The following is a 72089-nucleotide window of genomic DNA, read 5'->3' as shown; positions in this document are numbered from 1 at the left end:
CCGTGAGTTCACCTACCGCGCGAAACTGGAATAGCTCTTTTGGCTACCAACGATTAAGTAGGGAAAAAGTACCAGCAAATACCAACCTATTTGAAAAAAATACAAGATTTTTTCTATTTCAATTGATTTTAAGGACCGTTGAAGTATTTTGTATTTGCTTTAGTGACTTACTATATATAAAGTTCACGTTCAGCAAACATGCAATGTGCCGCATATTGTACCCTCAGATCCTTGTGATGTACTCTGCTACTGCTACTTACTATAGCAGCACCCAGAGCATAGGTAATTGCTCGTCGAATGTCAGAGTTCGATGTGAAATCTAGCCCATAACATCAACCCGCCGAGTTAGTTCCTCGTCCGAACTTCTCAGCAAGTCGCAATGATCCATTCATAATTGCATTCACAAAGCAGGTGCCCTCGAGCGGTTAAGTCAGTTGTTAGCAAGCACTCCACTCCTGAGTTCAAGATGAGTGACTTTATTTACTTTTGATTATGTAAGACGTATGCGGGCCGTATATCCTGATTATGCAATTTAAAAATTGAATTAGAAGTTAGATCTGTAATTTTCGACTTTTAAAGAGAATTTCGTAGGCTTTTATCAAGATCCGAGTGATAGGACACACATTTACAACTTCAGTTTGCTGTGGGCTATTGAGATAGTCCATTAATACTAACAAAAATATAGACGAATTGAGCGCTCCCTGATTTTTTGTGGCTTACAATAAACAATAGAAATTCGCTTTCTCAAAACTGTGAAGCACATAAATTCACAGTTCAATTATTCTTGAATATAATGAATTCAATTTTTTATTATGCAATTATCTATGTATGTTTTATTTGAAACATTATTTCATTATTATTATTATTATGCATTTATCTTAACGCCTAAAGACTTGTTTGCTTTAGGTTTTTAAGACAGTTCTATGAATTGTAAATAGTAATCCTAATACAACATTGTCAGAATATTATAATTACATACAATATGTCTACACACAGACTACAAAATAAGAAACACAGTATTCAATTAATTCTAAAATGATTAGAAGATCCATCTTCTTGGTCTAATCAGGAATAAAATTTTATACACAATTTTCAAATATATTAAATTACAAACAACTTAGTCATTTATATAATCTTTTTAAAAACATTAAATATTTTATAAAAACTGCAGTCACCAATAAATTCTAGAGTAAAGAGCTTTCGAAAGGAACGATTTCATTTAACACTAAATTTCATTAAAATCACTTCATTTATAAAAATAAATTAAGATTTCGGATTAAACTCTCTTAATTTCTAGAAATAGAATTACTGTTACAAATTGTAACATTACAAAAAATTCAGGTTTCGAATGGAAATTTTGAAGACCCTCGTCATGTTGTCGTCGTCATAAAAAACCAGTAAAATAATATAATGTAAACTATTGTGGTCGCACTAATTTAGTTTCGATTTTTACCATGTCATCGCCTTTGTGCATTTCAACTTGTACAATGGAGAAAACTCCAATTACTTGTTTAGTTTCTGGCAATTCATTCACCGGTTTCCATTTCAGTTCCATTCGAGCCAACTTCGCAAGTTCTTCGTGTCTAATACACTTATACTCTCCAGGAAAATCCTACGAAAAAAAATCCGATAAATTAAAGAAATATTATCACTATGAGTAGTAAAAAGACATGGGTAGATGCAGTACACATGCAGAAGTATTATATAACTCTTTATCGCTGTGGCACAGACAATGACTGTCGCTGTTATTTTCCTTTTATTCATGTAACTGAATTTCAAATCACAACGGTGCTAAAGATGTTTTCCTTAAAACTGCATTGAAAATGTTCACGGCCACTAACACTTGCAAATTCTGTCCTTTTAAAAGCAAAATAGAAAAATAGTGCAACCTCATATTTTTAGGTATGTTATTTGTTTAAATTAAGGTATCAGAACAAGACCATCAGGAGTTAAACAAAAAAGGATAATCTCCTTTGAGAAGTCATAAGTTATTTTTTAATTGAAAAATAATTCAATTAGTGAATAAGATGCTAAGTAATAATCAATTTTTTCTAAACTTTGGGGTTATATACTTGTGAAGTACACTGAGTGAAAATTAAAACTAATTCATTTTAGAAATGAAAAAAATTAATAAATAAATAAACAGTAAATTGGACTAAATAATATGGGAGGTTTAATTAGATAAAACCTTAATTTAATTAGGTAGATTTAGCATAATAGATGCAAGTAAGTGCATGCATACATGCATTTATATTTCAATTATCGATAAAATGACTAATGAAATCAGGAAAAGTAATAAAGACATTTGATAATTTCTGATATAATTCTAGATTTTAAATAATTATTAAGGTGGGTGGCGCATTTACGTTGTAGATGTCTATGGGCTCCAGTAACCACTTAACACCAGGTGGGCTGTGAGCTCGTCCATCCATCTAAGCAATAAAAAAAAAAAAAAAAATCATTAATAATTTCATTGGGTATTCAAAATGAAAGGAGAAATATGTGCACTGTACATAATTTATCAGTTATAAAATTCAAGGTATATGCTCAGTACCTATATAATTTTGTGACACAGAGGGGAGGATAGACACTATAGTTTAAATATGGGTAGATGGTATCTATATATATAAAAATGAAACCCGTTTTCCGTTGTCACGACATAACATGAAAACGGCTTGACCGATTTGGCTAATTTTGGTCTTGAATTATTTGTGGAAGTCCAGAGAAGGTTTAAAAGGTATAAAAAAAATGAAAATTCTCGGAATTAAATAAAAATAACAATTTTGTTTTCCCTTTGACGTGTCCCCCGTCGGCCGGATTCCTTTTGTTTGTTTTAAGTTTATTCTATATAAAAGTTTAGGTCTTTTATTTATCGATTGAGGCACTACGAAGTCTGCCGGGTCAGCTAGTAGTATATAGATATAGTATATAGGTGTAGATATCTATCGTAGATGTGTATATTGTTTCTCTTTGAATTTTGCATATACTCATTTTATGCTTAAGAAAATTAAATGATATTATATAAAAATCTTACATTATTGAAAAATATTCTCCGGTTCAGGCCCATGGAAACAATGATAACATCAATATATTTCTCCCTAATGTCAACCACAGCACCTTCAGTGACTATGGGAGAATTAAGTTCAATGTACTTTAAAGTGTACAATTCTGTTGACATTTCACCAGCCTTTTTAGCATTGTACTTCTGTTTGTTACATTGAGCAGCTATCATGCGTACATCATCTTCCTGCCATGCTGGAGTTTCTCTATAATTTAAGCTTGCTGCTAATAGCCTGAAAACAACAAAGTTAAAATTATCTCAAATGTATCAGTAGTGCAAATAGAAAACATTTTCAAAAACCAAAAGTATATCATGGAATAACAAAATCACGAATGTCTTAAAGTGGTTTGTTTACCATATTAAGTATGTCAAAGCTCGGTTCACGTTTTAGATCTGTCAAAAGTGAGTGACTAGCACTTACTGCAGCAGTCATTTATTGACAAACAGTGTAGTTTGCGCACTTAATGTGTGCTTAAAGATTACAGTCAGCTTACCTATGAACCATAATGTCAGCATATCTCCTAATAGGACTTGTGAAATGAGTGTACAGGGGCACATTCAGAGCATAATGTTGAAATTCATCATCATCACAAGCAGCAGCACAAAAATATTTTGCTCTTGTCATAGGTTTTGCACATAGCAAATTTAAAACCATGGCTCTTCCTTTATCTGTATTGTCTGGTCCCACATATGGTAGTAAAGATCTGTGTAGATGTCCAGCCGATTCGATATCTAATTTTATGCCCATTGGTTTTAGAGACTTTTCTAGCTGCATCAACATATATTTACTTGGTGGTGGATGACTCCTTAAAAATGCCAGTTTTGGGTGGTCACTATAAATACGTGTAGCTACAGACATGTTAGCGAGCAACATGAATTCCTCAATGAGTTGATGGCTTTCTTTACTCTCATATATGCAGTATGACTCTGGTAAACCACTAGTAGGATTTAATCTAAAACTAGCCTTAGGTTGATCAATTCTCAATGCACCATTCTCAAATCTATTTGTACGAAGAATATTTGACAATTTGCCTAAAATTTTTATTGATTTGTGCACATCTTTGTAATCAAAACCATTGTACATTTCTGGAAATTTTATTTGAGCATCCTCTTTGTCATCAAGAACATCTTGAGCATGTTCATATGCCAACTGACAGCATGAATTTATAACAGTCCTAGCAAACCTGTAACTAATAACTTTAGCATCCTTGGTCATTTCCCAAAAAACAGAGAAAGCTAGTTTATCTACACCAGGGAATAGAGAACAAAGCATACACAAATCATCTGGAAGCATGTGGTAAGCAGTTTCTACCAAATATATTGTTGTAGCTTTTTCTGCAACTTTCACATCAAGCGGAGTGTTTTCATTTAAAAAATATGTAACATCAGAAATATGGACTCCGATCTCATAATTACCATTTTCTAGTTCCTTGCAAGAGACTGCATCATCAATATCACGGCAATTAAATGGATCAATACTAAAGATACATAACATCCGACAGTCTTCTCTCTTTGCTATTTCTTCATCGGGAATTGTAAAGTCAAGTTGAGGATACAAATCCTTGTATTCAGAGCCAAAAGCAGTAACATCTAAATCATTTTCTGCTAATATTGCTTTTGTTTCAGTGACCATGTCTCCTGATTTACCAATATTACCCATAATTTTTCCTACAGCAAACCTTGTATCAGACCAATCTATTATTTTTGCAACAAACAATGTGTTTTCATATTTCTTGGCATCTTCATAAAAATTATCTGGCCATGAAGTAAATGGTATATTTATTCTTGGTACTCTGTGATCTCGAGGCACGAACATAGCTTTTTGTCTATTTTTGTCATGCATTAGTTTGAGTGAACCAATACAAGTTCTAGTATGAACTTTTTCCTTGATAAAAACTACTTTCCCTCTTTTTTGTTCAGGATTAGTAACGTTTTCTTCAGGTTCATTTTCAACTAATTGTACTATTACTACATCTCCTTCCATTGCACGATTCCTATTCTTAATACCTTCTATTAATATATCTTGTTGACTCCGGTCTTGACTTGAAACATATGAATGTTGATATTGTTTTGGATTTATCCTCAGAACACCTTCAATAAGCATATTGTTCTTTAAACCTTTCTCAACATCTTCTCCAGAAAGGTATGCATCAAATTTCTTGTCACCATTTACAAGAGTTTTAGTTAAGCAATTGTTTTCTGAATTATGCCTCAGTCTGAGCTGTCCAATTTGTATTGTACCAGTTTGTCTTGAAAATGATGGATTCAATAAGGGGTGTTGCAATGCATTCTCTATGAACCTTGGAGTGCTAGGTTCAGAATGAATAAATGTAGAATTTGGAATACAAACAGGTTCTGATCTCTGTCCTGATAATATTAATGGAGTGATAGGTACACTAGCAACATGCTCTGGGCTTTGTAAAATATCTCTCATGTGTTGGATATTCTGCATATATTGATATTGTGGATGGTGACACAGATTTTCTAAATACCTAGAGCTGGTACTTGCATACAATGGTGTAATCTGTTGGGTAAAATATTCATGCACAGAGAATGTACTATTTCTAGGAGACCCAAAATAGTTAAATAAATACTGTGAATTTTGTACTCTGTTTGTGTTGTTAAAGTTATTCACTGGTACCGTAGGTATTTCCAACTTTTTTAGTCGTTCCTTTTTCTTGGCGTTTTTTCCTTTCGACGGGGTAGTCGGGGTTACCTGTTCTGTCTCCCCGTTATCACTGTCGCTTTCAATTTGCAAATTCTGGCACTTATTGGAAACATCGTTAATTGATGAATTGTTGAATACCATGGTAGGTACTGTAACTTCTGATCTTTGTTTTTTTTTTGATTTTTTGGGTGTTCGTTTAGGTGAATCGACTTTGTTTTCATTTATTGCTTTGTCACTCGATGTTTTTTGTGGTACTGACGACGTGGAGACCACCGATGTTGTTGGTTCACTGCATGCTGCATCCATTCTTAATGAGTTATGGCTTGACATGGCGCAAAAAAATAAAAACTGTAAAATACTTATAAGCAGGTATGGAGTATTACAAGCCTGCTGCTTTTGTCTATAAATGTGAATGATTACATTTCTCCTCAATATTTACAATAATTTTACACAGAATTATACTCAATTTAATATTTTTAAATATTTATGTACGGCCAACGGCTACAAGACCTTATATCCATTCTAATTTAAAAAATGTAAATATATTTTTTTTCAACAATTTAATATAAATGCTTATCCCTTCGAATTAGATTTGCGCAAAACATCACATCCCAATGTAATGTGATATGACATCACTTTTACAGACAGGTGATATTACTCGAAAACATTACACATCACTCTTAACATTACTCGGAGCGTTCAATAGATACTGTGACGAATACATTGTATCTATACACCCGAATCATTACCTAAGTGATGTGTTCATAGTACTTTGTATTGTAATACACTGTTATATTACTTGACAGAGATTGACTTACTTAATAATATAATAATTTTATTTTTTACTTAATATAATTTATTGTGGGTTGAACGAATTTCATATGGCGACTTAGACTGCAAATTGAGCTCGACTATAATGTTAATATACGAGAGCAGTAGACGCATTGTTTCGGCGCGGTCTCCTCAAAGTGCATCCAAAGAGGACTGTACTTTCATTTAGACGCCATTCTTTCTTTTACTTATTAAACACGCATTAAAACAAATAATAAAACTATCTTCAAACAAGTGCTTAAGTAATTCAAACACAAAAGTTAATATGAAATATTACTAAACAATTACGAGCGACTAGCGGTTTTACAAAAGTTGCGAATAAAAAATTAAGTATCTATTTGCGGGGAGCTACCGGCTAGCGGCTGGCCGGAAAAATATAAACAGAAATACCTATATTAAAATTCAGACGTACCATAGGTATAAAAATGTTACTAGCGGGCAGAGCATACGGTTCAAAATCACTAGGAATAATTCCATATCGCTTGCTCATTTATTTTACGTAGTGCTGTAGCACTGCACGTCAAGCCATCGCGTTGCAGCGTCGATCAGTCTGTCTCGCTCGCTCGATTCCGTTCGTGTATTAAGCAACATTACACGACAAAGAAAGAAACATGTTGAGTGTGATGTTTGTTTCCTTCGCGTAATGTGTGATGTTGCATTACATCGTAGAGTAATATTACCGGAGTAATATCACTCACATTACTTACACATGTCTACTTCGAATGCAAAGAAAGGTCAAGCTAGTAAATTGACCGTCAGACAGAGCCCACTGAGTTTCTCGCCAGTTCTTTTCAGAGAATCTCGATTCTGGTCCAGTGGTAGATTCAGAGAAACACCGCTCTAACTAAAGCTAGTGCTAGTAAGTTCTCCATGCTGAGCCTACACGTTCGGTGAAACTGGCTTATCGCCTCGAGGCGCAAAAATTTTGTACCAGTTTTCGAAAAGTAGTAATAATGTTAGACTAATAGATTACATTGAAGAGACTCGGGCAAATTACTATTAATCCATTATTTATTTTATTACTTTCTTATTATACTCTGCGCGAGTATCACCTCGAGCTACGACTGAAAAGGTGAACGTGTTACGACTTTTTGGCGGGAACGCGAGGAGTGAAGTTGTGTGATTTGTTTTATTTTGTCTATTTAGAGTTTCTTCAGATTGAAATGCGTAATAACGGTGGTTTATTAACTGTTTAGTATCTTTGAAAGTGCACAAATGTGGGAAAATAAAATAAAGCCGCTGGACGTAACTTATCGGGATCATCCAAAACGTCCATTGAAAAAATCTCAGTAAACGACCACCATTTTACTGAGATTATATTTCATCCCATATCATCTCATCTCATTTCATTTAATTTCATCCCAGTTGATTAATGTCTCAAATTCTTCATTTCACTCCATATCATCATTTTTCATAAAAATACCCATATCATAATTCTCATCTCATCTCATTTCAATTCATTTCATGCCATGCCATTAAATTAATCAGCTTCATTTCATTTCATAATATATTTCATAAAAAAAAATCTATAACAGACTAGGCTGTATGGTGTGATACCTTTGCCTTTCCATTTGAAAAATAAAACGACTACTACTTACTGCTGTCACTACTCACTACACTACTGAACAAAAACTAAACATAACCTCAAATATCTAATTATGCACGTAAAGTACATAATAACAAATATGTTTTAAGAAAATTCTACAAAAAAGTGCCAATAATCTTAATAGCTTGGTTCTACTCGTGAAAAGCTATTATTGTCAAGACTTCAATTCCTACTGAAGTTGCATAATACAAATATAATAATGAAACTAATTACCCACAATATGCTCACTTCGAAATGCTTGAAAGGTGTTGTGACTGGCTATCCTCTTGCAATTAACGCGACAGACATTAAAGTTAAAGAAGTCGATTTTAATCCTGAATTTATTAGTCGTGTAATACCAAAGCTGGATTGGGAAGTATTATGGGTGGCCGCTGATAGCATCGGCCACAGTGATGGTCTGCCAAGATCTTTAGAAAATAAGTATGATGAAAACGAAGAGTTTTTGAAGAAAGCTCATAAAGTTTTGTTAGAGGTGGAAGTTGAAGAGGGACACTTGACTTGTCCAGAATCTGGAAGACAATTTCCAATTTCTAAAGGAATTCCTAATATGCTATTAAATGAAGCTGAAGTGCAGTAGTTCACAATTTAGAGCCTGCACTAAAAATATTAGTAACAATTTTTTTATTTAAGCATTAATTTTATTGCAGTAACATTACATAGGATTGTTTTATTTTTTATGTAAAGAAGTGCTATGGTGCATGTAAATTTGTTTCATATTAAATATTTTAAGATATGTACCATTACTTTATAATTTCTAAAATATAATTTACTGTGAAAGATTTTTATGTAATCCTTGTATACTAAATTTTAAGTTGCTTAATAGGTAAAATCAGTATGAGGCTGCTCCAGGATTCTTGATAAATATTTGGGGAAAACTTTCTTACGCATATGTTGTATACTAAAAGTATCCTTTCAATAAAGAAAATATTGTTTTTCAATTTATATAATAACTTAACTGAATTATTGAAATGAGGTTATGAACTGTAAACATGATAACATGTACAAAGCACTGAGGGCGCCTTACTTAGAAAATACCAGTGTTCACAGTAGAAAAATGGTGACAATTTCTGACATCATATATTTCCCTTTGATACGGTGATTGTATACTGTCAGTCAACGGAACGAATTTCGCCCCAGTAAGAGGACTGAACAGTCCTCGCAGTGTATATTGGAATATAGCCTTTAGTGCACATTTTACTCTATTTAAAGCTGCTATATTAATTCAATTACCACTACCTGTACTAATACTATTTTAGTGAGCTTCAAACAATAACCTGCTGTATACAGGCGGACACTTTTTCAACTTGTACCTTAAATAAGATGGTACTTCTTCGTTGTATCCTCAGGGACGTTAATACTGATAACTTCATACTAGTTTAAAAGGTAGGACACTATTGTAAGTAATTGAGACTTCGACCTGTAATAGTGTAATTACATCTTTTATGGCTGTAATGGCTTTTAAATTAAATTATAAATGATAAGAATTATAGATTTGAAGCCAATCACATGACTGCTATAATCTACAAAATATAACTAAAATATATTATAATTACAGTGCGTTTGCATTATATACACTACCACTCAAAAGTTTGGAAATACTAGGGTAATTTAAATATAAACGTCATTAAAACACACAAGCCATTATTTATTACAATTAAATCTGAATGAAATCAAGCAGTAAAATATATATAGTGAAAATAAATAATAAAATAAAATACTTTTCATTAAATATTTGCCTCGTTCTTTGGATTAATTTAACAAAGTATTCGGAGTCAGAGTAACTTCTATTCACTTTGTAAATATTTCCACAATGTACTGAGAATGATTTTTTATTTTTGATACAAAATTTCTTTATTTCGTTTTAGCTCTAAGAACATCTGAGATATTTTTTTGAATGTTTGGGGTCATCGTCTTATCGGGGGCTAAGCTTTCCTTTATGGTCCGTCGATTTGGAAGTTCACAATTTTTTTGTAGATAGCAATCATAAATAGAAAGCTTTTTGCAAATTTTCAAGTTGCGGAAACTCACGGTTTACGAAATATAATTTTTTAAAGTTTCCCTAAGTACAAATTTGAAAAATCGTCAAGGTACCACTGAAGTAGGAAACCTAGGTTTAAGCAAGGTACACGTCAAAGTTGACGTTTCGCGTTCCATTCACGGTAAACATGTATTTTATTACAGTTTATGTCATGTTTTTTACAGACATATATTTTAATTTAATCACATTTTGTTCTAATTAATGTGCACAGTAATTGTTACTGTATTAAGCAACTATATTGACTTTTGTACACAAAATGTAACGAAATAATGAAACTATGACTACTATACACACTATGAAACGGAACGTGAGCTAACGCATTTTGTTATAGCGTCTTTATAACTGTCTGTATTAAAATATATTTTTAATTAAGATTAAATATAACAATAATAAAATTGCTCGTGTTTTAGTAATACAATTTTCGATATCCGAAAAATATCCAAAACCGAATCAGAGCATCCCACTTTTCACCTGCTCTTGTCTGCCCTACCCCTAGTGTATATAAAAAACCGGAGGCACGGAGGCATAGCACTCCTCGCCCGCTGTGACGGAACATGGGAACAGCGCGATGGGGAGCGGCTGAGGCTGGTCCATCAAGCCGAAGCTGCGAGCGGAGCGTGAGTGACCGTGCTTCGGCACGCAAGGGCGGAAGGGCTGCTTTTCCCGCAGCGTCGGAGATAAGGCGGTTTCTTAGCTCCCTTCGAGTTTAAGTAAATAATGCTATTTTAATCTAAACAATTAACAATGGATATCTTTATCACCATGGGGATGTGGGCTGGTGATGGTGCAGGGGATAAGCCCTTATACCCCTCCCTCCTCGACTCAAAATTGATAGACCATAATTGGAATTCTAACCATATGTTGACTAAATAGTGGTAATCTAAATTAACCGTGAAAATCTTCATAACCATGGGGTTCCGCGGGGTGGGGATGATGCAGGGGGTAAACCCTTATCCCCTCCCTCCCCCCACCCCCACCCAAAAATCGACGGATCATAATGGGGCCCAGGCAAACGTCGATTTGGGTTCGATAATATTTTAACGAACGATCTTCGTGTTTTGGCGTAGATTTGGTACATCCAGCTTACTTATTTCTGGTCTTGTTCTAAATTTGGATCTTGATCTGGTCTGTTCAAAAGAAATCTGTTTCCTTCCTTTTTGCCATTTGATGTGCCGGTAAACTGTTGTAATTATCACACGAACATCACCAAATACACTGAACAGATTATTGGGTACATTATCATAGATTATGCACTTAATATTTGAGATACTATTTACTACGATGAGGCCCGCGACGTATGCTCTAATCGGAAAATAGTTTTAGTAAAAAATAGTTTGGTTAATATAATTCTTTGTCAAAACATATAATCAGTATTAAAATTAGGTATTATTTATCTTTTTTATTCTTCCATTCTTTCCATTTATTCCCAAGGCATAATTTAAAAGTGAAGCTATATTTTACTATTGTTGGGGAATAACAGGAAAATATTTTTGAAAATAAATTTTTCTGCGGCCCTCCAGCTTTTGTAGTAAACTTAATTCGCCTACAAAGGTATGCAGTTTAAACAGTCCTAGTCTAGAAAGTGTCTTAAACTCTCTTTTGTCCCGAAAAACCTTTTTTTCCTACGTAAGTTGATGGTCTTGAGAGACCGGCCGAGTAAGTAGGTAAATAATTATTTAGTTTATTTAGTTGTTGTGAAACAATTTTTTAACCAATCCAGTGGCTTCAGAGATTCTTTCAAAGATACTAAAAACTTGCGTCCTTATACATTACTTCGGACATCTGGTACTCATGAAGTATCTCCAAAATAATTTTTATATTTAACAAATGATTTATTAAAACAATAAATTACAATCCATATTGTTTCTAATTTGTTGATTTATTAAGGTAGGTAACAGATTAAGGAATAAATTAAGATTTAATACCGAGTTTACAATTCATCTATATAGGGAACAAACGCTAAGTTTCCAACAGCGCCAATTGAAATCTTGTTCTTTGCCGCATTCGAGACAGCCTGGAAAATAAAAGTATAGTGTATAACATATGTGTTTACCCACCCAAGTTTAGTTCTGTATGTAGATAAAATGGCTAAGGTGAAACAATTTCAATTTCTCCTCAGTCAATGGATTCTCTAAATTAATTATTTAGTAGCTATTGACGAGCTTTAGCTTTTTTCTTCTTTAATGCCTTTGTAGGCAAACGAGCATACGATCTACCTGATGGTAAGTGGTCACCGTCGCTCATGGACGTCAACAATACCAGGGGCAGAGCCTAACAAACCTGCTAGTATTATGATTAAAAAAAATAAACCGTTTTGTTGAACAAATAGTCGGCCACAAAAAAAGAGAATTTGATAAGTACATAAAATTAATCTAAATCTTCAGGCGAGATTCATTTTTGTTGAATTTTGATCTTTGGGCACAATATTGAATACTCATAATTTTAAATGACAAAACATATGCAGCCACTTCATAGAATACTTGTATGTTTGGAGCAGCCTTGGTAAGTCTTCTGAGTGATATCCATCAAAATATGGGATTAGACATTTATTATTTTATTTATTATATAAAATTTATATTAATTATTGCTTAGATGGGTGGGCGAGCTCACGGACCACCTGGTATTAAGTGGTTACCAGAACTCATAGATAAAGTAAATGCTGCCACCTTAAGATATGAGTTTTAAGATCTCAGTTTTTACAATATAACTGCTGCCCCACCCTTCCAACCGAAACGCATTACTGCAGAAATACTACACGGCAGAAATAGGTACCGGGTAGGTGCGGACTCACAAAACGTCCTACCACCAGCAATTACGCAAATTATAAGATTGCGGGTTTGATTTTTATTACACATTGTTATCCCTTCACCGTGCAAGTAAATTGTGAACATTTGTTAAGTACATAATATTTCATAAGGAAAGTTGGTACCTGCCTGCGGGATTCGGACACCGGCACAGTTGCATCGCTTGATACGAATGCACTGACGTCTTGGTCAGCAATTTGAACAAACCATTAACTGGATCTTGGCAAGAATTTGTGCTCAATCAACAGAAGATTATGTCCAGCATTAAGTCGTATTTAATTAATGTTTATAATTTTCTTGAATATTAAAATATATATATATATATATATATATATATATATATATATATATGTTATTGTTTATCTAAATCACCTGCGAGATGTCATTATTGGATATCTGGTCGATATCCTTGGCGATGTCAACAGCAGAGCGAACAGAGCCGGTGTATAAGCCTTGCGCTGCTAATGATTCGGCAAGCGACGATCCTGTGTCGGCTTCATTTAACACTTGTGTCTTCAATTGATTTTTGCCAGCTTTGATAGCGTCCGCACTCAGTGAGGTTTTTAAGACCTTAGCTACAGCTTTTACGGCCTGAAACATTTAATAAAAAGTATTTTTAATAGTGACTACCATTTTAATATTTATATCGTCGTCGCTAAACCAATATGTGCAACGTGCAAAAATTGTATCATTGGCATACTGAATAAAAACTTACTCCAATAAATTTTATAAGATTAATAAAGCAGAATAACAATTTAAATTATAGATTTACGTGTTTTTATCTTATTCAAGTTTTATTGTATTCAAATGGAATAATTGATTTATCATTACTAAATTAGAGTAATCTCCAACAAATACACATGAACAATTACAATTATGTTAAATTAACAATGAGAATTTGTTGAACATGTTTTGGTGCAATATTTAAATGATTTTCATTGTTCACTCATAGTCATGAGACACATAGGACAATTATTACAAGCCTAAATTGTTGCCTATGCGTCATTATCAAAATTCTTTATACAGGTAAACCTTTTAATTCATGGTGAAAATTATGTAATTGCGACGCGAAAGCGTATGTAATATTCTTAAGGACAAGACAACCATTGTAAGAAAACATTTTTACTTAATGTCTCAAATGGCAATGTTTATGACCAAGAACACGTCTGCATGTCCCAGAAACAAAATAAAATTGATACTTACGACTTTAGCTTCGTCTTTAGGTACAGATAGAACAACGCCGAATAGTCCATTGTCGCTGTAGCTAACGTTGAATCCGGCCGCTGCGAATGGACCGATGTTGCCGATGGCCTTTGCTAGAGGAGAGTTATCGGCCCCCCACTTTGTTACGGGACCGTTGCCGAGTGCTGCAAAATACAGAAAATATTCATTACACACAAACAAAAGTAACCAAAAAAACCTACTGGAAGAGATTTCAACATGAAATAAGTAGTGGTCTTGTACTCTGTATCCTTATTGTCGTGTTTCTTCTAACAGCTGTGTGTACAAAATAAATGAAATAAATAAATAAAAAATAATAAATAGTATTTTTCTGAGTGACGGTCTCTTTCTGTATTTCTGAAAAGGTGCATGTACGCTAAGCCTTATGACGATCAGTTTATAAATTAAGACGTTAAAGCGTAACAAATAAACTCAGTTTCGCATTTATAACATTAGTACAGTTTAAGCATACGTCACGTTTTTCGGCAGAGAAAGTGGCAGTTGTCCCGTCGTTGCGTCAGATGGGGGGCAGGAGACCAAGAAACACACATTCGGGTTCATAATATTACTTTTAAAACTATAAAGTTCAATCGAACCTTTTTACTTTACACACAAAAACTTATATGAGACAATAACAATTACATCCACACTTCGAATACCTCACAGATGCATTAGTTTTAATGATCGATTTTCAATTTTATTAATTTACTAGCTGACCCGGCAGACTTCGCAGTGCCTCAATCGATAAATAAAAGACACATCAAGGGGACACATCTAGGGAATAACAAAATTGTTTGTTTTTATATAATTCCGAGCATTTTCATATTTTTTCACCTTTTAAACCTTCTCTGGACTTCCACGAATAATTCAAGACAATTCGAATTAGTCAAATCGGTCCAGCCGTTCTCGAGTTTTAGCGAGACTAACGAACAGCAATTCATTTATATATATATAGATTAATTTTTAATTATTTTTATTTTTATTCTATGTTCTGCTGTCTTTTTATTGACTTTAAAGATTTTTTTTGACACACCAACACAAACCACTTAACAGTGAATAGTCCCTGCTACTCGTGAATGCCAGATTAGGATAATTCACAATCTGAACGGTTCTCTGAGTTGAAATTCTGGTCAAGTGATGGAAGCTGGGACTACTCAAGAGTTTCAGGAGTTCAGAGTTTTTTTTTTTATGACATTTCCATTTCGTTCAATAATACTTTTTGTGATAGGTGACCTTTTGCAGCAACGGCTAGTGCAAGAGCTTGTGGTGAGCCGGCGGGGGCGCCCTGGACAGCAAGGGCAACATGAGCCAAATCCCCTCCAATTTCCTTCCTGGAATTAAATAACTGAAATGTTACTGGCATATAATAATATGAGCAGAGTTCTCTGGCTGCTGAGATGGTACAAAGTGGCTATCCCAGGGCCTATGGGCTATTGAGTGATAATTGAGATTGACAGTTGAAAATTTATCAAAATCTGTAAAATGCTAATTGAAATATCTTTAAAAATCCAAGACAGTCTTTTAATACCATTATCCTGTATAAATAATGTTTTAAATAAAATCAAGCTAGGGTAAAGGCTTTTTTATTTTTATTGCTTGGATGAATGAACTAACTCACGGCCCACCTGGTGTCTTAACACTTATGTTTACCGGGATCTATAGACATCTGCAACGTAAATGCCGCTACCTATTCTGGGATTTGAGTTCTAAGGTCTCAGTTTTTATAGTATAAAATAGGATACAGGGCTACAAGTTACATACACACTCAAAATACTACCCTGTATATAGTCTGTTTCGCTTTTTTTAAACACAAATAACACAAAAAAGCTGGTGCATATAAATAGCTGAAGTATTGATTTAAATAGGCATAATAACAAAATTTACAAAAATATGTTTTTTTACCTTAATTCTCCACCATAATAAGTAGATGCTTCAGCCTGAGAAGCATCCGATGAGGTCAATTTTAGGTTTTGAACAATCAATGCAGCCCTTTCCTATAATATTGAATAATATTAATTTGTATTTATGTACTACAAATAGGTTTTGGTATATAGATAAAATATTACTTGTCATAAGTTTAAAGTCAAGATTGTTATTTTAGACATCATTATTTTTCCTAAATCATTCTATTAAATTGTGTTATAATGCAGGTAACCAATATTGAAATTAAATTATTTTACACAGAAATTATAGCTTACTATTATAGCTAATTATAGCTTATATTTGTGCTTAGGTAAGGTAAATTTTGAAGTATAAAATTTTCCCTAATAAATTTCACTTATTTAACTAATCAATAAAATAAGCACTTCATTTAGGCAATCTACTGAATAAAGTTTGTCCCTTCCTTTTGTGAGTAATTGTTATAAAGTCAGGATCACACTATTACACGTAATTAAAAATAAAGTTTCAAAAAATGTAGTCTATCATTATGAATAAACCTCATTATCTATTTTAAGATTTAATAATATCAGTTAAAAATACTGATTAATAAATTATATACCTGAGAATCACCAATTACAGTAACAGCACAACGACTAGGAGTAATGTTTTGGCTTGCAAAAAGCTGAAGAGACTCTGATGAAATATCATTAATCCTCTTTGGCGAGATGAAGAGCGAGTTACCCAGTCCACGACGATAGGCTGCCTTATGGAGCAAATCTACAGCACGAATCTATAAAGTAAACTTTTTTGTTATTTGATGAACATAGTTTGTTGTGTTGTGTATTCTTCAATAAATGAGGTTTAAAGAGAGCCTTAATAGTAGGCTGTACTCCTGACATACCTAAGGTCCATGGGCAATAGTATCTACTTACCACTAGGTGGGTCTTTGGTTAAACATCTACATTATCAATACTTTTATGAAAATTCCAAGATTTACTTTTATGTTTGTATATATGTTATTTTTTAACTTACGAGAGCTGAGGTGTTTTAATTTTATTAAATAATTTATTCCATTTCACACCTAATTTTTTAGTTATTTTTAGTGCTTTTTTTTCACCAACACCATGGTAATACTCATAATATACCTCCCACAACTAAGGCAAATGTTATGACAATAATGACATTGGATTCAAATAAAATGAATATTTATTAAAATAAAATCTGTATAATTTAAGTTTTATCTGTGTAATAAGATTTATCTGAATCGGTATTGTACCAAAAATATATAGTAAAAATGTACATGTTTCTCAGATAAAGATGCTTTAAAAGTTATGGTAACATTAGGTTACAGTAAAGTTAGTAATGCTGCTGCCTACGCAGCTTGGCTCTGCCCCTGGCATTTCTGAAGTCCATGGGTGACGGTAAGCACTCACCATCAGGTGGACCTTATGCTCATCTGCCTACAAGGGCAATAAAAAAAAAAGAGTTACAAATACCTCTGTTTCATTTAATCATTACTGAGATTTTATTACAATGGTGTTTCTTTTATTGTCCAATTTATCAGGAAATCCACAGCCAGTGCTGACTTGATGACAAGTAATGAATTCATTCATGAATAATCAACTTAGGACCCACTACTTAAATTAACTGAATCCACTAGTCGTCGTGGCCTAAAGGATAAGACGTCCGGTGCATTCGTGTTGAAGCGATGCACCGGTGTTCGAATCCCGCAGGCGGGTACCAATTTTTCTAATGAAATACGTACTCAACAAATGTTCACGATTGACTTCCACGGTGAAGTAATAACATCGTGTAATAAAAACCAAACCCGCAAAATTATAATTTGCGTAATCACTGGTGGTAGGACCTCTTGTGAGTCCGCACGGGTAGGTACCACCACCCCGCCTATTTCCGCCGTGAAGCAGTAATGCGTTTCGGTTCGAAGGGTGGGGTAGCCGTTGTAACTATACTGAGACCTTAGAACTTATATCTCGAGGTGGGTGGCGCATTTACGTTGTAGATGTCTATGGGCTCCAGTAACCACTTAACACCAGGTGGGCTGTGAGCTCGTCCATCCATCTAAGCAATAAAAAAAAAATAAAAAAAACTTACTTGGGGTGGTAGAGAAATAATATCATATTTCAGACGAGGAGCATTATCATTGAGTTCCCATGGTCTGAACTCTTGGTTTGAAACTAAGTTATTCAGGATCTCCAGTGCATCATTCAATTTGTCCTGTGTTGCCTGCAGAAAACTTTTTTTTTAAATACTTTATCTTTATGTTAGTTTTCATATTAATTACATTCATTTTACATTCATTGCATTGTTTCAGTAATATGTGTCAAAATTATTTATGTATTAGAATACTTACTTCCAAAGTGTAATATATGAATTCTCTGTCACCAGAAGCACTAACATATGCTCCAATCTGAGAGAGTTTGCGTTGAATAAGGAAACTACTAATATTCTTGGTTGTTAATCCAGCAGCTGATCGTAGTACATGCGACAATCCCAATTCAGCTTGTGGTTCATAACGAGAGCCAGCTCTGTAAATTTTTACATTAATTTCCAATAACTAACAGAAAGTTAAATTTTTAATTAACATGGATAAGATTCAATGGAAAAGAAACCCAATGTCCAAGATTTACATAACAAACATCAATATATTAATCATAGATACCATCCGAAACTTGATATTGCATCTGCAACAGTGACAGGAAATATTTTATAAACATATTTCGGACTTCATAAAAGAATAACAAAATAAAACCTTTTGAACAATTTAACAAAAAATGTTTTATTTATATTTAAAAAACAATTATAGTACTTACTTGAAGGCGATTGTGACACGGGTAACTGGGGAACCGTTGTCTAAAGCAGCTACGAACGTCTTGTTAGGTAAAACACTTGATTGGATCCTAACATCTTTCTTTACTGCCGGCGCAGCTTGGGCGTAGCCCCTGATCTAAAAAATTACAAAACTTAGATATCATCGTGTTCGCTAAACTATTGAAGGAACATGAATGGTTTACATAATCAGGTTTTGACAGCTATGAGCCTGAAGATGGAAGAGATGAAAAATGTATGTAATGTATAAACGATTTTTACGATAATTACCGTAACATGACGAATAAAGGGGGCGACGAGAGTTTTGGATGCCATTTTCGTAAGTTTTTAGAAACTTTAGGTAGTATCGCAACAAAGGCTTATGATTTACGGAGTCTTCTCTTCCTCAGGAAAAGTTTAGGTAATCGTGTGAAGAACCTCTGTTAACTGTCAGCTGTCAAGTGTCAACTGTCAGCGCTCTTGAGCTTTTCGTACCATAGACCTATATAATATTAATAGGTACTTCAGTAGACATATCCTACTAATTTTCTTAAAGATAGGTAGATAATAATTTACCTCGTAATGCTACGTAACGTAAATTTATCACCAACAAATACTGAATCTAGGTATAGGTTGTACGCGAGTTTTGGTCCGGCATATTTCATTGCACGCTGGAAGGGCACACCGAATCTCGTTGAAATCGTTACAACAATATAAAATAAAAATAAACAACCACTAAAAGACAATACTCTGGCTACAAAACGGCTTAAGGATATAATCCATAAATAGAATATTTGTAACTTACCTCAAGTGAGATGAAATTTAAACACGCTTGGTGTTATTAATACATTTATAACGTCTCTTTTTCAATTTTTGTGCTCTCACAGATTATCCACCGAAGTTACACTACAAAAAGTGTTTGTCTTGTTCGATGATTTGGTATTCTAAATTTTAAAACTCATTGATACTGATGGTTAGGACCACCGTAGTACTGGTAGCAGACCTCTTTCTGAATCCATACTAAGTATAGGACGGACTCAGAAATGGAACTCGTGACAGGAATGGGTGGTAACCCATTCCTCGAGCCATCGTCGCTTTCTCGATCAACCTAATAATATGAAACTATACGACCAAAATCTTTAAGAAACTAAGTTACAAATACACAACATAGTACTAGTAACCTCAATATTACAAAACAATTATTAAAGTACACAAAGAGCTTACGAAAAACATTAATACAAATATATTTAGCGATTAATAATCTATACATATACATTTTTTTTTACTACATGTATATGAATATATATAAGGTACATACACCAAAATAACATTTTCTACAATTTTTGCCTGTCTGTCTGTTTGTTCCGGCTTAACTCTGGAACGGCTGGATCGATTTTAACGAGACTTTCACTGATAGGTAGCTGATAGCACAAGGAGTAACTTAGGCTATTTTTTAGACTAGCTTCGCCCCGCGGCGTCACCCGCGATACGTAAATAACAATAATAAAATGTAATGTTTCCGAAGCGAAGCGAGGGCGGGTCGCTAGTTATTTATAAATCCTTACTCTATTGCCATATCATTCATTCGTAGAAAGAAACGTAATACCGACTGTCTGTACGAAAAAGAATGCATTAGAGTTTCACAAATCGCTTTGCAGAGGTAGCACGATCTGCACAATAGTTGTAAATTCGTAATACGAAATTGACAGTTGACAGCAATATTTGCAAAATATTTAATTTTGTCTTCTGTTAATTGTTTGCGAAATATGTGATACCGCTGATGTTTTTGAGGATTTCCTTAATAATGCTAATACTAGCAGCGTTAGTCGCACAATGCGTTTTGTTTAACACAGTTTTTTAATATTAAATTAATTACATCTTCCAACACTGCCCTTTTAATTTTTAAATGCATTAAACAGTAAATCCAGAAAAACTACAGTGAATCTGTTGTAAGTACAATACACCTGGCATCACTCTGTATATAATAATATATAATATGTCTTAAATAGACACCGGTCCAAAGTATTAATGACAGTTTAATTAAACTAGTCATCATAGATTATGCACTAAAATTTCTTAATATAGTGTTTCCTGTACATACCGATGTTTAATAATTACAAGTACACCTACATTATTGATTAATTTTGGAGTAAGAACGTGTTGATGATAATCTATACTTAAGAACCATAGATAATACACTTAATTTACAAGAACCGCAAGGAAATTGAAGGAAATGCCGCCAATTTGATGAATTTGATTAGATACGTCAACACAAAATTTTGTGTATGAGTTGTTATTAAAGCTACATATTACAAGTAGGTACTCTATTAATTTAGGAGAGTACACAAATTCAATAAATCTATTCATGTATCTACCGTAATTAGTTATACATTTTGCCTAAGACGTTCATGTGGATACAGAATTGTAATTTACAATTGTGCTTTTCATCATTACCTACCAAATTTTCACCTTTTCCATAATGGTACCGCAAGATTTTAATGGATTGACAAACTTTACTTCGCTTATCAGGATACCCGTGTCTTATTTGAGTGAGTATCAAACATAACTCTAGGTATTACTCAGACAAATCAATAGATTCTGCGCCATTCCCGCCAATTACGTTTTTAGGTAACATTGATTGTTTTTCACCAAACTCAAAACTTGTAGTAAATTATTAATGCAAAATCCAATTATAATACGTGAAAACTATAATGTTCAACGTTATTCCATGATAAGCCTCTAAATTGTGTGCTATAATTTCAGGGTGAGGGATGACAAGTTTTTGTGAATTAACATCAGCTGTTATAGAAGAATCTATAAAATCAAAGTTTAGCAAAAAAATACACAAAAATCATCATAGCTTTGCTTTCGTAGCTAAACATATTGCACATAAGCATAAATGCAGCAAAGCACTTAAAAGAAAGTTAAAAAAATATAAATTGAGACATGATGGGCAGGAAGATCAAGATGTATTAGATGTATCAGAAACACTTATCTCATCTTTAACTATAAAATCTCCAGGAAAAACTGATTCTGAAGATTCATTATCAAATGAAAATAACTTAAAACCAATAAACTATTTGTTTAAAATGGTTAGAAAAAGGAAAACTCAAATGCCTATTCAAAATTATAATAGTGAATTTAAAGAAAATCCTGAAGAAATCACAAATTTCAACAAAGGTACAGTTGATTCTGATATTTCTAACTCAACATCAAGTAAAACTCTGGAGAAGAAACATACAAATGCCTTTAAATTACTTATGGATTCAAGAAATAAAAGTATTGGTTCAAATTCACCTGGCAAAGAAAAACCAGATGAAGAATCAGCAGACTTAAGTGATAAAAAGAGTACAAAAGCTAAGAGAATGCTTATGTTACAAAAGATGGCTGAAACTAAAGGTTCATTGAAAAAAAAAGAAGTTGAAGAATTCCATGAGAAATGTATCAAGAGAAAACTAGAAGAAAGAGCTCAAAACTTCAAAAGTATGCTCTTAAATCAAGAAAGTAAATTAAGAACAAACAAGGCATACAATCAAGAGGCTGATGATACTACTGATAAACTTAATGAGATTTCAAGTGGAAGAAATGACAGAGCATTGCAGTTAATAAACATCTTTGAAGAACCAGAAATTGAGGCTAATATAAGTAAGAAAAATAAAAACCCACTGAGCAAAGAAGATGAAGAGTTTTTGAAGAAATTATCACCTTCAATCAAAAAGAAAGAAAATATGTTATGTTACTTTAAGAAAGTTGAAAAAGAATCTATTTCCCCTATTGAATCTGAAACTGAAAATACTGTTATCAAAGTTAAATTGGCCACTAGATCTAAGAAGAAAAGTAAAAAGAAAAAGAACGACTTGAAAAGCATTGCAAAATGTGATAATATAAATGATTCAGAAATAAATCAGGAAACTTCAATAGTAAATTGTCTAGAATCGTCAACTGATCAGCATTTTGTAGAAAAGGGTAGAAAATTTATTAATAAATCTAAACGTAAACGTAATTATGTAGAATTTAAGAAAACAAAACAAGATTGTGAAAAAAGTCACATAGCTGCATGTAATGAAGAGAGACCGAAGCGAAACGTAAAGAAACCAATCAAGTATATAGATAATGTTTTTCCATCAAGTTCAGATGAAGAATTACATATATTTACACCAAAAAAGAAAAAACCCTCTGAACCTATTCTGCAGTCAGATAGTCCAAAGAAACATAAAGCAGTTGACAAATTAAATTCAGTGCAGAAAATGAGAACAAAGGTTACACAAAAAGAAAGGAAACTGGGACTGAAAAAAGATGTTAAATTAGCACCAATTTTTAACCCAAAGCACCCATTTAATTCTGTTGAAAATGAAGCAAAACAGAAATTTCTTCAAAGTGGTGTACCAGAACAAATAAAAAAAATGATTTCTCAGCAAAAATCAAAGGATGTCTTTGTCGATTATTTTCCAGTAGTTGTGCATGTTCAGCAAAGAAATAGAGCAGAAGTAACACATGAAAAAGATCTACCAAAATCAGTTGATCCTTTTGACAGTTCTGACCTCGACAATTTGATTCCAGTCAATGGATCATTTAGAGAAATAATTAATAACCGTTATCATTTCTATAAAGCAAAAGAAGCACCAATAGTAAATAAAAGTATTAAAGAGTTACTTCAACATATGAAAACTTTAAAACCAAATTTTCCTGTTTACAGAACATATAGACTGCTAAGAGATAAAAAAAAGGGAGAACTGAAAGATAATAGTTTTTTAAATCTCGATAATAGTATAGAAGTATTAAATGGTTTAATAGAAATAAGTAATGATAATCCAGATCAGCTATCTTGGATTGATAAATATAGGGCAACATCAACTAATCAAATAATTGGCAATTACGAAACAATCAAGGAATTGAAAAAGTGGTTAATTTCATGGAATGAAAATCAGTTACAATCAAAACAACGATTAGATTCCGATTGTGATTCATCTGACTTTTACAATTCAGATACAGATAGTAGGGACACTATTAAAAATGGAAATAATCTTGTAATTCTCACTGGGCCGGTTGGTAGTGGAAAAACTTCCAGTGTTTATGCAGTTGCAGCAGAACTAGCTATCAAAGTGATTGAGGTGAATGCAAGTACCAAAAGAAATGGAAAAATTATTTTGCAAGATTTACGTGAAGCAACAAAGTCACACAAAGTAAATAGAACAGCAAATAGTTTTGAAAACTCTCAAAAATCACAAGAAATTGTTATTCAAGATGTACCCAAAAAACGCGGTAGAACAAAGAAAACGGTTGAGAAAAATGATAAAACTGAAAAACATTCAGATAAAAAACATTCTATAAATTTTTCACAAAATAGTCAAGAAGTCATGAGAACAGATTCATCTCTTATTTTGATTGATGATGCTGATATCGTTTTTGAACAAGACGATGGATTTTGTTCAGCTATTGTCCAAATAGTACAAAGTTCAAAAAGGCCTGTTATTTTAGTGACTTCTTCATTTTCATGTCCACATCTACAAAGATTTTTGCTGAGTGGGAAAATTTTAAAATTCAACCAACTTATGCCTAGATTGCTTGGTCCCTGGCTGGATGTGATGTGTCTCGTTGAAAATGGTTCTTGCTATCCTGGAACTGGTGCCAGATTTTTAGATTACTTCAAAGGAGACATAAGAAAAACAATAAACTGTTTACAGTTTTATACATCACCAGTGAAAATTGTTGCTAATGATGTTCCTCAAATTGACTTTAAGTCTCAGCACGATGATGAGAAGTCTAGCATGTCATGGGCTGATCGTGATGAAATGGAAGAAATGAATATAGAGTCACGTATTACATCTGAAAATACTACATATTTGTGGCATCAGTTCCAGCACACTCATTTAGTAAGTGATGAAAATATCCTAAATATTTGGTGGAATCTACCCCAACTACTTAACATAAATAATGATAGCAATATTATAGAAAACACAGAAAAAAGACATTCTAATGGTGACCTACAATCATTGGCTGCTACAATAGACAGCATTTCATTAGCAGACTATTTTTGTCCCAGAAACAATCACAATACTGCTGTCGTTTCTAAGCTTTGGTACTCAAAAGAGAGTCCCACAGTCTTAGAACAAGAAAATTTCGACGAATATAGAAATAGTGATCAAAGCAGCATAGAAATATCACAGGCATTAACAAGCATTTCATTGATAAATGCACAAAAACGATTCAAGGTAGACAGTAGCTATGAAATATATTTCCCTGGGATTATAACACAGAGGTAATGTTACTTTTATTAACATTTTGAAATTCATACTTAATTTTTTTTTATCCTTTATTATTTAAATTTTAGTTATTAAGAAGCTTATTATAAAAAAATATATTTAAAAAACGGATTATAAATATAATTTAAAATAATGCGATGGTACGGAGGCCGTGTCTACGACACAAGCTACCGGTGGTTAGGACTCCAGAGGGAGAAATCTCACAATACGCCTAGTACCGTAAAATTCCCCCCATTTTCGGGACACTTTAAGTTCGACATTGATTTTTATCGTTTTTTTTTTAGCTATAGTAATAAAACACATCATAATGGTTCCGGTAGCTTAAATTTTCATTTATAATGCATTATTATTAAAGAAAAAGTTTCAAAACTCACTTGTCCCTATTCACCCAGGCGCTTGACTGAATCGGGTCACATCTGGGGACAATAGAGTTTTTCGATAGGGTCAGCACTATTTACTTAATACAATTGTATTAATTTATTCATTTAACTGTAGTTTATTTGCGTTGTATTTCAATTTATGAATACTCGTAAATTAGTCATAAATTGAAATACTGCAGTTGAAAAGAGTCAATGTTTGAATTACTGTTGAGTTGTTTGAGTAGTTTTCATCACTATGGTACCTACAGAAGGAAACATTCTCATTAAATATCTGAATGTGGATATTCTTGCTACTTTTTTTATTTCCCTCGTAGGCAAACGACCATACAGCCCACCTGAAGGTGAATGGTTACCGTCGCTCAGGGAAGTCAGCAACTTTAATATTCTTCGTAATTATTACATTTTGCAGTTTCTGTCAATTCTATTATAAGCAGAGGATAAGAAAAACAGTATGCCACTGCTCTTTTGATAAAATTAAATATTATGCCAATTTTAATATCTAAATTTTTAATGACCCATTCAATTATAAATGACATTTATTTTGTGTAGTCAATATCAGGGTCATTAAGACCAGCACACAATGGCATGATTAATATACCTTAGAGAATATTTTAGTTATTAAGGAGTAGGTAATTTTTGTTATTATTTTTCAGAGAACGGGACGCTGTTTTATCACGCCATAACAATTTGACCGCCTGCTTAAACCCGTCAGTTGTTCTTGACAGAAAATCTTTGGCCCTAGATTATTGGCCTTCCTGCCGAAGTATATGTTCCATTGAAAAGACTAAGTCGGACAGTAATTCTAAAAGAAAAAATCGTTTCTGTCATTATCTCAAATCTGTGAATGTACAATGTAGAAGTGAATGTTTTGATAATTTGAGTGATAGCTTGAATATTAACAATAAACGTAATTTTTCCTTTAAGTAACTGTTTAAACTATTATGTTGTGAAGTTAGATTTATGAATTAAAAGAGTTATTTATATTAAAAAATGTACTTATTCCTGAATTTAAATAAAGTATGTATTGAATGACTAGATGTCTGACAAATTTGCTGTTAGAATATGGTTTGTTTTATTGTTTAGCCAGTAAACACCCATAAATAATTGACAAAAAATATACAGATGTAGATTCCTCTTCTCCTTGCTCTTAACCCCACACCATGTGTGGTCGGCGCAGCATGTTTTTTTTACCTACCAATGCTAATAGCCTTGTGAGGCTATTTCAGCTTCTCCTTGACGTGTAGGAGAGCTCACGGGGCTCAACCTGGGAGTGTTGCTAATACTGGCCCTAGCAAGAGCAGTGCTTCGCAGAATCTACAACCGGATCGGAAACGCGACCGCTGAGAAGATCCGGCGAGAAACTTAGTGAGCTGTGTCTATGCGTCAATTTACTCGTCGGGCCCTTCGTCGGCGACGGGTTCAACGAGAACGGTGACCGGTGCTTTAGGTACCTAAAAGCACCGTTAACGGATCGGGAGCGCAGCTTGTGACCCTATCGTGTTGCATAGGTAGGTATTTAGCATCAATTTTACGACCGCTCGCCTGCTTGACGTCAACCCAACCTCTGTTATATCTCTAGTAGTATATCTGTTGCAACGTGCCATAGGGAGAGATTTATCTGTCTCTTGAAGTGTTTCTTTTACAGTGGTAGGTACCTCGACATACGAGTTTAATTCGTCCCGTAACCTTGCTCGTATCTCAAAGCAATTTCCCACATTGAAATTAATTGAAACGCCATTAATCCGTTCCAGCTCCCAAAAAACCACCTCAGTCGTGATAAATGTATTTACAACAAGAGGCATTCATCTATAAATAACAAATACATATTCTATAAAAACATAATAATCATCAATAGACATCATCTTCTTCGGATCCATTGTTATAAAAATAAATGTGATAATGTTTTGTAAATGTACAAAAAGCAAAAAACGCGAACCAAACTTATCAAAAATTCTTCGAAAACGAGGGAAAGAAACACACAGACTGAGGTCTAGTCTGAGGTGGAAGAAACTGTTAGACGGTGTAGTGTGCGCTTCTTCGTTTCTCAAATCTTGCTCTCATCTCAAAGCAATCTCAAAACATTCGTTCAATATAAAACACTCTGGCACTCGTATATCAAGGTACCACTGTGACTGTACTTCATCTGTTTTTGGTTCTATGATTTGGCTTTTATTAATATAAACACAATTTTTTTAAATATATAAAAGTATGGCATTTGATTCGCTCAATAATACCAAAAAATTATTGCATTATTTAATACTATATACTAAGTATAATAGTAAGGAATACAATAAGTAAATAAAAATCAGGGACAAATCACACGCGCTCGTCTGGTCCCAAATTAAAATTCCTTAGAGTAGGTATGTGAATCAGAGATTGAAATACATACAGTAATGAATAGTGATATACAGTAATGTTGATATTAAAAACATAGTAATCAAGCAATCACTCGATCAATGAGTCCTTTATCCTGAAGTTTTAGGACTGTTGATCTATTTTTTGTTTATTTTACAGAATGACTCTCAGTTCAGTGTGCCTATTGGCATAGACCACCTCTAATAACCTTCATTGTTGTCTATATTTAGCGACCCTCCTCCAGCTGGGACTGGCTGTCACTTTTATCTCATCCTCCCATCTCATCCTTTGCCTTCCTCTATTCATTTTATCGTCTCCAGGCTAACATTCGGTGATGATATTGCTCTACTTTTTTGAGTGCTTCGCAATATATGACTTGTCTATCTTCACTTTAGTTGATCCATTTTTTTTTATTATTGTTGAAAGATTACTGGTGGCCCGAAGGCCTTTCTAGTTTCACCAGGACCGGTGGGCGAGCAAAGGCTCAGCCAGGAGGGGTGGGAAGGTGGGATTTGCTAACAACTACCCGAGCGCTTCCGAAGGAGACTTAACAACTCAAGAGCAATTGCTTCGTGAATGAATCTACTACCGGATCGGAATCGCAAATCGCTGAGAAGATCCGACGAGAAACTCAGCGGGCTGATGCATGGATTAGGTTGCACTTCGACCTCTTTGTCGAGTTCGACGAGTATGGTTACCGGGGTCCCTAAGCCTGCCCCTAGCGTTAGAGCTGAAGACGTCGTGATCCATCTTTACAAGCACATCTGTTACTCTAGTTTCTTATCTTATAAAGATGGTTCTTTTTCTGTCCTCCCTTCTGTTGCCAATCATGCTCCTCTTCATAGCTCTTGGGCGGTGTATTAATCTGTCTCTGTGACATTTAGTAAGGGAACAGTTTTTACAACCGAAGATAAGACAGGGGAGAATAGCTATGCAAGGGTTGTTGGGTTAGGTTAACAGGGCTCAACCTGGAAGGACACGTAAACACTAGCCTTAGGAATAGACGTGCTTCGCTAAATATGCCAACGGATCGGAATTGCGTAACACTAAGAAGATCCGGCGATAAACTCAGCGGGTAGGTAGCATGTCGAACTCGTGCACGTTAACTTCGACGAGTTTGTCGAGAAAAGTGACCGGAGTTTGGAGTGCCTAAAAGCACGGAGCTCTAGACAACCAACTGTGGAAAAAAAACATAGACAATATCTAATACGGTATCTAAGCTAATCCCATACCATTGTTTTTTTTGTATGATTGTTTATTTACTCGAAAATCATTTAAAAATTAAATGTTTTCACAAGAAAATGCAGCCCATATAAAGTAAGCTCCCATTTAATATAAATGATTGTGCTGTATTATTTTAATGTCAGTCCTGAGATACTATGTCATAATTACATATGCATACAAGACAAGTAAGCAAAGCTCCATCAGTTTCCATCAGTAATTACGAAAAAAACAGGATTATTTTTTTGAAAAGAAAATAAATAGAGTTGGAATTTCATATCTGTGCCCATTTCTCTCGAAGAGCAATCAATCACGAGTTCCGGTTTAAGAAATAAAAAAAAAACAATACCGCCACCTCAGATAATGGAAGTTTGACGTAGTCAGTTCAAAGCTTACACGACCAAAACATAGTAATTACACTGCAAAAACATCAAATAAAATGACAACTGATGACCATTTGACCTAAAGCACGTATTAAAAGTTTCTTATTTTAGCACACGTTTCGACAAAACAATTAAAAAAAATGTTTTGCATAATATATGATACCTACCCATTCCGTAAATTTTATATATTATCTCATAGCAACTATTGCTGTTTTGATTTATTTAAAATCGTCTGATTTACGCTAATTATTATTGCTTTGTATGGCTGATAACATTATCTTTTAAAATAAATTATGTCGAAAAAACATATTTAATTGAGTTAGTTCGCAGTCACTTGGTAACAAAGATTTTGAAAATACATCGTCATTCCAGTTTATATGTATGTTTCATCACAGTCGTTGTTATTTCTAAGAGATTCGAAATATTAATAATTCTCGCTTAATGAATATTCTATAATGTAATTCCAATACTTTAAACCAAATGAATATTTCATATGAATTGTTTGTTTCAGTGTCCAGTGTTATCTTTTAAAGAGAATACTCATTAAACATAATCAAAGACTTTCTTATTTGTGCAAAAAAGCAAACAAATGCTAATTAGAGAAGTATTTTTAACAATTCGATACCAATTAAGGAGTGTTATTAAAAGTAAATTGTGGACATTGTACACGCAGGTAAACACAATGCATGCAATGAGAATGTGACAAGATAAAATTTTGAACGCATTTTTTTGTATATATTTTTTTTGCTTTATGTTATTTTAGATTTCCTTAATTATGCCTCCTGCGGCGTGTGATGATTTCTTAGGAGAATACGTGACTTAAATTAGATTTTAATAAAATTTCCGTCTGACTGATTACTATTTGTACTTACTTAATTGACTTTTTCATCTGACCTGATAAAATGTTATTTTTATTCTTTATGTACCCGGTGTAAATGACCGCTTATCAATATTATTATAGAAATGTACTTATAGTATTGGCGATGTTACCATTCATGGATGTATTAGACAAAATTAAAAGATTAATCATTCATTTCAGTCCCCTTTCAATAGAGATCAAATTACTGTACCTAAATATTTTGAAAACTGTTTGTGCATTAAACGGTTCTAATTCGGTAAAATGTTAAAAAAAAACGAAAAGTTACACTGAAGCAGCTGCTTTTTTATTTATTGCATAGATGGACGAACGAGCTTACGGCGCAGAGCAGTGCAGGAAAATCTACCACTGGATCGGAAACGCGACCCACTGAGAAGACCCGGTGAGAAGCTCAGTGGGCCGAATACTTGTCTGCCTTCGTAGACAATAAAGAATAGCAAACTGTAGTATGTAGTAATTTCCCAACACAGCGGCAATAATTGTTCTATTATTCCTGTATGCGATCAATACTTAATTGAATATTTAAAGCGATGTATCTTTGTCTTGGTGCTCAATAGACTCTCAGTGGAATCTCCATAACTCGAATCTTGTTATGTCGAAACAAACGCCGTTCGCCACCACTAAGCCCTAAAATACCCGGTACCTTGAATTATTTGGATTTTGTAACTCGTACAAAAAGTTATTTCCCTGCGTAGGCATTTTAGTACATATACATAAGTATACTTATACCCGATAACTCGAATTTTAAAAGTCAGACTCTGTATTTCGGAGTCTCTTATATCAAACATAATGACGTCTTACTTGGACTTCCCCGAACCCGAAGAAGAAATTGATTCCAATAAATACGTAGCTACCATAAAACCTACTTAAATCAAATATTTACAATATTAATATTTTTGACTCCTTGAAAAATATACTAAAAAATTAAAGATGTGGTGTCGTGGGACACCAGGTAGGAACGAAGTTCCTTCGGCTAATGTAGAATCGACACAATTTGCAAAAAAAGAAATGGTGCTCAATTTTATGTAGGTTTTCTTGGTTTTTCTCTTAAATTTTGCTGATTAGTTTTTATTTAAGTACGGGAAAGTATTTAGGAAATTCAGTATTTTAGGAAATAATAAATTACGTAAAATAAAAAATATAGTAATTCCAATTATCAATTAAAATAACAAAATATATCTCTTTATTTTTGGTTGACAACATAAAATTACATAGAAATAGAAATAATTACTAAATAGAGAGAGAAGGGATTAGAGAACGAAAAGAAAGAAGGAGAAAGAGAAAGGTATTATACACTACTCGCTTGTGTATGCGACTGTCGCGCCTGCGCACGTCTCATTTAACGGTTTTATTCCACGCACTTTTTTCCACGGATTTTTTCTTACGGTTTTACTATCACATTTTTTTCAGTTCGGTCGCGCAGCAAAATCCCTATCCCCTCCAAGCCTGCCGTAAGGAACTTCGTTCCAAAAATTCGCCTTCTTAATTCTAAATTGTTTTTAAGTCGAAGAATCAATAATTCGAAATTTTTTGCATTTCACTTTATATTCGAGATATTGAGATGCTGTTGTATTAATTTATATACATCAGTGCATCTTAGTGATATAGAAACGAATATTCAATTTATGCAGTCTAACACAAACAATTAAATACTCTCGATTTTACTGGAAGCGACGAGTTGTTTACGCAATGCAGGCGGCAGATAATGTACAAACATCAACATACGAATCAATAATAAAATAATGCCCTATTTTTCAGTTTATATTTTTAATCTTTGGAAGATATTTTCACTGACATTTCACGGATATATAATTTGTGTATACTTAGTCTGGCCATAAATACTGTTACAATTAAAAATAAAAAAAATTCTATTGCAAATAACATTTATTACTTTAACAGTGTGTTAGTTTAATACATAAATATAAAACAATTTAAAGTATAAAAAGCTTATTCGAAGTGGTCTCCATTGGCTGCAATACAGTCCTTTAAACGTTGAGGCCAGTTATCAATAGAAGCACGCACTCTTTCCACGGGAAAAATTTTCACTGCCAATCGTACGGATTGTTTTAGGGACTCCAAATTATCATGGCGTTTAGAGCAAGCCGTACTCTCTAAAACTGACCATAAATCATAATAATCCAGCGGATTAAGGTCGGGACTAGACGACGGCCAGTCTTCAGCTCTGATGAAGTCCGAAAAGTTTCCAACCAAGACTGCATAGACCATAGACATAGACTGCTTTATGACCTGGCGCTGAGTCATGCTGGAAGGACCATTCTTGATTATTGAACATGGTGTTGTTAAGGGGCTTCACTACCTTCTCAAGAATGGTATCTTGATACACTTGTGCCGATGTTTTGATACCTTTTTCACAAAAGTATGGTTCAGTCACTCCTTCATAGCTAATGCCCCAACAAACCATCACTGAAGTCGGATAGTTTTTTTTTCTTTTTTTTCTTTTATGATTGATAGGTTACTGGTGGCCCGGAGGCCTTTCCAGTTTCACCAGGACATGTGGGGGAGCAAAGGTTCAGCCAGGAGGGGTGGGATTTGCTAACAGCTGCTCGAGCGCCTCCGAAGGAAACCTAACAACTCAAGAGCAGCTACTTCGCGAATGAATGTACTGCCGGATCGGAATCGCGACCCGTTGAGAAGATCCACCGAGAAACTCAGTGGGCTGATGCATGGGTTAGGTTGCACGTTGACCTCTTTGTCGAGTTCGACGAGTATGGCTACCGGGGTAGTCATTATTGTATTTGTTTGTTCATGTTGGGATTTTTTATTTATGTCTCAATCATGATATGCGCTATGTAGTAAACTTAATTTTGTAAATGGTAACAGCGGGCGACTTACCACTTTTGCTCAATGTTGACAATTCAGATCATTGGAGATGTGACAAACTTTCATCTGGATGTACAAAAATAAATACAAAAGTAGATTGTGTGTGTGTGTGTGTGTAATCTATTGTGGAGTCTTAATTGCGTGTTAAGTTAAATACTGATAACCATAATGATATCGTTAATACGAATTATAATTGCATTATGATCACAAGCGGGGCTTATAACTGGTGAATACTGGTAAATTTCTAGAGCAATCGCTGATTTTATCTAGGGCATGGCGCAATCCGATACTAGCTACATCTTTTCTCGTTAGGGATAAACGTGTAAAATAAAGAAATAAAATCGGTATCTGATATTAATATGTTTAGTTTAGATATGAGCTTGGATCTGTTGTTGATGTTTTTCGGCACGATACTGTCGTGAGTTTTGATGCTACAAGCTGGGTGGCGGTCGTCATGTTCGGATATCTATAATAGTCAGGTCAAGTATTTATTTATAGGCCCCAGTAACTATTTAATACAAGTAGGTCGTGAACCGTTTGGCACGTGTGATCATCGCAAAATTATAATTTGCGTAATGACTGGTGGTAGGACCTCTTGTGAGTCCGCACGGGTAGGTACCACCACCGCGCCTATTTCTTCCGTGAAGCAGTAATGCGTTTCGGTTTGACGGGTGGGGCAGCCGTTGTAACTTTACTGAGACCTTCGAACTTATATCTTAAGGTGGGTTGCGCATTTACGTTGTAGATGTCTATGGACTCCAGTAACCACTTAACACCAGGTGGGCTGTGTGCTCGTCCACCCACCTATGCAATAAAAAAAATCTTTAATAATAATACTAAATCTACTAATTTGTTTTTTTTATTGTTTATATATCTAGGTATATCTATAGAAAAAGGATTAACTACTATGTACATACTTTAATAAATAAAATATAAAAAAGCTAAGAAACTTCTTATTAGTTGACAGCTTCGTACATAATAAATTAAATTGTATTTATTGTATTTATTCGTGTATTTATTAATTGACGTAACAAACGTAAATATTATTTGAAAATTTACTCCATGCTGGAGATATTCAAACGCTTTATTCGTATTCTTTTTGGCCAAGAAATATTCTACAGACTGTCCTAAGTTTTAAAACATAAATAGGCCAACACAAAACAAAGCCTTCTTCCTTCTACTTACTGTTTATTATTTGTACCATTTTCTTCTCGGTTTGACAATTGCTTTTTTGGTATAGTAACTTTTGATGAGCTTTAGTTCTTAATGAAAATATGGAAGCAGCTTTTTCTTTATTCAATTACAATAAAAAAAATTACAATAGTAAAACAGAAGAGAAAATGGCATATCAATGAATATGGAGGAATTTCAAACATTGTGGAGACACTGTATACTAGAAAGAAACAGGCTTTCGTTGTTCTTCTTGAATCCAGAACATAAATAACTAGGCTATTTTGGCGTAGGTATTTTCGCTTTTATATGGAAGTCATGTATCTGTTACGTAGTAACTATTTATTAATCTGTGACTATGTAAAGTTTTACCCTTCATTATAACAATAAACTTAACACGAGCGTTTCCCAGATAATAAATAACCTCCTCTACTTCTTTGATGTTCAAGAAACATGTTCAAAAGCATATAAAATATGTTGTCGTCATTACGACAGTAATGGTAGTCTCGGCGCCGGACTTGAGGTTATCGGTGAGGCGCGTGCGCGACGCCACCGATCTTTTGCATAAATATAACGTGCGCTATCCAGCCCAATCAGTTTTATACGTACACTAAAAGTTGATACTCGCGATTTTAAAACGTCGACTTTAAAACATTTAAAATGGTGCAAAGTGTTCTCCGCAATAGATGCGGGTATTGCAGCACGTGTGTGCGAGCGCGGTTATGTGTCGCCAGAGGCCGCAGTCCAGAACCACTTGACTGCGCCTATAAGCACATCCTAGAATCGTATGGTTCCAGCAGTATACCGGAGAAGTTGCGAGAATCTTCAAAACAAGTCTGTGCCTCGTGTCGTTGGACTTCGGACGCGCAGTTCCCAGAGACGCCCCCGTCTTCGAGTGACCTCAGCTTGGAATGGAGTTCGCAATCCTCTCACCGTTCGCGAACACGACGGCGCAAGAGATAAACCATATGAAGTTCATATTGCGGAATCCAGTTCAGAGTTATCAGCCCTATCGAAGTAGGCGGCTCCATTCAGACGTAAAACGAGGGAGACACTACAGCGCCCGCCTACAGACGCTCCGTAAATTACATCGATTACATTGTATCTATTAATATTGCTCATTGCTCATTAATAATGTAATAAAGTGTAAAGTATTTATTGAAAGCGGTTTTCATTGCGAGTACCAAAACTTTAATGCTATCGATAATTTTCAATTCAATTTTTTTTTGTTTACCACTACTTACGCTGGTTACAGAACACTTTTAGGGTTTTCTGTTTAGTACCTATTCGTGTTATGTTATAAACAATCACTGATAAGTAAATCTATATAAATATAATAGACCGATGTCTCTTCTATACATTGGTTATAAGGTTTGAATTCCCTCTAAAGTTAAAGATATTGATGAGTAAAATGATTAATGATTGTGAAATATTCACATATTACGATCGTCATCGATGTCTGGAGTCAATTAAAAGACAAGTCGCTATGAACTGCTACATTTCTTTTAGTATTCCGTATTTTTGAAACCAACTTGACTAGGGTTCAGTAGGTATCTACCAATCACTAAATCGATGATGACTAATCGATACACACCAAAAATTTTTCGTCAATAATTAAATAGACAATGTTGATTTTAGGTTTCAAATTAAGACATTTGATAGTTTTTCATTGTGTATCCAGATAGATACTTTTGATACACTTATTATAGGAAACTTATTAAGACGTCGTATTGTGTATGTTACGTGTCTGATAGTTACGTATTCGATACTCAAAAATGAATTACTATTTTCTCCTATGTATTTTCTTAGTAACAGAAGGAAAAATTCCTAGAAATTTTAAAAATTCGTATGCGAAGAAGTTTCGGGCATTTCCAGTACCTATTTTACGGATCACGTGGTTTTCATTGATGTGCATGGGTAATTAATTATTATCGAACCGATGCGATGTGAAAGAGATGCTTTGTGGTGTAAATTTGATTCCCTCAGATTTTTTTTTATATTAACTAAAAATACTCCTACGCGTTTTTAATTCGCGTTTTTTTTATTTATTTTCATTACATTATTTCCAACGTTTCGAATACTACCTACACAGTTTTTATCACGGACGTCTGACGAAGAAAACATTATTTTATATTAAACTAGCTGACCCGGCAGACTTCGCAGTGCCTCAATCGATAAATAAAAGACCTAAACTTTTGTATAAAATAAACTTAAAACAAACAAAAGGACAGGAGACACATCAAAGGAATAACAAAATTGTTATTTTTATTTAATTACGCGCATTTTCACATTTATCTACCTTTTAAACCTTCACTGGACTTCGGCAAATAATTCAAGACCAAAATTAGCCAAATCGGTCCAGCCGTTCTCGAACTTTAGCGAGACTACTACTGTAACTATACTGAGACCTTAGAACTTATATCTCAAGGTGTGTGGCGCATTTACGTTGTAGATGTCTATGGGCTCCAGTAATCACATAACACCAGGTGAGCTGTGATCTCGTCCACACATCTAATCAATAAAAAATAAATAAAAAACTAACGAACAGCAATTCATTTTTATATACATATATAGATTTATTTTGCCTCTTGCCTTTTTCTTATATATCATACTAAAATTACTTGCTAAATAAGACACGAGTGCCTCCCGATACGCTGTTTTTGTTTTCATAAACACATAACTCATCAAGATAGGTACACGGTCATTTAATTACCGCACTTATACATGGCATGATTTATAGGCGAAACCGATAGGGACTCGTGTCGTTCTAAATATATGACTTCCATGCTGACGAAAGACTACAAAATATACGGTCTTGAAATGTTAAAATTTGATTTAATGAAGACGTCGTGACCTAAAGGATAAGACGCCCGGTGCATTCGTTCCAAGCGATACAAAGGTGTTCGAATCCCACAGGCAGGTACCAATTTTTGTAATTAAATACGTACTTAGCAAATCTTTACGATCGACTTCCACGATGAAAGAATAATATTGCGTAATATAAATTAAGCCCGCAAAAATTATAATTTGCGTAATTACTAGAGGTAGGGTGAGTTGTTAAACCGCATGGTAAAGTACCATCACTCTGTTTCTGCCGTGAAGCAGTAATGCGTTTTGGTTTGAAGGGTGGGGCAGCCGTTGTACTTACTGTAAAAACTAAGACCTTAGAGCTCATATCTCAAGGTAGGTGGTGGCATTTATGTTATAATGTATATGGGCCGCAAGTCTATCCATCTAAACAATAATAAAAAACTGCCGAAGATATCCTCCTAAATATATGAAATTTCTATGTGAAGTGAAGAGAATGAAGTCCGAATATCATTATCGCATGTCAATCAATATCAATCAAAATATTAATGAAGCGGTTCTAAAATTTTTTATTATTTATTTACAAGTATAAAGTACACATTAAGAAGCTATTAAAATAGGACGATCCGACCTCTGTGTCAATGTTCAATCATAATCAGTGCCAATGAGTTTCAGACAGCAAGCAATTATTTAGATAAATTTAGAGTTATTATGATTAATGTCACGACTTTAAAGAATGTCTTGAGTTAGCCATAATTTACGTAAAGAGAGTTTATTGTAGAGCAGGCGAAGGTATGGAGAAAGAATATTCTTTTCCAGCGAAAACAACCATTAAGTGTTTGACCTGAAAGGAGATTGTTGCATTCTAGTGTCTTCTGGCGTACTAAACTACGTCACTATTACTGATATTGCTTCTTCAGTTTCTGCTCTATTATCAGTAGCCTCAAGGGGCTTTTCTAGGTTCACCGGGTATGTAGGCGAAATTGAGAGACTGCTAAAATCTGCCCTAGTAAGGGCAGTGCTTCGTTGAATCTACAACCGGATCGAAATCTGAGAAGATTCGGTGAGAAATTCAGTCGGATGTGTCTGTGGGGTTTGGCAATATTAAGGCACAGCTGCGCTAATATCCCAATATTATCGTCCGGTTGATTCAATGCAAATTTTAATCGTCGTGACCAATGAATAATGTGTACAGAACAATGCGTACCGACTTTAAAACAAAAAATCAGAGCCGCAAAAATTATATTTCACGTAATTAGTAAGAGCAGGGCTTCTTGTAAGTCCGCATTGCTAGGTATTATTATCGTCACTTATTTCTGTCGTGAAGCAGTAATGCGTTTCGGTCTGAAGGTGGGTTAGCCGTTATACTATAAAACTGAGACTTCAAATTCATATGTCAAGGTTGGTGGCAGCATTTACATTGTTGACGTCTACGCCTTGTCTTTTACCTAGATCTTCCTATTCGTACACTCTTGACAGTCTTGACAGAGTGGTCGTGGTCATGCATCAGTCGGATCCTGCGATACCGATGCTCTCGCGATGCGACGCCATGTGGCACGATGTTTCGCAGAGTGAGAGCAAACATTAAACATTAAACCTGGATACTATTAATAATAATAAAAATAATAAATAAAAGCCAGTAATTTCGTAAATGACATTTATTATTATTTTTACAATGTCTTAATTATGCTACCAGTTATTTGTAATCGTTTTACAATATTGTAAAGTTAATTTAATGCTGAATAATGTTACATTCAAATTTCTAGTCGAATAAGAGCTACATGTTTTTAAACGAATTAACACTATCTACTGTTGATTTTTCCTTAATTAAAACCATACGTTTACTTTCATTTTTGTAACTTGAATTAATGGCTTACTATTGCGTGCTTAATGGTTCAATCTAGGTAGGTACATAATTCCGAGAGAAGCTATGTTTACGTAAACAATTTTTGTATTAATTATTTAAAAGTGGAGGTAAAAACGATCCTAAAAATTCCGATAGCTAGACCTTTATATCCGAAACGACAACAATGACGTTGAATGAACTATATCGGTAAATTATAAAAGAATTTTTCATACAATTCAACATTATTCATTTATCTGTGTTCTCTTGGGTGTAACTGTAACATTAGTGTTACAGTTTTCATTTTGATTAAAATTCTTTGGTCCAAAGCTGTTTCAAACTATCAAATATTGTAATTGGAATTTATCGTATTATCGGCAAAAGCGATATGAGCCGTTGCTCTTGCACATCAGCAAATCTTTGAGGCACCACTACGTCTGTGCTTCTTGATAAGGACAATATTACAAAGAAGTGGAGTAATCTGTTATCCTAATTCTCTTTGCATTTCGCGAGTCTACAACACAATTAAAACTTTTACGGTTTCATTTCGCATTTTTTATTTATATTCTAATGTAAGTTCCGCTGTGTCGAATACTAAACACCTGTCAATTAGTGTCAATGTCTTAGACATCTAAGTTGTTATTCGTCGACGTAATAACCCATAGACCTATATAGTATAATAACCTCTTAGTCTACCAAGGATTAGGTAGGGATAAAAAAATTCGACATATTGACATTTAAGTTTCGTTGCAGACAGAAAGAACTACCAGAATCTTCAGGTCTAGTAATTTGTTTGAGTTGGGTTCTGTCTCATCCGTTTTAGTTACAGTATTGTACAACAAAAGAACATGTTAAATCTTTTTTGAGTCGTTTGAATGACATCATTGAGTTTTTCTATTGGCCGAGAAATGTCGCTACGTTATCGTTGAAATTGGTGGAATAATGTGAATAAAACTGAAATTGATATATATATTATACAGTCATAGTGTTTGATTGGATAATAGTAAATAACATTTTATAATCATAAAATAATTTACAAATACATACAACTTTCACTGTTACTAGATAATATGATAATATTTTCAAATTTTGGTAATATTGTAATTCTTTGCACTTAATCAGTCTCATTTTTATTCTAGCTCAGTATTACGCTATGTCGCTAGAATTTTAATGGCCAAGTTGTTAAAGGTTTTTGATATTTGCATTCAATCCTGTTAAATCCGTGTAAGCACTGGCATACGTCGCACTAAAGATAACATCGAACAAATTTGGACAGTACAAAGGGGGCTTGATTTCGCGAAAGAAACTTATTTAATTTAATTACACGGCTGTTTCGAGATGACTATTTAGCCATTTCAAATAAATTCTCTAAAAACATAATAATAAGTACGTAATTTGAATGTGGAGGCAGACGCGTAGACGTTTAGATTCATTATGACCATGATGATAAGCTGTTAGATAGACGTTAGTTTTTTTAACAAATAACTCGCATGTGATCCCGTACATATATTTTAACGCTTCCGTCACAATTAAGAAATTAAGTGTTCAAATCAGAGTTGGAACTTAAGAAGAAAGTTAATGAACAATATTTTGAATCAAATTAAGAATGCCAATTAATATTAGCTTAAAACTAATACATATGGTATATATGTATATATTCACAAAGGAAATCTTATTATTATGGAATGCGTGGATTGTTGGTAGACGGGAGAGAACTTTCCTGCTTCACCAGGTCGGGTAGGGGAGCTCAGGCTCAGCCAGAAGGAATAGATTTATAAACAACCGCCTGGGCGCCTCCGAAGGATGCTAGATAAAAGAGAGCTTTGCGGGTGTATCTTTCACCGTACCGAATCTACTAGATGAGGAGATCCTGCGAAAAACTCCGCTGGTTGCTGTGACCTCAAACTCTGCATTGAGTTCGACTGGTAAGGTGATTGAGTGTTGGTGAAGTCTAAGTACTTTTCAACAAAATTAAGTCTTAGTCAAGATTCATAAGTCTTTTCATTAAGATCCCACCAAACTTTAGAAGTATAAAAAATTCAAGGATTTTTTTTTATTGCTTAGATGGGTGGACGAGCTCACAGCCCACCTGGTGTTAAGTGGTTACTGGAGCCCATAGACATCTACAACGTAAATGCGCCACCCACCTTGAGATATAAGTTCTAAGGTCTCAGTATAGTTACAACGGCTACCCCACCCTTCGAACCGAAACGCATTACTGCTTCACGGCGGAAATAGGCGGGGTGGTGGTACCTACCCGTGCGGACTCTCAAGAGGTCCTACCACCAGTGAATATTCTTTTAGTTTGTTTAAAACATAGACTTTCTGATGTTTGGAAGTTCGTGTTTGACATCACTGAATGTTTATGCAGCAAGGGTAGATAAAGTTAATGGGTATTTAGTAGTTATAGTGCAACGTAAAATGAGGTTTTTGCTCTAGGCCATTATTAATTAAAAATATTATTTATTAATTAATTTAATTCTGATATTATCAGCCTATAAGTACTCAATAAATCGTGTTGTTCGACAAGTGAGGTTAATGTCACTAATAAATAAGTAATTTAAATAAAAAAAAAGATACATATAAGCGTGTTGAGTGCCATTTTACAATTATCATTATTGGGTCATTTGCTTGCCGGATTAATATTTGCACTTTCCTGTTTAATCGTGCTATGGTAATTATGATTGTAATTACTGCACGGAATGTGAAAAGTTTGCATTTAATACTATGAAACTGGAATTCGTATTTATACCATTGTTTTCTTTCGATATTCATAATCAGTCAAAGTATTAGCGTACTTTTATATTGAAGACTTAGAAATATATTCTTGAGAAAAAATAAACGCTTACCCGAGCTATTTAAAAATGTACTTAAAAAATGATTCAGTCTTTAATATTAAGAGAGTCAGTAAATCAATTTCAATTTCAAGCGTTGCTAGTAATTAGGATTACGCTAAAAATTACACAAAAATAATTAATGCTAGAAATGGTACTATAATTTTTTACCCGGACTTATTTTCGTTATCATTTAAATTTTTTTCTAGTATTTATTTACACATAGTGGATGGTCACACTACTTTAATTACCAAAAATGTTCTGTACTGCAGGTGTCAGAGATTTTGACGAAAAATAAAAATATTCCACCAGAAAACCGAACTTTGATGACTAACGTTGGTTCGTGTTTCTGTGTTTTTACATTTTTAATACGCTCGTAATCGCTACGTAATCCATAAACGGTGAGATAAATTCAAGTACATATATTGTTTATAATGTTACGTAGGATTCCTGAAATCCTTAAATGTCTAAAACTCTGCCATCGTAAACTAATTATAATTTAATATAAACTGCACAAGACAGAATTAGAGAAAATACGTCATGCTCATTAATTTCCTATTTCATTTCTTATTCATTTATTTTTGGTAATTAAATATTAGTAGTGCATTAATATATAATATTAATAATTAGTGCAAGACAGATAGATATGTGTCGTTGTGAACTGGATGCGGCGCGAGTGGTGGGGCTGGTGGGAGAGTGGGAAGGATCGGGGTTGGGTATACTCGGCACGGCGACTCTCCCGTGGGACCCAGCATGCCCAATAAGAGATATGAAACGAGCGATCCAGACAGCAGACCTCCGTTGTATGATAGAGTCATCACGTTACCTGCACAATTACAATAATTTCCGTTAAAATAAATAAAATATAACAGTTTTGGGAATATTCTTATGACGTTATTTTATTTTGATATTTTTATTTTTTCCTCAAAAAAGAATGCCACAGGACTCTACTAAAGAAATAAGGAAAGTACTGAAAGTGGTTTTTTTTAATAATACAATTTATTATGCATTTGCGCAATATTCCCTGTGACTTTACAGCAGTTAGTTGAAAACTTGTCTTTTAATTGTTTACGCTCTATATCAAATATGTTACAACGTTCTGCATAAAATTCATATTCGATATATTTTTGTTAACTATTTTATGTATAGTTCAGGTATTTATTTATGAACAGAGCCAATAAATATTTAACAGAAGTTTCAAAATTGTTCTAAAATAAATTTTATTTATTTTATGTTGTGCTATATTCATTAACATGTTAAATTCTGTAATTAGAGCACCAAATATGATGTTTATAATGTATGAAAACAATGAGGAAAAAAAAGTTTTCTAAAGTGTGAAGACAAGTGTCCATGGACTGATTAATTTACCCGCTATTTCTCTGTATTCCCTTCCAACGCGTGTAGGCGCCGTCATCATTGGAACTGACCCGAAGAGACCATTGGTAAAACCCAGAATGATCGAGAACATTATAGAATATATCTGAAATAGGTTATTTGATAAAACATCAATTTTATAAGAGAAACATTAATTTAATTAACGTTACAATTAACTATTTAACAACACTTTAATAAAAGTAAATAGGATCTTTTTCATAATTTAAACTGCAAAAGTGTGGTATAATCTCGAGTTTTTATTGTCTTTATATCAGGTCGTTCGTGGCCACAAAAACTGTAAAATATTCGAAACGTTGCAAATAATATTGTGTAATCAAAATAAAAGACGCACTAAGCCGTAAAAGAAATTTTACCTATGTGCACGATTAGTGAAAATCGAAGAAAACGCTATTTTTTATAATTTTCATGTTTTTACCTATCTCTTACTTTGCTTAATTTAGTCGCGATATCAATAAAGCACGGTGACTAATGGCTGCTAGTATACCTGCCGAGCCAGTACTACTTACGCGAAATCATTTATGAAAAACATTTAGTCATCATTGTTATTTTTCCTTGTAATTTACCGCGATGCAATTATGAGTTCCAGTTCGGACAGTCATTGTTTTAATGTAATTAATATTTAAAATTTTTGAACGATTAATATTATAGTTTCCGTGTGCTTCATTGATTAGTTCATATAGATTCTAGAGTAATTAAAAACATTTGGGATGCAAAATATCTTTTTACTTCCTAGAAAAATAGCTAATTTGTAATTAGTGTAGCCGTCAATTGTACCTAATCTTTTGTATTTAACGTTCCGCATGTTTTATTTATTTAGTGTACAATACTCATACTTTGTCTCTTTCTTTCTCTCTCTCTCTAAATGTAAATTATTATTTTACATACATCTCCAACTATATGAGGCGAATGTCTGGGTGCAGCACATAGTAAGACCAGTGGTACTAATAACAGTCTTAGGCCACTCGCCATCAAAAGCTGACTACGGCTCCATTCGTATGGCCATGCTGCTGCAATCTGCAATACAATAAAAAAAAAAACAATTGTTAATTCCATGTTCATATCATTATTATTTTTATTATTTTTTTATTGGTTCAGATGGTTGGACGAGCTCACAGCCAATCTGGTGTGAAGTGATTACTGAAGCCCATAGACATCTACAACGTAAATGCGCCACCCACCTTGAGATATAAGTTCTAAGGTCTCAAGTATAGTTACAACGGCTGCCCCATCCTTCAAACCGAAACGCATTACTGATTCACGGCAGAAATAGGCAGGGTGGTACACGTCCTACTACCAGTAAAACCACCTATTAGGTTAGTAGGTGAAATGAAATGGGAATAGGAAAGGCCAATGGGAATTCCAATATGAGCGCTGCTTCGATTCAAATATTTATTAGCACATATCACATTATTATTTAAGTTTAATTTTGTGAAACGCTAAACAATTCACGTCATATTTTTCACAGCGCCTGTCTCAATTGAAATTTTTGTATTAAAACAAATAAAGATAATAAATTTACAAATTAATTACTTGCAAAGAAACCCATACTATTTAGAAGGAAGACGATTCCCGAATTCGGAAAAGCAATAAACCCCTACACTAACATAAATTTATTTATGATGAGCTATTAAACTATTGCTATTGCTTATTAGTTTTTACTATTAACCATCGACAGGCGCCGCTCCGCACTACTATACACAATATGAGTACGGTATGAATATAGTACTAAATAAATATTTCTAAACTTTATACCATAGTTTTGATCAGTAAAATATAATATAAAAAAAATTATTAGGCATTGTATGTCGACAACATGAAAGGCATTATTATATAAGAACATACAGAAAAACAAATAAAATGTGTAAATTTTATCTTTTTGGTATTTGAAAATCTAAATTTTAGTGTAAATGTAACGGGCTTATAAAGCTAAACTAAGTATGAATATATATGTACATATATGTCGCATGTTCCGATGTAATGTAACGCGTAGGAATTCACTTGACGTTAAAATTTCAAAATTTCAAAAACTAAATTGGGACCATTGCTTCGATAAGTTTTACTAGTTAATAAATATTTTTTTGTTTAATATTAACTCCGTTTGTGCCTCGTCAGTCAATCATATTATTAATATACTAGCGACCCGCCCTCGCTTCGCTTCGGAAACATCAAAACACAAATGAAACCAAAAAAAAAAAAAAATTAAAAATGTAGCCTCTGTTCATTAGGGACAATGTCGGCATCTAATGGAAAAAGAAGATATAGATTATATAAGATATAATTTATACTAATATTATAAAGATGAAAGATTTCTTTGTTTGTTTGTTTCGAATAGGCTCCGAAACTACTGGACCGATTTGAAAAATTATTTCACTGTTTGGAAGCTACACTATTCCCAAGTGACATAGGCTATAATCTTCTTTGAAAAAAATTAGGGATCCTTACTAAAAATCCAATAATGTAACCCAAGGTGTACTACCTGGAGCCACTGCGGTCATCCACAGTGCGTTTCCAGAGGTCTTTTTTGCCACGTACCATCCGGCTATGGAATGAGCTCCCCTCCACGGTGTTTCCTGAGCGCTATGACATGTCCTTCTTCAAACGAGGCTTGTGGAGAGTATTAAGTGGTAGGCAGCGGCTTGGCTCTGCCCCTGGAATTGCTGAAGTCCATGGGCGACGGTAACCACTCACCATCAGGTGGACCGTCTGCCTACAAAGGCATAAAAAAAAAAGGTGTAAAAAAATTACCTAAAATATCTTTACATCGCATGCCCTGCGAAAACTATTGATGATAGAATAAAATAATTTACAACGACTTTGTAGAACACATTATTATTTATAAAAAGTGTCGCGACAGCATATCTCTAACTATTATAGTTACGCCGCAATAAGTGTTCTTATATTTAAAAAAATACAAGAAATTCAAATATCGTTGATATTGTTTTAAAGACCCGAGGGAAACCGGAGCGGGCCGCTAGTAGTTTATATTTCGTGAACTCTTAATATTGCTTTTGAAAGTCGTTGCGCATTACCTCGAAATCGGGAGTGCCACGCGTCCGCCATCTAATGCAAAACACATTGATAGAATAATATTTTTGATTGTGATTTTTTCAAGATAGTATGTCCTTGTTTTCGAGGAGGGTTTCTTTACGCCTTGTATATTACTAATACACAAATTCATTGTTTAGTTCAGCCTATTCCAAAGTGGGCGATAAAGCCCCCTTGTGGCCGCTGCGGGCCTAAAGAGGGACGGTAAGAGACCCAGAAAAAAAATGAGGGCGTTGTGTAGAGGCTTGGGAGGCGATTTGTAATTTCATCTAGGAGGACTCTTAGCTACCGACTGGGCTCTCGCTATAGAGGTTTTTAAGTAGGTGAAAAAATGGGGGCGCTAAAAAATAATTTATTCTCAAAGTGGGCAGTAGACAAAATAAGTTTGAGAGCCCTGGGTTTAGTTGTTGTACGATTAAGAATAATACCAACTTTTCCAATCAAGTCGAATAAGTTAAAAGCTGTCATTAGTACGACAGGCATCCAGGATCCGAGGCGGCATGATGGTACTTCTGAAGCGATTCCCGGGTACAAGCTCATCGTAGTGAAGTGAACTAGTCCTATGCAGACCATATACGGATATATTGCGCGAGCTACGGCCCAACGACTTAGCATACCACCTGCAATTATAAAATTTCCCAATCAAAACTTATGTTAAACTTATAATTTAATTTAAAATTATTATTATATAAAATTAGCTGTTTGACATCTTTATGCATACCTACATACTGCTCAGAATTGTCTATATTATAGTAAAAAATTCGAGAATTTTACGACTTTTGCAGCGTATACCTTACAAACTATAAATGAAAGCTAAAAATTGATTTCGAATCCTTCCATTTAAATTTATTACCTCACATGTGTCTGTGCAGTGGATAACATTCTATATGTATGTAAGATTTGTTAACCGAGTAGTGCCTCTGATTTTTTTTTTCTACCGTTACACCATCATGTGTTTTATAAAATCGCAAACCTTCCAAATTTTATATATTTCATCGACCGTTTCCGAGTAAACTGGCTGATAGGTACGGAAATGCGAATTACAACGGCTATTTTCCCTTTTGGCTCTGTCAGGGTTGATGCAATATTTATTTTTTTCACCAAAACAGCTATTTTTAGCAACAGCTATTTTTAGCAAACAGCTAAACAGCAATTAATTTGAGACTGTGGATTATTTGTCCACTTGAGGGAGGTACAGTGAATTATACCATTGAAACTAAATGCTCTAAAATTCGATTGGCCTAGAACGTGTGGTTATTGAAGTAGATATTTATTTATTTATATTGTTTATTATAACCATATCGTATATAGTTAAAAATAGCCAATTACTGGGGGGAGGGGGGAGGGGTCAGAGTTAAAATTCCTTCTTTGCGCAGAAGAAGCGTCCTGTCGTAGTCATTTTCATTCAGGTACAATTGCTGTCTGATTTTCATTTAACTAATCCGCAATATATAATTATTTGTATAGTGGTATATACTTGATTGCATAATGAACTTACGTTTGAAAGTTTTCCACGTGGTGGGTCTTCCTGGAGACTCTGTCACAACATCCTCAACCTTATACGATGGTCTTGGAGTTCTCAAAGTAGAAGGAGATCCAGACGAAGGCTCTCCCTCGGCAATGGGCGCTGGATTGGTGGCAGTCGGTGAATATACGGGATTGGCAAAACTAAATTTGCTAGATTCGCCTTCAGCTAAAAACGAGAAACATTTCAAAATTTTACAAAAATTTTCAACTTGGTTCATTAATCAATTTACTGCTTTTTTTTTTGATCTTCAAACTATGAAATATAAATTAATTACATATAACACATAATATTATATTATTGTAAACAAAAACTTCTTGTTATAACAAGCTTATTGGTTTACCTTGTCCATTAATTCCAGCACTAGAAACTGCTGGGCTTTGCAATTTAAGGACTCCAAAATTGGCCTCCGCAGTTTCATTCTCCATCTAGAAACATTTATGATAATATCATATAATTCTTTCCAAAATTCGGAGTAGATAAACAAACAAAATTATTGTTTTTTTCACATTGCCTAGATATAAGCGTTATTTTCGTTAAATACTATATGCTATACCTACATATACTATTATTGTTACGTCGGTAAGAGTAACGCCATCTATTATCAAATAGCGGCAGCACATATCAAAATGACTGGTTCTACTGAGAATGCTATCCATAGACAGCCCACTGAGTTTCTCGCCGGATCTTCTCAGTGGGTCGCGTTTCCGATCCGGTGATAGATTCTGCGAAGCACTGCTCTTGCTATGGTCAGTGTTCGCATCGCTCCGGTTTGAGCCCCGTGAGCTCACCTACTAGTTAAGGTTACGCTGACGCCTCTCAAAGCTATCAACTTAGGTAGGAAAAAAAAATCCTCTCGATAATTGTAGACTTGTCGTGTCCACTGTAAAAGCGTTGCAGAGACGACATTAATCCAGTTATTAATCAGTTCTACTCCAAATGAAACGGAAAGCGAACGGATCATCTGAAGCGAAGCGGATACAGCGCGTAACATTATGTTGAATGTGTTATTAAACATTTATTATTATTAATTGGCAGTAATTGTAAGCATTTAAATTTTTACTCACCAAAGTCGTATCGTCGTGAGGGGTCAAATGCAATTGGATACGCCGTCTACGTTGAGATTCTTTCGTAAGTTTCATGTAGTACTGGACGAAGAGTTGTCGCATCATAACGTGATGGAGCAATGAGTGTCCCATGAGAACTAGGATTAAGAATACGAAGAACACAAACGTACTGCGTTGCGGCGATGGAAACCAATATTTTGTTACAATTCGATCGATGCACACCCAGAAACCAGCAGCACCTTAAATATATTGATAACGTTAAAAATAGATCAGTGTGCTTAGTGCGAGTTTTTTAACGTTATTGATAGGGTAAAAGGTAACTCAAATTTGTACGCAGTTGGAACGGCGCCCCTAGTGGCAAACGTAGCGGCCGAGTGCGGCACAGTTGCGGGGTATATATACACTTATATATATATATATACCTCGCAGCTGATGTAAAGATGTAGAGTGTCCAACACTCATATAAATATTAGCCTATTTATTAAGTACATGTATTTTCTACATGGATACCAAGTTTCAAATCAATCGGACGATTGGTTCAGTAGTTATAACGGAACATCCGTAAAAACCATAGTGGTTTTTATATATTTATAGAATAGATTATAGGGCCGATATTATTTTAATTATCGACTATCTATTACGTAGGTACGTATGTGAATTGTTTTTTATTAATTTTATGTGTAAAGTAGCAAACTTATCATTATACTGATGAATTTTAAAATATTAAAAATTATTATTAAATTATTATTATTTAAAATTTTATAATTTTTTAACCGATAACACCGCGGTTAATTTATTCGCTAAAGTCATTGTTGTCCACCTGATGTTTATCTGGAAGAGATCGCTCTTAGCGATAAGAACGCCCATTGTACTTTTTTATTTAATGTTTTGCGTTTTGTATTTAATGTTTTTGTTTTGGTTATTTTTACTCTACTCTACTCTACTCTATATATATTGTAATACTCACTTTCTCCGGCCATTACGGCTTGCGTGTATTTTGGCGGAAGACAGCCTGTGAATCCATAATATGAAGCCTGCTGTATGGTACAACCGAATGCAATAAACCCTATAGCTATCAGGTTAATATTGTAAGAGACGTGTGGAGAGAACTTGTCCCAGCCGATGTTGCATAGCGTAACAAACAGCATTGTGCATAGCGTGAACAGGATGGCTGGAATGAAAAATGTTTTGTAATTTAGTAATCTCTTCGGTTTTCGCGGGATTTAGACATAATTATAACTACTTTTAATGCTTAATCTATCTCGTGTTTATAATTTTGATTTTATAATTTCGGACGTGTCGATTTACTTAACAGATTCTCTGGTCGCGGACGAAAATTTTCTTATTTCACGTAATTACGTCGTGGAAATTAACACATTTTATCATTAACTAGCGACCCGCCCTCGCTTCGCTTCGGAAACATTAAATTTTATTATTGATATTTGAGTTCCGCGATGTTACCCGCGGTTATTTTCGTACCGCGAGTGACGCCGCGGGGTGAAGATAGTTACACATATAAACCTTCCTCTTCAATCACTCTATCTATTAAAAAAAACCGCATCAAAATCCGTTGCGTAGTTTTAAATTACATACAGTAATACGTATTAGGTAAAAATAACAATAGTTTAAAAACTAAAAAGAAATGATGTTTTGTTTTTATTTTTGTCATTGTTATCTTGATCAGGACTTCAGGCTGCGATGATGAAATTGTTTTAGTGTTATCGGTCCTTGATATGCGTGCAAGTGTTTAAGTTAACCTCTCCTACGCGGCTAATTTTTTAAAGCACAAAAAATATGATTTTAATTTATTTTTTAATGCGTTTTGTTCATTTTATACTGAAAACAATTGAATAAGTATCAAGAACACAGTGAATATTCGTTAAAAAACATACTTCAACATATTTGGTCATTTAGCGTAGAATTAAATCTATAAATAATTAAAACGTCCCGAAGCTGGTTAAAATTACGTCGAACGACTTCATCACATAGATAGATAGGGAAAGTTAATAAAACTTTGCAAAAGACAATGTACTAATAATCTGTAATAATAAGGCCCGAGAATCATCGAGAACGAGAGCTAGGATCAAATAGTTCTAGTCTAGTATTATAAAATACTCGTATTTCGTATCACTCTTGTCAGAGCGGTCGTGGTCTTCATCCAGCATCATTGTTGTGGGCAGATGTTATGCGCCTCACGAGCAATCGCCACTCCTCCCGGTTTGTGGTGAGCCTGGGACACTCATGCAAACAGCCGCCAACTGCCGACTTGATCTGGTCGGTCCATCGCATGGGCACCCTTCCACGCGGTCTGGTGCCTTCTACTTTGCCCTGAACGACAAGGCGCTCTATGGAGTCATTTTCTCGCCGGGAGACATGTCCAAAAAATGATAGTATGCGTCCATGCACGAGCGCCGAAAGACGCTGCTTAATGCCGAGTTCCCGAAGAATGGAGATATTGGTGCGAAGTTCGGTCCAAGAAATACCAAGCATTCGTCTCCAGCACCACATCTCCAGAGCATCAACCTTCTTTCTCTCGACCTGCCGCAAAGTCCACGTCTCCGCAGCGTATAAGAATATGGGGAAAACGAGAGTTTGTACGAGCCGGATCTTTGTGGCTTTGGTAACGCTTCTGTTCTTTCATATCTTCTTCAGACTGTCCATTGCATTTCTTGTACTATAAAATACTAGTTGACTATAAAACTTTATTAGTATATGAATGTAATAATAACCTTCCTAATCGATCTCGGCTCTCGCTGGAGAGTTACTACTAAGAACTATGCTCTTTTTTTGAGTATAATCTACTCTACTAGCTCGTCTGCCCAGTTACACTTGTAATAAAATATTTATAATAAAATCTAATAACTCACCAAATGTGATGCGTGTGGTATAATGTGAAATGTATACCAACAGGTTATTAACAACAACTGCAACACAGGCCGATGATATGTACACTGTAGTTATATCATATATTATGGCCGTGTTCGGGTACTGATCCTGGTAATAATCAACTGCTATGATGAAGCTGAAATATTAAGGTTTTAAATTAAATGCGACAACTACAAAATTTTGTATAAATGAAATAATATGTTAAATATTATAACATGAATATTAAATTGAAATTTTGGATCCATCTGTATTTGCGTATGATGTATGGTTTAAGTAGATTATTACTATTATATCGTGCAAAATGATTACTAATGACTGCATTTCGTTTCATACGGAATACATTGGTGATATGAAAAACGGGTCCGTAAATTGAATGTTTTTTTTTTTCATATTTATAAGATAGTTCTGTGAATGTGTATGCTTAATTAAAACTCCTTGTGGGCGATAATCTCGCGTAAATTTTTAATTGTCAATATATTATTTCGAACGTTTTGAATAGTTTACAATTTTCGTGATCAAAGACGACCGTGACTACTAAAACGTATAAAGAAATGAGATATTAAAACGTAAAATTACTTTTAATCACAACTACAACTCGAGAAAACCAAAGAAAATAGCACATTAATGTATTTGTTATGTAACTTTTTATTGTTATGAAATGTGTCTATTTAAATTGAATTGTGTTCTTAGGGCACATATTTAATACATGATGACGTATAACTATTTTTACGAACTTCGAAGGTCAATCGACAACATACGGTAAAGATTAAATTTATTACGCAAGCTAATGAAAATGTATGTTTTTAACAATGATGTTATAGTAAAAAGAGGTAGATACGTTATATTAGTACTAATGTGAAGTCAAGCATTGTCCACGGGCGGCGTATGTAGGTACCTACGTAAATTTATAAGCACACTAAACCATACGTTATTATGCGGTCGAATTAAATCGACTGTCAAGTTGATGATATTTCCTCTTTTTACTTTTTTTTAGGATTGTAAGATTACTGGTGGCCCGGGGGCCTTTCCAGTTTCACCAGGACAGGTGGGCGAGCAAAGGCTCAGCCAGGAGTGGTGGGATTTGCTACCAGCTGTCCGAACGCCTCCGAAGGAGATCTAACAACTCAAGAGCAGCTGCTTCGCGAATGAATCTACTACCTGAGCGGAATCGCGACCCGCTGAGAACATCCGGCGAGAAACTCAGCGAGCTGATTTATGGGTTAGGTTGCACGTCGAACTCTTTGTCGAGTTCGACAGTACGGTTACCGGGATCCCTAAGCCTGCTCCTAGTGTTAGAGCCGAAGGCGTCTAATGCAAAGGATATTGGATCTGATGGATTCGTAAGGACTTGTTCTTTTTACTATAGCATCATTGTTTTAAAAAAATAAAAGGAGATTAATTTACCCGTTAAACGGCAGCAAACATGCTGCCCCGGCCAGGAACAGTGTTATGTAGACAATGAAGAGCCTGTCCGGCGGCGGAGCACCCGACTCCACCAGGGTGGAGAACGGCTCGCCCCGCGCTGCACGGATGGCATCGATGCGGGCATACCCTCGTCCTAAGGTCTCATTCATTTTCTTACCCTTTGTCACTTCCCATTTTTAAATTTGAGCAACAGTTCCATTGTCATTTTAAAAAAAAAAGCTTTGCTTATATAACATCATTTGTTGTATATTTTAATTTTTTAAATGTATTTAGCCAAATATTGTTCAGCTAAACATTATATTGTCTAATTAAGCGTATTAATAGTTCGAATTTTATCACTTTGTTGTTGCAGTTATAGTTCTACAAAATACACCTGATTTATAAAACCATTCCGACACTAGTGAAAAGGATATTTTAAGTTCTATTAATTCAAAATGTATGCTGATATGAATAACAAAAATAGTTTTCGCCGGTGCTACTTGACAGGTACTGAGGACTAACACAACGCATGCGCGTTATACATCGATTTTCAAAGATAGGTCAGGACCATTCTGAGAAAGCAAATTAAATGTCAAATTTATTTTAAATTAATAATCAAATCTGACTTTTTAACAACCAAATTTATTACATAAAAATCCCGTTACATAATACACTGAAAACCCATAAAAACCTAAAGGAATAATAACATTTCAGTGAAGTTATAATAGAAAGCTTCCATAATTGTAATGAAAATTATAATTAAGAAATCGACCTAATAGCTAAATTAACTGAAACATAACTAAACCGTGTATATGTGAACAAATGAAAATTTAAATACTCTTAAATGTTTTTCTCGGTTCGAAAATAATCCTGAATTGCTTAGCTGACAAAGAAAGTCCATCGATGGGTTCAGTTGACGGCAACGGTTCATTTTTAGGTATTCTGAGGTGGAATTTTTGAAGGATATGAGTAAGGAACATGAACAGTTCAGAGCGTGCTAATCCTTCCCCAATACAACGACGTTTTCCTACAAAAAAACACACGATCTCAATTCCATTAAAGCTACAAATTAATTCTAGAAAAGAAATCGTAAATACAATCACGTTATTCTAAAGGTTTTCTCTACACAGGAATATTTACAAACAACTCTCATTTTCTATTTAGTTCAGATTAATACCAGTAGATGGCAGTAGGCTTCAAGAAAATGTACGGCTCTATGATAAAAGTAATCCGGTGTTAGAAAACACTGAGATAGTGTATAAATGTAATGTAAATATCCAATAATGATCCAATAATGATTTATATATTACGCCAGCTGATAAGCTAACCAGTAGCATAATATTTACAACTGTTTATTAATATTATTGCTCGATAGGCAGCGGCTTGGCTCTACCCCTGGCATTGCTGAAGTCCATGGGCGACGGTAATCACTCACCATCAGGTGGGCCGTATGCTCGTCTGCCTATAAGGGCAATAAAAAATAAATAAATAAATCGATTTGATTTCTTATAAAAGACTCTTGCTTAAAAATATATTTTTGCAGGTGTCGATATTGATGATCGCATTTCATTTGGCAATACAACGTGCTACTGTTTAACTTTTTTTTTTTTTTTATTGCTTAGATGGGCGGACGAGCTCACAGTCCACCTTGTTAAGCGGTTACTGGAGCCCATAGACATCTACTATGTAAATGCGCCACCCACCTTGAGATATCAGTTCTAAGGTCTCAGTATAGTTATGATATGTTATTTATTGATACAGAAAATTATGACAATAAAATAATAAATAAATAAATATTTACTAACAATCACGCCACGTTAACTGGTCCCGTGATAAGTTCGTAAAGAACTTGTGTTACAGGTACCAGATAACGGATATAAATGTAAGATTTTTATTATACACATACATATATTTAATATACATCCATAACCCTGGAAAAGACATTTATATTTATCATACAAATATCTTCCCTTGGCGGGATTCGAACCCGCGACCCCCTTGTGTAGTGACCATGTCACTGTTGTTAGCATAAAAGCAATATTAATATTAATGTCAAGTAAGAAATTGCGTATTTATTGATAAATAAAAATGTGATAAGAAGAAGAATAATGTTATTATAAAAATATCACATCGTTCTCAATTTCTTGTAGAAGAATTCAAAAGATGTAAGATTGAGGACTTCAATGAAATATTTACTTGTTTATTTAATTTATAGTTATAAGAATTACCGATTCCAAAAGGTATGAGCCACTCGTCTTGTAAGATGTTGCCTTCTTTAGTCAGGAATCGTTCCGGTCGGAATGTTTCTGGATCTTTCCAATGTGGTCCGTGATGCAGCTCGTACAGTGACAATAAAATAAAAGTCCCCTAAAATTAATTTAACTACGTTATTAGCAATCCTTTACGAATAATATGTTGTTTTATTTATTATTTATTATTCGAATTAATTCCGGAAAGAACGAGTGAACCCTCAGCGATTACGTCAATCATTATCTTAACGTTTACCGAATGATGAAATTCGTACAAATTCTTATTAGGCACTTCGAGAAACATATCGGTTTGTATAAAATTTGGTTAGTCTTATTTTGATGTTCGATTTATATTTGATAGATTGCATTTTTAAAACGAAATTACTGTGATACACTCTCGGTTCCGATTAGAAATGCCTAAATCCTGTATTTTTCAACAATTTGCGAAATATCTTAATCTCTATATATAAAAAGTAGTTGACCCGGCAAACATTGTTTTGCCATATATTAGATTTCTAGGGAATTTCTAGTGTAAAAAAAAACTAACTTATTGTAAGTGTGTAAGGATGTGGTAAATGAGTGAAAGAGGTATGTAGTGCTGTGAACGATGAGGGAATATATAATAAAAATAACAAAACCTCATTCAACCACATAATACCTCATTATAACAAAAAAAAATGTCCAAATAAAAAAATATGTTAGGGGTGGACAACACTAATCACTTAGGGGTATGAAAAATAGATAGTAGCCGATTCTCAGGCTTATTGAATATGCATAAAAAATTTCATGAGAAACGGTCAAGCGGTTTCGGAGGAGTATGGGAACGAACATTGTGACACGAGAATTTTATATATTAGATGAATTGCTGTTCGTTAGTCTCGCTAAAACTCGAGAACGACTGGATCGATTTGGCTAATTTTGGTCTTGAATTATTCGTGGAAGTCCAGGGAAGGTTTAAAAGGTGAGAAAATATAAAAAAGCTCGGAATTATATAAAAACAAACAATTTTGTTTATCCTATGATGTGTCCCTTTGATGTGTCTTTTATTTATCGATTGAGGCACTACGAAGTCTGCCGGGTCAGCTAGTCTGTTAATAATTATCATTGCGGTATCGTAAATTTCAAAGAATTTATAATATAAAGTGTTCCTCTACTTGAGCTGCGACTCTACTTGAACGTTCGAAATGTTCAGCGAAAATGTGTTTAAATTCTCCAATCACCCTAAAAATTGAGTTCCCTAGTAACTGATATCTGATAGTTGATTATTGCGATTTGTTTTATATTATTATTTTGGGGAACCGTATATTTGTTTATTGCATTATTTTATCTTACTTATATATCTTATCTACTTATCTGCGTATCTATTTATATATATTACGTATATTTATTACTTTAATATCTAACTAGTCTGGCCATAAATACTGTTACATGAAAACATTTCTTTTTTCAACTTTTTAAGTATTTTGAATTTGGAACGTACCTACCTGTATTATTTTAAAAACTTCTTTCGATTTTGCGCCATTTCACATATTTTTTCGTATTCATTATCAAATTACAATATTGAATGGGGTGTTACAGTAAATAGGATTGCGGTGATCGCCTTGCACAAAGTGAGCATAGAGCCGTCGGTCATATTCCAGACACTTCAAAAGCTTGGTCTCAGCCGTATGTTCGTATATCGTACTATCAACAGGCAGAATAACACTTCGTCTGTCGAAGACCAGAAAAGTACGTGTTGGCCGCGTGCTGTTAGAACTACAAAGGCTGTTAATGCTGTTAAAGCCAAAGGTGGCCATTTCGAATAGAATATTGTTTTTAATTTTTGCTGAGATTTTAATAAATATGTAGGTATAAATTTTAATAATATTACATTACTTCATTAAAAAAAACGCATTTTCTTTTGTAACAGAACTTATGGCTGGACAAGGTATACATGTATATATTCGTCGTGGCCTAAAGGATAAGACGTCCGGTGCATTCGTATGAAGCGATGCACCGGTGCTCGAATCCCGCAGGCGGATACCAATTTTTCTAATGAAATACGTACTCAACAAATGTTCACGATTGACTTCCACGGTGAAGGAATAACGTCGTGTAATAAAAGTCAATCCCGCAAAATTATAATTTGCGTAGTCACTGGTGGTAGGACCTCTTGGGAGTCCGCACGGGTAGGTACCACCACCCCGCCTATTTCCGCCGTGAAGCGGTAATGCGTTTCGGTTCGAAAGGTGGGGTAGCCGTTGTAACTATACTGAGACCTTAGAACTTATATCTCGAGGTGGGTGGCGCATTTACGTTGTAGATGTCTATGGGCTCCAGTAACCACTTAACATCAGGTGGGCTGTGAGCTCGTCCATCCATCTAAGCAATAAATAAAAAAAGACTATTATTATTTCTTATGGGAATTCGCTTCTTACGTAACTTTGTTATATAGGACTAATTAAAAGCGAAGTCATCGTGGCCTAAGGGTGAAATGTACCGTGCTGGAGTCATGGTCCAGGCGGTTGGCTGATCCTTCGGCTGGTCGTAGGACTGTCGATGCTATTCGCCCAGTCCTCGTTGACTGGGTGAATCGTGACGCTTCACTTTCCGGCTCACGCAGGTGCTCACTGGGCATGGTTGCTTCGGTGAGTTCCTGCACCGGATCAGAGCCGAGCCGACGGCAGAGTGCCACCATTGTGGTTGCGACTTGGACACGGCAGAGCATACGCTCGTCGCCTGCCCCGCATGGGAAGGGTGGCGCCGTGCCATCGTCGCAAAAATAGGAAACGACTTGTCGTTAGCGAGTGTTGTGTCATCGATGGTCGCCGACGACCGCCGGTCCGGCGTCCCGAGGAAGAGGGTGATAGGAGAGATGTGCTCCGCACTAAACGCTTCACTTTCCCCCCTTTGCCTTTTCATGAGTTCTGTCTCATGCGAGGTTTGGACGTTGGTTGTTGAGCGACAAGAGGTTTTAGTCAGTTCGACTCCGATATACCCCGCTCTCCATTCCCCAGTGGAGGTCGGAAGTCCGGCGATTTCCTCCTGACCAAAAAAAAAGGGTGAAATGTAAGGAACTGAAATATAGTAAAACATATTCTTATACTTCTCATCCTTTTCCTTACCTAACTATTTATTGGGTCCATCATTATGTCAATGTTGTCTGGACAATATCATTTATGAGACAGGACCCTCAATTGTACAATTTCATAAGTTTATGTAATAATGACATTATACTATTTATCGATAATATCATATATTATTTATTTTATTTATCGTAAAGAGTAGAGAATGTTCTATAGTATATTAAATGTATGTATTGTATATTAAAATATGTTGTAAAACAAAAGCTTTCATTAATAAATTAAAACCTCCAAATACATTCCGCCAAAAGAATAAACAAATTGCATTAAAAATAATTAGATAAATTGATTCCAAAATAAATATATATATTCAGATGCGGAATATTCCGTCAATGAATAATAATTTAACAGACAAAATGCTTACCACATTAGAGCGAGAGGAAAAAAGATCTTATCTCGAACTATGAAATTTGTAAGATAATGACATCACAAGTTACGCTTATAATAGTAGCGGTGTGTGTTTTTGTTTAATGTTGTTATTATTTTAAACGCAGTGAATAAGTAAACGACATTAGTTGGGGCGTGTACTTGTCTACTCGATAATTTTTTTATTAAAACTTATTAAAATTTAAAAATAGATTATGACAAATGTTTCCTGAAAAGTCATAATTCGGTGTCGATTGTAATCGGATCTTCTCAGTGGGTTGCGCTTCCGATCCGATAGAAAGTTCATTCGCGAATAGCCCAAGAGCCCGCGACAGCCAGACCTTCGTTATTTTATAAAAGCTGAAAGTTTCTCTGTGTATGTCTCCAACACAGGTAAGAACGACCCGCGATTATAGAGTTCCGATTGTGGTTACTTGGGCAGGTAACAGGCAGTAAAGGTATATAAAATAGTACCTTAAATTCGTTAAAGTATAAAGGTTTTTTTTTTTAATATTTACTCCAGAATATCTTTAGAAATCATGATATCCGTTGCCGGACACTTTTTCCAGTTGTTACCCCCTGCCAGACACCCTTAAACTTTAATAAATTTTAATTATACTTTCGTTATACTATAAAAGCTAAATTTTATATATGTTACTTAGGGACTTATAAAAATATGTTACCCCAAGAGCCGGACAGTTTTAATGGTTCTTACATCTTGCCAGACACATTGAGAGCCCGCTGTAGGTGCGAGCGCGAGGTAGCAACTGTTCAAGCGGGTGTGAGCGAGATAGAGTGCTTAGTCTATTGTGATCTTTTAAGATATCCAATAAAAAAAATATTTTATTACGTTCATAGCAATATTATAGAAAATAAAAAAGGTTATTTTAATATTATAAAGTACAAACAAAATATTACATGTCAAAGAAAAATATTTAATCGTTCTTATAATTTTCCTCATTGTCGTCGATATTGAACTGATCGCCTTATTCAGTCGAGTCGGCCTGAGGGGCCTACGAGGGGGGGCATAGCTACTACCGTATCCGATTTGAGAGTACGAGCTAAGCGGTAGTAAGACCTTTGAGAGGGCGCGAGTCCTTCTAAGAAATCAGACCATCTGGCATCTCGGACTTCGGCGATGCGAGACTTTACGTCGCGTTGTAGGGCACGCATTCGAGTACGATTTTCCACTGTAGGATACCTATCGTAGGCGCGGATCGAAACGTTCTTAGCTCTAAGGAGTTCCCTAATATCGTCGGGCAATTTGAAGCGGTGAAGGAAGTCCTCCGCCACAACTTGCTTCGATGACCTATCTAATGTCGAGGTGATGTGTGACATTACGATGTCTATGGCTTCAGCGGTATCCTGAGGAGACGGGGTAGAGTCCGGGCTAAACGGGAGCGATGGTGGATCAGATTCAGCCAGGCTAATGCCCAGCGTGTGCCAATCCACCACAGTCCTCGTGACGGGAACGGAATCGGGAGCGCGACCGAGCTTCATAATGACGGGGCGGTGGTCTGAATCTAACTCTAAAACTACTTCGATCGAGTGTAAGCGCAGAGTTACGTTTTTTAATAACGCTATGTCGAGTATATCCGGGCGATGCGCGATATTTAGCGGGTAGTGAGTCGGGGTTAGCGGAGCGATGATATCGAAGGCGAGATCATCGACTAACGCGTCGAGCCGCCTGCCATTAGGGGTTGTGGTGTGTGAGTTCCACCTGATGTGTTTACAATTTAGGTCGCCCGCCAGAATGACAGAGCTTCCCATGCCGAGTAGCGCCTCGATATCACTGCTTAGAACGGATAAATCCTATAAACGACAGCTGATGTGCAGTAAAAGATCACAATAGACTAAGCACTCTATCTCGCTCACACCCGCTTGAACAGTTGCTACCTCGCGCTCGCACCTACAGCGGGCTCTCAATGTGTCTGGCAAGATGTAAGAACCATTAAAACTGTCCGGCTCTTGGGGTAACATATTTTTATAAGTCCCTAAGTAACATATATAAAATTTAGCTTTTATAGTATAACGAAAGTATAATTAAAATTTATTAAAGTTTAAGGGTGTCTGGCAGGGGGTAACAACTGGAAAAAGTGTCCGGCAACGGATATCATGATTTCTAAAGATATTCTGGAGTAAATATTAAAAAAAAACCTTTATACTTTAACGAATTTAAGGGACTATTTTATATACCTTTACTGCCTGTTACCTGCCCAAGTAACCACAACCGGAACTCTATAATCGCGGGTCGTTCTTACCTGTGTTGGAGACATACACAGAGAAACTTTCAGCTTTTATAAAATAACGAAGGTCTGGCTGTCGCGGGCTCTTGCTCTAGAAGCAGCTGTTCTTGAGTTGTTAGGTCTCCTTCGGAGGCACTCGGGCAGCTTTTACCAAATCCCATTCCTTTTTGCTGAGCCTTTGCTCAGCCACCTGTCCTGGTAAAGCTGGAAAGACCTTCGAGCCACCAGTATTCTTACCTTCATAAAAAATACCTATGTTATAGGGTGTTTGTTGAGTGTGGTTCTTTAGCTCACTCAGTTTCTCGCCGGATCTTCTCAGTGGGTCGCGTTTCCGATCCGGTGGTAGATTCTGCGAAGCACTGCTCTTTTGGCTCCCCCTCTGCCCCGTGAGCTCACCTACACGTCAAGGAGACGCTGAAATAGCCTCTCAAGGCTATCAGCAAGGGTAGGGGAAAAAAAGAAGTTCTTTGGGTAACACTCATCTACCCCTGAATCATTTCGTCAGAACTGAGAATAGCGACTTACAAAATTTTTATTATTGTAACTAGAAACGGGGTTTTTCTTATTACTGTACTCATTATATATAAGTTGTTGTTTCACATGTGTATCATATTGTTTTTATTTAATGTATATATTTGTTTATACATACATATATATCGAGGGATGAAAGGCTAATAATGGATTTAAGTGATTGAAATTTTGTAATTAAAGATGCGTATTATTTGGTATTAGCATCAACAGTTTGATGTTTTAATTAAAAACTTACTCCATTTAGATAGTTGAAGACGTTTTGTTATATTTTATCTAAATTTCAATGGCTCTCCTGTAAAGTTGTAAAAATGTTGCTTAAACCCAAAAAGCCTTTTACCCCATTATGGCGTCATTACGTATTTTTATTATGTCCGTAGTTTCCGCTAACCTTTCTAATGTTCTAAATCATCTCCATGAAAATATTTCCTGGAAGAGATCGCTTTTTAAGGAAGTCGACGCTTTGTACTTTAGGTTTAAGTTGAAATTTTTCGATATTTTTTCTTTATGTTGTTATTTTAATGTACAAATTACAATAAAGTGCTTTCAAGTGCATTGTATTGTGTATTTATTTTAGTGGAAAGCAAAAGCTATATACATGAATACTTTTTTCTTGTGATTTTCTTAGTCTGAGCCCAGACGTGTAAGTACCTACCACCATTCGGCTCATTTTTGCCGCGAAGCAATCTTAAGTTCTGGTTTAAAAAATGGAACAGCTTTTATGGAGTCCAATTGAGACTTTGAATTTGTGTTTCAAGGGTTCTATTACCTCTATGGGTTTCTGTAACCGATCAACACCGGGTGGTTCGTAACTTCGCTTGTTTATTTAGAGCAAAAAGAAAAGCGGACTTACCTACCTTAGGTATAATATAATTTCCGAGCTTAGCGTCATTGAGAGCCATATGAGGTATGCCCATAGATGCGACAGTCGATATCCTCAGAGTTTCAAGAATTACCGCTTCTGTGTACACCATTCTTAAAACATACTTCAAATTCAGTTTATAATTGAATTTTTATATCTTAATAAATGTAGCCGCATGGACTACATTTCCTTATTGTATTGTATAGTATTCTAATTCAGTAGTATCAGGGTTAGTATCATTTGTGATTAGTAAATAAAATAATTTTATTCGGAAATATACCTATTCGTTCATATATTTAACATGTACATGTTTTTTTTAAATCCGTTAAATTTAATTACTGATCAACTAGTATAATTTTTCGCAAAAACATGGGAGCACAGATTCACAGCTAACGTCAAAAATATTACCTTATTCTGTCGTCAAGCAAAGGATTACGATCGCGACCGATTATGTCATCTATTTCCTGGTGTAGTTTCCTTTGCACATCCTCGTTTCTGACAACGTGCAGGAGCATAAATACAGCGGTATTAGTAACTGTCTCCATGCCCGCTTCAAGTAGATCAAGGCAAACTACTTGTAGATCATCAAGCGTTACTAAGAGACAAAATTAAAATTATTCATGTGGTTTTTAAATTCATCGCTAAAATACGATATCAATAAAACCACCAACACAGTCGTATGTATATATGTTTTATGGTAATTATTTGTAAGGAAAATTAAGGTAAAGAGAGAGAGAGAGAGAGAGATAGAGAAAGGGTGAAAGAGAAAGTGAGAAAATGAATGGTTAGCACGACTGAAGATACAACATAATATGCTTATGAATTGCGATTGAAACAAAAATCTAAAAAAAAAATTTTGAAATATTACTGGTTTGGTGCGTGGTTCGGTCATGTACTTGACATATCATGTACATGATCGAACCACGCTAGAAGATTTCGCACATAGTAATTTATAATATTGTTTTTTGTACTTAATTATGTACCTTATCTATTATATACAATTTAATACGTAATACAAAGTAATTAATGTTTATCTACAAATTATATACAAGTAAATAAAATAATATTGTATCTTAAAGCTGTGAATTATCTAATTTCAAATAGACAAAGATCAAAATTTAAATACGTAAGTTTGATATTTATAACATTAGAAGAACCGTATAAAATATATTTTTTTTCATACGTACGTTTATTATCTTGAGATTCCAGCATATCAATGAGAAAAGCATCGATCACATCCTTTGGGGCCCCAAGTTGTAAATTTTCTTGGTGTTCTTTTATTATTTCCTGTTTTCCATTTAATAATATTTATGATATTTAATATATAAAATATAATTATATATGTAAGTTTGTCATGTAAATTGTGAATAGCAGTGGTGCTAGGGCATTTTGTAAACCGAGTAAGTATCGTCTTCCTTTTTCGTTAAAGCACCCAGAGGGGGTTAACAGACCGGGCTATGTCAGTCTCCGGCGCCTCCAGAAAAAAGAGGGAGAACAGGGAGACCAAGGTTCTCCCCTTCTTCTAATTCCTTCCAGGACACTACCCTTTGAAAAAGGCACGCGAGGAATGCTATGGCGTGAACGTAGAAGACCCGCTCCATGGAACCGACTGCCGACTAAGCCCCATCGAGCTCCACCAGACCGGATAGACGAAACCTACGATGCCGCATAATGTGCGCCGACAGTCCGCCTTCGTCAGTACCCATTCCAATGATTGGACAGGATTTCATCCTTGAGAACATCCCCAAGGATCTCGTCTCGTGGGGATATACTGTAGGCAGTGTATAGGAGTCACCTTACGACGCCTCATCACTGGAACGACAGCCAAGCACCAGGTGCCCCCGCACCCGGCACCCAACGACCTCTACGGGAGCTGTGTGAAGGCTTCGCGCCTACGCCACCCAACCCGCCCTCTGCGCTTAGGCGCTGAAGAAGGAACCCACTCTCTTTTGCACTCCTCAGCATCATGGAGCGCCATGACCGGGTTGCAAAACCTGGCCTTTGCCTCCCACCAACTCCGGTCTTTTCGCAAACGGGCCATAGCCCGCAAGGAGATATCCCACCCCAGCCCCGTGGGTGCTCCTAATGCGGGCACACTTCAAGTGCGTGCTGACCATGATCGTTCGGGTGCCTGCGCTGTTGGCAACCCGGATGTGGCTCCTTCCTATAGGGCTATTTAAAATGATAGACAGAAATAGACAGGACGACGGTGAAAACCAGTGTACATACACCTGAATTAAATTAAGGGGAGAATTATGAAGGAAAATGGAGAAGGAATGCTGGTAATAGGACGTCGTAGTATTTTGCTAGAGGATGCGGAGGTAACATGTCCATGTCTTTTTCTACTTTAAAGGAAAACAGATTATTATCATATAGAATTTTGCACCCTCATTGACCTAATTATGAATCTCAAATATTGTCGATGACGATGACGTTAGTAGCCACCCTGAGCCCAAAACTGTGGGCACCTTTTTTGGTTTTTCCAATTTCTAGGAAGCGAAAATTATCGGAATAATTGACCAATCATCGCAGGACTTTATTAGCAGATTATTGCAAATACCTTGAACTAAATATCGTTGTTATCATTTTAGCGGCTATATATTCATGATTTTGTTTTGATACACTTGAACTCTTTGCCTTGTTTTTCCAATTATGTAGTTCTTCATTTTATGAAAACGACAATGATATTTGAAAGTTTCGTTTTTTTTAAGGATAGGATGTTCGCGGTTTATCCTTGGAGACTTTTTCCGCGATTGGAGGCCTTGCCGCTTGACCAGGACTCATGGTGGTCGAAATTTCGTCAATAGTAGTGAAAAAGCTAATAATTTATTTCTATAATCTGAAACTTATTAACTTACAACAAAAATCTAGTAAAAAAAACCTAATAAATTAATAACTCCTCCTTCAATCGATCGCTCATTGCTGAGTATCGCGATGCATCCGCCTATGACCTTTTTTGTGATTTGTAGCCACTTATGTCGGTCAGTGGCACAGTGAAGTGCGTGGCACAGTCTCGTATCCAAATACTCGGACACTTGGTCCGATCTGGGCCGATCCGTACCGATCCCTGTCCCGACAGGTACAGGGCTCTCATCGGCTGAATCAGATGTTTGGGAACGTCCATTTCCTTAAGTACATACTATAAATGTTTCCAACTAACGCAGTCAAAGGCTTTTTGGTAGTCGACAAAACATAGGACGGCCAGGATGTTACATTCATAGCACTTTTCTATGATAAGCTTTACGTTGATTATTTGTTCGTGAGTACCCTTTCCCTTGACAAATGCAGAATTTGCCAGACTAATAACTAAAACTAATCATATTAATAACTAAATGAAGCTAAAATTAAGAGAAAATAAAGTTTACCCGTAAATATTGGTGAAGAGCGTTATGTATTTCTTGAAGTTCAGTAAACCCGATAAGCCTTGGTACAAAATGTCTCAGGAATGGAAGAAAATTAAGGATCCCTCCGCTCATATCAACTAGCTTGAACAAACGCATCACAAGACTGCACAGTTTCTTAAGTCGTTGGTCTTCTAAACCATATCTAAAAATATACACAATCTCAAATTTAAATGAATAATTTATATTTATTTATCGCTAGCTTTAAGAATATTTGTATTTTAAATCAGTTTCTATGGAGGATTCGCAAAATCAAACATCGAAAGACTCATCAAATAATTTAAATCCGGTACATGTTCTCCAATTATACTCTGTCTGTAATACAATGTACTCGTGTCTGTAATGCTTTAAAGCAATGACTATTTTTGAACAATATTTTAAAATGCCTAATTTGGTTTTCAAAAATATTTAGCTCAAAGTCTACATTCTCCATAGGGCACATCTCCAGAAAGGAAGATTCCTTGGTGAGACTTGTAGAACTTGTTGTACAGGGCCGTGTAGAAGGCAGAAGACCTCGAGGTCAATCCTCCACGCGCTGGATTGACCTCATTACCAGCACTACGAAAGCCACTGCAGTACAATGTGCACGCAATGCTAACAGCCACCTCCGATGGAGGAACATCGCTCGACTTGCGGCTGCCTTGGAAGCGAGCGGCGGCGACTAGACACAATCCTGTTCATCGACAGCCACGACTGCTCTGCTAAGAGTATCCGATTAGGGAAGAAGTCTACATTCATATTCATTCTATACTGGCTGTGTAATCAACAAAAACAAACCGAATATATAATGTCTCCCGCCAGCGTTTGGGGAAGCAGGATCATAAATGACTTATGTAACTGAGTAATACATATTTTCGCCGGTCCGTTTATTTACAGATTTAATCGGTTGAATTAGCTTAGCATTTTTTTATTTATTTTTTATTGCTTAGATGGATGGACGAGCTCACAGCCCACCTGGTGTTAAGTGGTTACTGGAGCCCATGGACATCTACAACGTAAATGCGCCACCCACCTTGAGATATAAATTCTAAGGTCTCAAAGGCTGCCCCACCCTTCAAACCGAAACACATTACTGCTTCACGGCAGAAATAGGCGGGGTGGTGGTACCTACTACCTACCCGTGCGGACTCACAAGAGGTCCTACCACCAGAAAAAAATTATAATATCTAATCGTTAAATAAAAAGTGTGTACCTTTTCCCGGCAACCAATCTCCAAAGTATGTTGACTATTGTAATGTGGAACATCTGATTGACCAGAATCGGCTCTCCAGCATCGGCTAAACGCAGCTGCACGAGGGCTTCACATTCTTCGCCTATGTAAACGTTCATGAAACGGGAGTTGTAACCGAAATTCTTTAAATATTTCAGCACGAAACGTCTGGTCCTGTGCCACGTTGGGCCATCGGAGAAAACCAATCCTGTAGATGACGAAGACGTTATATTAAAAACTAGTGAATACTTAATGGCAAAACGAAGATAAAAATAAGCTCGCTAGTTCGAACGCTAATCGAACGCTAGTTTCTCTAATATTTTTTATTAAAAATAATAGTTATAAAATAATATTATATATAATACAAGAAATACATATGAAGTTTAGATTGATTTAGATAGTTTTGTCTAGATGCTGTGAAATAGCTAATAAAAGAAGCGAAACTTTTTTTGTAAATTCTACATTGTTTTTCTCTGGTTTTATAAGTCATCTTGTAACCTTTTACTGTCATCGAAGACAGACCGGTCCATGGGCCAAATTAAATTTATCAGCAATGCGCTTGTTTAGATTTTTTATTACAACACACTCGTTGAGTTTTTTGTGAGATTGTTGCAATAATTATTACCTTCATTGTTGTATTCCCAGCTATCGTTATTGAAGTGAAATAAGATGTAGAATAGAATACGCGAACTTTGAAATCTATACATAATGCATAAACACTATATCATTGAATAGAACTAGTAGTTTGTGTTTCACGTGCTACCAAATAAATTTCTAGAAATACATCTCCTTTATTATTGTCTTCATAGATAGGGGAGCACGCCCACCGGATCCCTGTGTCTCCAGAGTGATTTATCATGGACGTCACCAATGCCAGGGAGACAGCCAATCCGCTGTATACTTGCACAGAACACAATAGTTGTAAATAATAAAGGCTAGCAATAGACATTGACGATATTTTATGTTACAAATTCAAATTCAAAATAATTTACTAACCGCATTTAAGAAAAGGGGAGGTTCTTAAGCGTACTGTATTTTTTGTGTATCTTTTATCCAACTCAACGGTTAAGGATGATTATTTGTATTTGAATGACAGAACTTTTCGTTTGGTCCCATTAATACAATTTTATTACATTAATGTAACATTTACAACATTAATGTATTACATTAATGTAATAAAATAATACAATTTTATTACATTAATGTAATAAAATTGTATTGTAATAAATATTTCTAATTGTAGATCTTATATAATCGCGCTGGAAGTGTAGCAAGACAAAGATCATTGTGTCGAACCCTTAAGGGAGGCCTTTGTCCAACAGAACGTCTGTTGGCTAATGATAATTGATATAGTTCGGTTCAACCCACTGAATTTCTCGTTGGATTTTCTTAGTGGGTCACGATTCCGTACCGATGGTAAATTCTGTGAAGCATATGAAAGACAGAAGCACTGCTCTTTCTAAGGCAGATTGCTTGGCAGATTCTTTCAGGTTCAGCCCGTGAGCTCAACTGCCCGTCCATCCGTAGTTGAAATAGCCTTTTAGGCTATCAGCTATCGGTAGAAAAAAAAATGTTCGGCATAATAATTGACGGAGAAAATAAATGATACATACGGTTAAATGTAACAAACGTTCAAGATAAGAAGTAATGAAAAAAACTCCGCTGCTGTTTTATAATAATGAATTACTTTTTTAAAAACGACAAATTAACATTATTTTTATGGAATGTAATTTTTCTTGCGCATTTAGGCAAGCGATAGCAAAGAAGATAGATGTTTCTATTCTAAATTATTATACACTGTTAATTTGGATCTGCTAATCAAGTGTTTATTCGAAATCTGATTTGAGTTTTTTGCGAGTGAAACACCTAGTGCAGCGAGATCTTTTGAAACAAGTTTTACTATGCAGGATATGATTACATAATTAGCCAAATTACTTATTTTAGATACTGAAACGTAATATCTCTATATATATATAAAAAATAATTGCTGTTCGTTAGTCTCGCTAAAACTCGAGAACGGCTGGACCGATTTGTCTAATTTTGGTCTTGCATTATTTGTGTAAGTCCAGAGAAGGTTTAAAAGGTGAAAAAATATATAGTAATTAAAGTAGTTAAATCGTAGTTTAATCGAAAAAGTAGTTAAATTAAAAATATATAAATAAATAGTACATACATGTTATTAACATTTAAAAGTGATCTTGAGACGCTGTTTTAATCAAATTAGAGCTAGCCTTTTCCTAATACACTATTGATATTAGTTCTTACAGCCTCAGAGACAATTTTTTCGAAGCAATTTGTATATATAGAAGCTTCGAGTCTCCGTGGTTCTGACAGATCAACGACCTTCTATGTACGTAATAATAATGTGTATAATTAGTGACCCAAAAATAAACCGTAATTACAGGTTCTTTTTTGTGCGACTTTATTGAACAAACACCTTTTGGCATTAACAATTTAAAGAAGTGTGAATCTAGAACAGATCATATCAAGATAAATTGAATTTTTGAAACTTACTTTTCGTTTGTAAATTATAATCCTTAAATTGATTAAGCCATTTAAATACAGGTGAACGTTCACTAACTTTAAAAATTTGCCTGACTGCAAATCAAAGTTAGGTAACCAGTTCGAGCCATTTATAAAACAAACAGAAAAAACATCAAATTGTAATCGCTCGTTGTCTGTCTGTGCATAATAATTCAATAATCTAGCATTTTCTAAAATACGTGTAAATGCAAAACATTTGTTTTTTTTTATATAATGTACATAAATTGCCATATTTTAATAAAAATAAAATAAAAACATAATAAATCAGGTATTTTTATCTTTTGGAATCGTGTTACCACACCTTTTAATCACATAGCTAGTATACGTGCAAGTGCGAGAATATGGGTTACAATGGCATATAATTAAAAATATTGTGGAGTATAATAAATTTCCTGGTAATTAGGTTTTGATACTGAACAGATTATTTAATACTAAGTAAACCAAAAAAGCGAACCTCAATAGAGTGCATTTTATTAATAATTTTAGGAAAGATACCTACGGGGGCTAAAATTAATCTTATTGCATAATATCGAAAGTACAAATGTAGAGTAAAAAAATCATGACTTCGAAAGTCTTCGAAGAAGAGTAGATATTATTGAGTACAATGAGCACTTACCCAGTTTCTTTCCAAACGATCTCATGGTATAGAAGAACCCATCAGGCCTTCCTTCAAACATTTCTCGATTCGAAACTTCTTTGATGAGTTCTATCCCTGTTACCACTACCACATTGATGGATCCAAGTCTCAAGCCCAATAGATTCCCATATTTCTGAGACCACGATTGCCATATCAAGTGGTGACACTTGAACTTCCTAGATTCCCAAAGTACCGAAAGTAAATTTCCTACAATTGGCAGTGGGGTAGGCCCTAAAAATATGTTTTTATTTAAATTTTAATTTACTGTGTAAATTCCACGTTCCACCAATATTTTTTTATTTAACAAATGGAAGTACCAGGTGGATAACAAAGCCCACGATGTCGTCGGCTTATGATATAGAAAAACAAAATAAAACAAAGAGCAATTAATGCCAACATAACTAAACCCTTTCACAAACGCCTCAGAAATGTTATTTTTCCAATAGTATATTTTTTCTTATGAGCCTGTTTAGATACAATCGGTATGAGCTGCACGTCAAAACCTTTTGTTAACCAACCACTTTACATTTGAATACACACATAACCGATATAGTATTTATAGGGACATTATGTACAAGTTAACTCCGTTGAAATTATTTCAATTTAAAATTTTCAAAATATATAATGAAAATCGTAGTAACGTGATGAAGTGGAGTCCAAAAAGCTAGGTTTTTAATTATAGAATCTCGAAATTTATTGCATATCAAGTTCAAAAGTTATTTTTATAACCCAAAATCTCACATCCCGAAACTATTTCACTATTATATAATCGCCTCGTTCTCCATGGAAGCAGAGTTCATCTATGTTATCTAGAACCAATGGGTTCATTCACATTGCGAGAGAGATCTTTTTTGCTACGCACCATCCGGCTTTGGAATTAATTTCTTTCCACGGTGTTTATTCAGCGCTATGTGATTTTTGGAGAGTACTCGGCGGTAGGTAGCGGCTTGGCTATACCCCTCGCATTGTTGACGTCCATAAGCCACGACAACCCGGAGAGGAGGACCGTATGCTCGTCTAGAATAAAAAAAAAACACAAATAATGTTCTTGTTACAAAATTCAGTCATACGTTATTGGCATTTAATGCAACAACGGGCTTAGCGTAACTTTGAAGACTTATAGAGATTGTGTGAGAGACGTTTAACTGGTTGCTGAATGTATTGTGAGAGCCTGTGAGATGACATTCTGCCTAATTCTGCTGCAAAACAATTAATACCTCGACCCGAAGTCTCAAGCTGGGTGAGGGAATCACATTGTGACCTTATCATGGCTGCCAAATAACGTTTATTGCCGCGATTTTTCGAAAATGACTTTATAATTGGTGGAATTTTGTGTATAGAGACGCTAGTTTGCTAGAAATAATCTTACTTTTTCACAGTTGAACCTTTACCAAACTGGTTCCGTTGGTTAGCATGTGTGGATAGTAACAAATTACGATCTCATAGTGATAGCGTAGATTTCGCAACAACGAAAATATGTTACGAAATAAAAATAAAAGTATAAAGACAAATGTTTTTACTTTGGAATGGTTAAGGAAAAACGAATTTCACTAAATACGATTTAATGGAAAATAAAGTGAAAGTAAATTGAACTGTTTATTTATAATTTTATTGAATAGATAAATACAAAAATATTTAAACAGCAGAAAGGCAACCAGTGAGTAAAAAAAATTATTAAAGTAATGACACTT

General features: G+C 34.9%; 7 protein-coding genes across 9 annotated transcripts in view; 3 read left to right on the top strand and 4 right to left on the bottom strand.

Moving 5' to 3' along the window:
- The window catches only part of LOC114249557 (DIS3-like exonuclease 2), a 7792-nt gene extending 1563 nt beyond the window's left edge, over positions 1-6229 (bottom strand). The window contains exons 1-3 of the mRNA XM_028183178.2: positions 3556-6229; positions 3035-3293; positions 1-1612 (exon numbers count right to left, since the gene is read on the bottom strand). The exon at positions 1-1612 is cut by the window's left edge and continues 1563 nt beyond it. Of these exons, the coding sequence (XP_028038979.2) occupies positions 1418-1612; positions 3035-3293; positions 3556-6059 (2958 nt within the window). The 5' untranslated portion in view covers positions 6060-6229 and the 3' untranslated portion in view covers positions 1-1417. The remainder of the gene's footprint in view (positions 1613-3034; positions 3294-3555) is intronic.
- Positions 6230-8143: 1914 nt separating this feature from the next.
- On the top strand, positions 8144-10599 carry Trmt112 (tRNA methyltransferase subunit 11-2). Its single transcript, XM_089731517.1, has one exon. The coding sequence runs from the start codon at positions 8366-8368 to the stop codon at positions 8741-8743; it is 378 nt and encodes a 125-aa protein (XP_089587643.1). The 5' UTR covers positions 8144-8365; the 3' UTR covers positions 8744-10599.
- A 1465-nt stretch (positions 10600-12064) lies between these two features.
- Positions 12065-19435, bottom strand: UQCR-C2 (Ubiquinol-cytochrome c reductase core protein 2). The gene is made up of 10 exons (XM_028183215.2): positions 19228-19435; positions 18942-19075; positions 18482-18656; positions 18223-18354; positions 16730-16900; positions 16132-16223; positions 15463-15560; positions 14212-14375; positions 13381-13599; positions 12065-12218 (listed from the first exon to the last, which is right to left on the bottom strand). Exons 1-10 carry the CDS (start codon positions 19270-19272, stop codon positions 12135-12137), a joined length of 1314 nt encoding a protein of 437 aa, XP_028039016.2. The 5' UTR covers positions 19273-19435; the 3' UTR covers positions 12065-12134.
- A 1599-nt stretch (positions 19436-21034) lies between these two features.
- On the top strand, positions 21035-26640 carry elg1 (enhanced level of genomic instability 1). 2 transcript variants are annotated; one of them, XM_089731505.1, is made up of 3 exons: positions 21035-21251; positions 21700-25195; positions 26233-26640. In XM_089731505.1, exons 2-3 carry the CDS (start codon positions 21708-21710, stop codon positions 26504-26506), a joined length of 3762 nt encoding a protein of 1253 aa, XP_089587631.1. In that variant the 5' UTR covers positions 21035-21251; positions 21700-21707; the 3' UTR covers positions 26507-26640. The 2 variants fall into 2 exon arrangements, with proteins under 2 accessions (XP_089587631.1, XP_028038986.2); XM_028183185.2 differs by having other exon boundaries at positions 21037-21485.
- An 8310-nt stretch (positions 26641-34950) lies between these two features.
- Positions 34951-35590, top strand: LOC149502036 (uncharacterized). The gene has a single exon (XM_089731523.1). The coding sequence runs from the start codon at positions 35087-35089 to the stop codon at positions 35387-35389; it is 303 nt and encodes a 100-aa protein (XP_089587649.1). The 5' UTR covers positions 34951-35086; the 3' UTR covers positions 35390-35590.
- A 3287-nt stretch (positions 35591-38877) lies between these two features.
- On the bottom strand, positions 38878-53726 carry Ent3 (equilibrative nucleoside transporter 3). The gene is made up of 10 exons (XM_028183240.2): positions 53234-53726; positions 51811-51965; positions 49911-50114; positions 48944-49182; positions 48220-48304; positions 47850-48044; positions 46784-46971; positions 44192-44320; positions 43280-43391; positions 38878-42737 (listed from the first exon to the last, which is right to left on the bottom strand). Exons 1-10 carry the CDS (start codon positions 53401-53403, stop codon positions 42538-42540), a joined length of 1677 nt encoding a protein of 558 aa, XP_028039041.2. The 5' UTR covers positions 53404-53726; the 3' UTR covers positions 38878-42537.
- Positions 53727-53859: 133 nt separating this feature from the next.
- Positions 53860-70874, bottom strand: P450 (cytochrome P450). 2 transcript variants are annotated; one of them, XM_089731506.1, is made up of 9 exons: positions 70716-70874; positions 70378-70629; positions 67200-67425; positions 65972-66152; positions 63794-63893; positions 63015-63201; positions 62598-62719; positions 55462-55600; positions 53860-54260 (listed from the first exon to the last, which is right to left on the bottom strand). In XM_089731506.1, the coding sequence occupies exons 1-8, from the start codon at positions 70795-70797 to the stop codon at positions 55509-55511; spliced, it is 1242 nt and encodes a 413-aa protein (XP_089587632.1). In that variant the 5' UTR covers positions 70798-70874; the 3' UTR covers positions 53860-54260; positions 55462-55508. The 2 variants fall into 2 exon arrangements, with proteins under 2 accessions (XP_089587632.1, XP_028039023.2); XM_028183222.2 differs by having other exon boundaries at positions 62602-62719.
- Between the last annotated feature and the right edge of the window lie 1215 nt (positions 70875-72089).

The sequence above is a fragment of the Bombyx mandarina genome, chromosome 11 (genome assembly GCF_030267445.1).
Source record: "Bombyx mandarina strain Sakado chromosome 11, ASM3026744v2".
In the NCBI taxonomy this organism is placed as follows: domain Eukaryota; kingdom Metazoa; phylum Arthropoda; class Insecta; order Lepidoptera; family Bombycidae; genus Bombyx; species Bombyx mandarina.
The sequence above is the reverse complement of the archived record's forward strand: the minus strand, read 5'-3'. Positions and strand labels throughout refer to the sequence as shown.

Coding starts and splice junctions, on each gene's coding strand:
- Trmt112 (XM_089731517.1), top strand. CDS start 8,366: ATGAAACTAATTACCCACAATATGCTCACTTCGAAATGCTTGAAAGGT.
- P450 (XM_028183222.2), bottom strand. CDS start 70,797: ATGTTGGCATTAATTGCTCTTTGTTTTATTTTGTTTTTCTATATCATA. Junction 70,630..70,715: donor TGGGCTTTGTTATCCACCTG/GTACTTCCATTT, acceptor ACATATTTTTAG/GGCCTACCCCACTGCCAATT. Junction 55,601..62,601: donor GAAATTATATTATACCTAAG/GTAGGTAAGTCC, acceptor AATTAATTTTAG/GGGACTTTTATTTTATTGTC.
- UQCR-C2 (XM_028183215.2), bottom strand. CDS start 19,272: ATGGCATCCAAAACTCTCGTCGCCCCCTTTATTCGTCATGTTACG. Junction 18,657..18,941: donor CGTGTCACAATCGCCTTCAA/GTAAGTACTATA, acceptor AAAAATTTACAG/AGCTGGCTCTCGTTATGAAC. Junction 18,355..18,481: donor TCATATATTACACTTTGGAA/GTAAGTATTCTA, acceptor AGTTTTCTGCAG/GCAACACAGGACAAATTGAA.
- elg1 (XM_089731505.1), top strand. CDS start 21,708: ATGACAAGTTTTTGTGAATTAACATCAGCTGTTATAGAAGAATCTATA. Junction 25,196..26,232: donor CCTGGGATTATAACACAGAG/GTAATGTTACTT, acceptor ATTATTTTTCAG/AGAACGGGACGCTGTTTTAT.
- LOC149502036 (XM_089731523.1), top strand. CDS start 35,087: ATGGTGCAAAGTGTTCTCCGCAATAGATGCGGGTATTGCAGCACGTGT.
- Ent3 (XM_028183240.2), bottom strand. CDS start 53,403: ATGAATGAGACCTTAGGACGAGGGTATGCCCGCATCGATGCCATCCGT. Junction 50,115..51,810: donor TACCACACGCATCACATTTG/GTGAGTTATTAG, acceptor TTTTCATTCCAG/CCATCCTGTTCACGCTATGC. Junction 48,305..48,943: donor CTCACGACGATACGACTTTG/GTGAGTAAAAAT, acceptor AAATGTTTCTAG/ATGGAGAATGAAACTGCGGA.